The sequence below is a fragment of the Halichoerus grypus genome, chromosome 9, assembly GCF_964656455.1.
Source record: "Halichoerus grypus chromosome 9, mHalGry1.hap1.1, whole genome shotgun sequence".
Classification (NCBI taxonomy): Eukaryota; Metazoa; Chordata; class Mammalia; order Carnivora; family Phocidae; genus Halichoerus; species Halichoerus grypus.
In genome coordinates this window covers 128,256,209-128,327,235 of record NC_135720.1, presented here as the reverse complement: position 1 = coordinate 128,327,235, position 71,027 = coordinate 128,256,209, and the positions used below count along the sequence as shown (strand labels likewise).

Here is a 71,027-nt window from a genome sequence, read left to right as displayed (position 1 = left end):
CCTTAGCACTGCTACCTTTCTTCCTTTAAGCCTCTTGGCTCTCAGTCAGAGAGGTTTCCCTTAAGAGAGTGTCCTTTCTTTCTTTCTTTCTTTCTTTCTTTCTTTTCTTCTTTCTTTCTTCCTTTCTTTTCTTCTTTCTTTCTTCCTTCTTCTTTCTTCTTTCTTTCTTTCAAGATTTTATTTATTTATTTCACAGAGAGAGAGACAGCGAGAGAGGGAACACAAGCAGGGGGGGTGGGAGAGGGAGAAGCAGGCTTCCTGCTGAGCAGAGAGCCCGATGTGGGGCTCAATCCCAGGACTCTGGGATCATGACCTGAGCTGAAGGCAGACGTTTAACGACTGAGCCACCCAGGCTCCCCTCTTTCTTTAAAAAAAAAAAAAGATTTATTCATTTATGAGAGAGAGAGAGAACGAGTGAGCATGAGTAGGGGGAGGGGCAGAGGGAGAGAATCCCAAGCAAACTCCCCACTCATGTGGAGCTCTTCTGGGGCTCGATCTCATGACTGGTGAGATCATGACATGGGCCAAAATCACGAGTGGGACACTTAACCGACTGAGCCACCCAGGCGCCCCAAGAGAATGTCTTTCTTTCTATCTCAGGCCCTTAGGCTGACTATCTTCCCCATGAGCCCAGAGATAACTCTGCTCTGTGATAACATGCAATGTTGCCCGCTCCATACACCACGCTCCCTCTCTCTTTCAGTGGGGACAGCAGCATGCTAGATATCCCTTGTCAGCTTCTCCGGTATTCTATGGCTTGTCATTTCAGCTCTGTTTTCATGTGCCTTACCCTCAGTCAGATTTTAAGATTTATCTCCAAATTGTGGAATGAGAGGGTTTATCTCGTGTTAAAGAATTTCAAGCATCAGCAAGCAAGGCGGGTAAAGGGCCAGTCCAGGCAGTGAGCTGATGCATTGGGCAAACCCCTCAAGCTCCTGAAATCTTCCTCTTTGAGCAAAGAAAATGTCAGCATTCTAATGCATTCAACTGATCTGGGCATTCCATGCAGGTTATCTGATTCCAAAGTTTGAACATGTATTTTTCACTTGTAAATGTATTGGCATATGTGTCAGAGTGCAGGTACATCATAAAGGAAAAGATAGTAGTGCTAAAGAACAATGATTTCATTTTCCCCCACGGAGTTGGTATTTCTCTCCATTCTTGCAAATTCTTATCAAACCTCATCTCGGCTGAGAAACACGTGTGCTAGCCAGATAGTCATATGAAGGGGGGTGTGAGTCAACTGAAACCAGACTCCAACTCTTTTCTTCCCAGTGGGCATAATGAAAACACAATCATATTTCTCTCAGTCTTTTCTTCCACTAAAGGGATTTCATCTCTCCTCTCCACTTTATTCCTTCTGGGAATATTCTAGCTAACAAAGGAGGTTCAGTGTAAAATCTCAAAGTCAAATGTCTCTTTTTTTTTTTTTAAAGATTTTATTTGGGGGCCTGGGTGGCTCAGTCGTTAAGCATCTGCCTTTGGCTCAGGTCATGATCCCAGGGTCCTGGGATCGAGCCCCGCATCGGGCTCCCTGCTCCGCGGGAAGCCTGCTTCTCCCTCTCCCACTACCCCTGCTTGTGTTCCCTCTCTCGCTGTCTCTCTCTCTGTCAAATAAATAAATAAAAATCTTTAAAAAGAAATAAAAATTAAAAAAATAAAGATTGTATTTATTTATTTGACAGAGGGAGACACAGCAAGAGGGAACACAAGCAGGGGGAGTGGGAGAGGGAGAAGCAGGCTTCCCGAGGAGCAGGGAGCCCGATGCGGGGCTCGATCCCAGGACCCTGGGATCACGACCTGAGCCGAAGGTAGACGCTTAATGACTGAGCCACCCAGGTGCCCCATATGTCTCTTTTTTTACTGAGATATAATTGACATATAACATTGTCTAAGTTTGAGGTGTGCAATGCATTGGTTTGATACATTTGCATATTGCAATATGAGTCCTACATAGCGTTAATGGACACTTTTTGCATTCAAATTTTTCTTATAGGAGAAACAAACATCCTATAAAATTCAAAAGATACAAAATGGTCAGTTGCAAAAATGATCTCTGTTCCTGGCTTTTCTCTCAGTCAGTTCAGGTCTTTGCAAAGACAATATTGTTGTTAGGTATTTGTGTATTTCTAGATATTCTAACCTTTTCCAACCAAATACATATACATATTATTTATGCCCTTTCCCCACACATAAATGTTAACATACCAAGGAAGAGACTGCAAATGCCTGTCCCAGCAGCCATTCTCCCACTCTTCTTACAACAGCACCCCAAATTTATTTGGGGCTGCTCATTGCTGTGCAGCTGAAAAACTACATTTAACAGACTTTTTTTTAGCCAGTTAATGTTGGCCATGTAACTCAGTTCTAGATACTGGAATGGAAGCCCAAGTGCATGTTAGACTTCTCGAAAGTTTTCTTTCTGCAGGCTGGACGGTGTACTTGATGACTAGAGCTTGAAACAGCCCACTCAGGATAGGAGGTCAACGCAATAAAGAAAGCTCAACCTGGGTGCCTGGGTGGCTCAGTCGGTTAAGCAACTGCCTTCGGCTCGGGTCACGATCTCCAGGTCCTGGGATCGAGCCCCGTATCGGGCTCCCTGCTCATTGGGGAGTCTGCTTTTCCCTCTCCCTCTGCCTCTCCCCCTGCTTGTGCTCTCTCTCTCTCTCTCTCAAACGAATAAATAAAATCTTCAAAAAAAAAAAGTCATCCTGAGGTTCACCAAATCTTATAAGCCATGACCTGCTTATGTCTGGATTTTCTCTTTTCGACAAGAGAAGCCACTTAAACCTCTGTTATGAGGTTATGCTTATTTGCAGCAAAATACAATTCTTAACAGATGTGTATACCCTACAGAGCGCTCTGTGCTTGACTGTCTTCCTTAACAATATGATCTTGGAGATTCATCCATTTCAGCTCAGAGAACTGCCTCCTCCTGGTAACATAATGGTATTCCTTTCTCTGACTATACCATAATTTACTTAAAGCATCTTACTGATAGCATTTAGATTGTTTCCAATCTTTGCTATAAGAAAAAATGATACACTATTATCTGCCCATCATTTCACATACTTGGAACTACATCTGTAGGATAAATTCCTAAAAGTGGAATCACTGAGTTACTGGGTTACAAATATGCACGTATTTGTTTGGATACATTTCACATGGAAGCCATACCATCTTACTTTCTCCCGGAAAAGGCAGAGATTGCTGATTTTCGCTCACCCTCAACAACAGTACGACCAATGTACTGCGTTATGATGCCAGTTGCATTTCTCTCAAGAGGCTGCTCACCCTTTCCCCAGCCATTCAGCCTTTCTGAACAAACTCTGCAATATTAGAACTGGGTCCTCAGAATCAGTAGAGGCGCTGATTTGTTAGCTCAAAATCTGAAACCCCATGGGCACCTGGGTGGCTCAGTCAGTTAAGTGTTTGCCTTCAGGTCAGGTCACGATCTCATGGTTCTGGGATTAAGCCTCACGTTGGGCTCCCTGCTCAGCGGGGAGTCTGCTTCTCCCTCTCCCTCTTCCTCCCCCCAACCCCGCTTGTGCACGCGCTGTCTCTCTCTCTCCCTCTCTGTCAGATAAATAAATAAAATCTTTAAAAATAAATAAATAAATAAAATCTGAAACCTCATTGTTCACTACCAGGCTTCTGAGAATAACTAGCCTTCTTTGTTCATGGATTAAGTGAGCCGGAACATCAAACATGTTATAATTTACAGATAAAACTAAAACTAGTATGAGTGAGATTTTTAGTTGTCTCCAAAAGCAAACACTTTCCATCTATACCTTCCTGTCCACAGCTTATCCCTGTCATGTCCAGAATGGATCCTGAAAGTAGGAAAAAACCAAATTTATCATGTTAGAATCTTTATGTATTTCTTTTAGTGGGATTAAACTGAGAACAAAATCATCCAATTTTACACTCATTAGAAAGAGCAAAATGAGCAAGGCACCATATAAGGTATGAATAAATTAAGTCCAACAAATGAGCTTTGAACAAAATTCCAGTAGATGGCAGTATTGGCCAACTTTTTTCTTACAGTTCATTTTTCAAGATGCTAATTAAACTTTGGGCAAGTTAGATTATTTTTTTAATTTCTAAATAAGAACTGAATTAAATATGAAGCTAAAAATAAGAAAAACTTTTAAGCATTAATAACATAAACAACAATACTAGAGTCAGTGAGATATAAATTAACTTTTTTTTTTAAGTTTATTTAAGTAATCTCTACAGTCAATGTGGGGCTTGAACTCCCGACCCCAAGACCAAGAGTTGCATTCTCTTCTGACTGAGCCAGCCAGGCACCCCAGGAATTAACATTTTTGAGTACTAACAAGTGTTAAGGGCCTTGTAATGGACTGAAATGTGCCTGCCCCCCCCCCCCCAATTCATATGTTGAAGTTCTTACCCCAATATGACTGCATTGGGAGGTAGGGCCTGTAGAGAGATAATTAAGGTAAATGAGGCCATAAGGATGGACCCTAATCCAATAGGACTGCTGTCCCTAGAAGAGGAAGAGACACCAGCGATCTCTTTGCAGGAGCACAAAGGAAAGGCCATTCGAGGCTGTGTCCAGAGGGCAGCAGTATACGAGTTCTCCAGAAATCAACCTTGACAGCATCTTGATCTTGGACTTCCAGCCTCCAGAACTATGAGAAGATAAATTTTTGTTATTTAAGCCACACCGACTGGTATTTTTTTTCCTCCAGACTCTGTCCTGCCCCCTAGTCCCTGGAATTTTTTATGACAGCCAGAGCACTCGAATACATGCTTCCTTAACATTATCTTTTTATTTTTTTATTACTTGTATGCATTTTATTTATTTTTATTTTTTATTTATTTAAATTCATTAGCCAACATACATCATTAGTTTTTTTTTTTTAAGATTTACTTATGTATTTGTCAGAGAGAGAGCACGCAAGCCAGGGGAGTGGCAGGCAGTGGGAGAAGCAGGCTTCCTGATGAGCAAGGAGCCGGACACAGGACTCGATCCCAGGACCCTGGCATCACGACCCGAGCCCAAGGCAGACGCTTAACCGACTGAGCCACCCAGGCGTCCCAGTACATCATTAGTTTTTGGTGTAGTGTTCAATGATTCATTAGTTGCATATAACGCCCAGTCATTATCTTTTCAGGTTCTTAGCAGTCCGAGGTAGGAATTGTTATACCTCTTTACCACTGAGAACACTGAGGGATTAGTAAATAGCTTAACAGTATCCAGATATTATGTAGTGAATCTGGCTAAAACTGGGGGCCTTTCTGATTGGGGTGTCTGTGTGTGTTCTAGCACAGGCAGCAACCTCTCTGTGACTACGGCCCGGGGTCCACTTTCTGTCTTCATCATGCTCAAACTATCAGCAGCATCTGAACAGGAGTTCACTCCCTCTTCTGAAAATTTGGCTTCCAGGGTCCATGCTCGATTGGTGTTCCTCCTCCTTCTTTGGCGGTTCCTTTCTCTGGTGTGCTTTATTGGTATCCCCGCATCTCCTTGACACTACACGTTGGAGAACCCCAGGGCTCAGTCTTGGGCCTCTTCTTGTTTATCTGAAAGCACTACCCAGGTGACCTCACGCAGGCTCATGGTACTTGCTACAGCCTCCAAACTGGTTTTCCTGCTTCCACACTTGTCTCCCTAGGGTGACACAGCAGCCAAGGCATCCCTGTTAAAATAAGAGTCAGATCGTGTCGTTCTTTGGCACAAACCCCTTCAAAGACTCTCCTCTACCTCAAAGGAAAAGCTCAGGTTATTAGAGTGGCTCCGAAGGACCTTTGCCATGAGCACCTCTAGCTCCCAGGGCTCCACCATTTCGCAATTTCTCTTTGGCCTGATCAGTTACTACTCTTTCCTTTGCCTACTCACTCCAACCACATAAGCCAGTCACGTTTCTGCCTCAGGGCCTTTGCACTTGCTGATTTCCCTGGTGATGCAGATGTTACCTTATCCTTGGGGGCATCCCTATCTAAACTGCATATCAGGCACTCTCCCAGTACTTCCTAACTCCGGTTCTTCTTTTAGATTTCCTTTAGCCCACACCGTTGCCTAATACACTACATATTTTACTTATTTATCTGGTTTATTTATTTACTTATTTATCTGGTTTATTTATCCCTTTAGAATATAAACTCCACAAGGGCAAGGATTTCTGTCCTTATTTTCACTGTTCTACTCCCAAAATCTAGAATAGGGCATGGCACATGGAAGATACTCAATGAGTATATGCTGTATAATTGAAAGAACCAGACCATGTTGCCTCACCCAGAGATAATAGCTAGGAACAAGAAAGGTTATTGCACAAAGAATCCCAACAGCTGTCTACATCTCACACAGAGACAACAAAAAAATTTGATGTAAACCACTAACATAAAGGATTACACAGAATTTTTAAAAACTACCAGATAGTGATGATTCTTAAGTATTGCAATAAGCTCTAAAGAAAAACAACCAAATATCTGAAGACATTGGAAAATAGAACAGTTTCTAAATTTGCTGTTATTTCCCATTGCTGTGTATAAAGGCAAGAAGAATCGGCTGGCTTCTCCTGGTCTTCTAGGCCCACGTACCCACAACTGAGATACACGTATTCTTTTTCTTTTTCTTTTTTTAAGATTTTATTTATTGATTGATGAGAGACAGAAAGAGGCAGAGGCAGAGGGAGAAGCCGGTTCCCCGCGGAGCAGGGAGACCGATGTAGGACTCGATCCCAGGACCCTGAGATCATGACCTGAGCTGAAGGCAGATGCTTAACCAAGTGAGCTGCCCAGGTGTCCCATGAGATGTATTCTTTATTTGTCCTTTATGCACTTAAATATTCAAATGCAGCATTCTTACATGCATAGAGGATTTTATAGACAACAAATAGCTTTGTAAGACTAATTCTGTTTTATTTTTTTATTAAAGTTTTTTTAAGTTTATTTAAGCCATCTCTACACCCAGCATGGGGCTCGAACTCACGACCCTGAGATCAAGAGTCACATGCTCTACAACTGAGCCAGCCAGGTGCCCCAACTATTTCTGGGTTTTGTGGGGGTTTTTTAATGGTAGTTCTCAAGATTTTTTTTTAAAAGATTTTATTTATTTATTTGACAGAAAGAGACACAGCGAGAGAGGGAACACAAGCAGGGGGAGTAGGAGAGGGAGAAGCAGGCTTCCCGCTGAGCAGGGAGCCCGATGCGGGGCTCGATCCCAGGACCCTGGGATCATGACCTGAGCCAAAGGCAGACCCTTAACGACTTAGCCACCTAGGTGCCCCCTATTTCTGTTTTTATAAAAAATACAATAGCAGAGTTGCCTATAAAGATTATTATACATAATACATTCATAGGCTGGCATGAATCAGCTCCCTTGAGGAAATGCCATAATTTTTATTATGTCCCTGAATATTACTGGCATGTGTTTATACAGCTCTCTTCAATGGAGCTAATAATGGGATGAAGTGGCAGAACTTACCTGGATTTTGTTAAGTTAGGGTATAGAGTGAGATACCATAGGGAAAAATGTCTTGCCTAGTAACAGATGAATCTAAAATAGGATTAACCCATGGGGCACCTGGATGGCTCAGTCGGTTAAGCATCTGACTCTTGATCTCAGCTCAGTTCTTTTTTTATTTTCTTTTTTTAAAGATTTTACTTATTATTTTACAGAGAAAGCAAGAGAACTCCAGCAAGGGGAGCAGCAGAGGGAAAGGGAGAACCAGGCTCCCCGATGAGCAGGGAGCCTATGCGGGGCTGGATCCCAGGACCCTGGGATCATGACCGGAGCAGAAGGCAGACGCTTAACGGACTGAGCCACCCAGGCGCCCCTCAGCTCTGTTCTTGATCTCAGAGTCCTGGGGTTGAGCCCTGCATTGGGCTCCGTGCTGGGCGCAGAGCCTCCTTAAAAAAAATTAAAAAATAAAAAATAGGATTGACTCTTGTGTGTCCTGAACTGTTTACTTCACTTTCCTCTGAAGGGGCCTGAATGCAATAGAGGATTCTAGTGGTTTCTTAGTTGTACGTTTCACTTCCAGAACCATGATCTGTAGGCTGCTGTTTGGGAACTCAGCTGACAGACACGTGAATCTGACTCAAGGGGCTTTTAGACCAGGAAGGGGCCTCAGAGATCATCTTGCTTTCCAAGTCAGGAGATGTGACCTAAAGACATGGAGCAACTTGCCCAGTGACATATAGGTAGCTTGTGACAAGGCTGACATTAGCATCCCGTTCTTCCCATGCCAGTCTGAGTCCCTTTCCCTCATCCCGTGCTGCTCAGAAAACCCTTCCACGTTCCAACCCACCGCAAATTGAGCGTGGCCCTACCTGTGACAGTAACCCTTTGTAGAAGGCTAGGTACTGTATTTAAACAGATCCTACGGCTTTGGGAAACAATGGGCACAGCACGGGAATGGGGACTGGCGTTTGAGAAGCATTACAAAAATGACAAAACCCTCATAATAAAGAGCGGACTGCAATCAGACCCAGCACTTTGTTCCTCCACCAAACTGAACTTTGGCTCTGAAGGTCGTTACCTCATGCCTGTCACTCTGCTCTGAGAACACATAGTACTTCAGTGGCTCTCAGAAGATACTTCTGGTTATAATTGGTAATAATGTCTATAAATTTCATTGGTTTCTTGGTACAGAGGAAGAAGTGGAATAACAGAATCATTATTTAGATAAGAACAAATGAATAGTTCCTACCCCATCTCTGTTTTCTATTCAGTTATATATTAAGCCATCTGGTAATGGAGAGAATGTTTGAAAATCTGCGTACATTTAACCTGAAATGTTACATTTAGTGCCTTTGGGGCTTTGGACTTTTTTAATTTCACATTGTAATAGATGGCGATCGGGCTAAAAGTAATACCTCTCTTATACATAGGCATATGTTGAAGTCAGGGTACACGTGCATATAATTCACATAGCAAGACACATGCTTTACTAACACGCCGGTAATGCTCAGGAAACACAAGAATGAGAGACCAGAATCAAGTTCTTCCAAGTGACTGAGGGTACAATCACTTACTGCATTGTTTTGTTAGGCAGAGTATGCTAGCACATGAATATTCTAGCACTAGTATATGTTATTCAAAGGAGGGCTTATAAATCTGAATATGACTTAGAATCCTGTGCGCTAGACGCATAGCTATTGCATTAATGTTTCATGTGTGCAAAGAAGAAGACACACAAAAAAGTTAAAGGGCTTCACAGTACATCAAGTGGTGATGTGTACATTAAAGATGAACATGAAAACAAAAGCTGAAAGTAAAAAAAAGCGGCCAGATTCTTTAAAAGAAAAACAGATTCGAGTAGTTTTCAAACACTTCAGTCACTAAAGCTAAGCAATTGTTAAGAAACAATCGGCAAAACTTGGGGCGCCTGGGTGGCTCAGGCGGTTGAGCATCTGACTCTTGATTTCAGCTCATGTCATGATCTTGGGTCTTGAGATCAAGCCCTGGATCAGGACTCAGCGGGGAGTCTGCTTGAGATTCTCTCTCTCCCTCTTTCTCTGCCCCTCCCCCTCCTCATGCTTGCTTGCTTTCTCCAAAATAAATAAATAAATCTTTATTTATTTTTTTAAGATTTTATTTATTTATTTGACAGAGAGAGACACACAGTGAGAGAGGGAACACAAGCAGAGGGAGTGGGAGAGGGAGAAGCACGCTTCCCGCTGAGCAGAGAGCCTGATGTGGGACCCAATCCCAGGACCCTGGGATCATGACTGACCTGAGCCGAAGGCAGACGCTTAACGACTGAGCCACCCAGGTGCCCTTAAATAAATAAATCTTTAAAAAGAAATAAAAGGAAACAACTGGCAAACCTTGATATAAGGTAACATGTTAATGACTTACAGATTCAAGGTAAGTGATAATGAAGTTTATACCACTAATAATTACTCAGAAGATAATAGTAGTAAATTACAATTGTACACATTATGACAGTTTAGGGATTTTGTATGAATTTAAGAAAAATATCTTTATCTTTAAGTTTAATCTCATCCAGGTAAATAAGAAATTTTCTACTTGTAGGTTATCTCTGCTGCAGTCTTTGTTTTATATTTGCAAATGAATGTACTGCTTTAGTTTGAAGACAGAAGTGAAAGGAATAACATCTTGACATTATATCTTCACACATTTTACTATGTAAAGACATACATACCCATTACAGAATCCTACTTACAAAACATCCCTATAGAATACTAGCAGAATTCCATGGGATCCCAGGATTTCCATGTGCATGGTTCAAGGAACCTCATTTAAAATAAGTGTGCCTGCTTTTTTTTAGAACTATCAGTGTATCAGGATGATTACAGTTCCAACTAAATTAAATGTCTTCTACTCACATACATATTAAGTCCTAAAGTAGGACAACTACAGGGTCAGTTAATTCAGCAGCTTAACAAGATCATCAAAGACTGGAGATATTTCCGTCTTTCCACTCAGCTGTTCCTTGCATGTGGGAGCTTCCTTCATGGTCACAAGGTGGCTGCAGCAGCTCCAGACATCACATTCCTTCTATCCTCAAACAGTAACAAACAAAACCTAGAAGAGAAAATAAAGACATAACCTCATCTTCTGTTCCTTTCTAAGAGTGAGGAAAACTATCCCAGATGCATATTTGAAAATTGCTAACAGAACTTAAAAGTTGTCATCACAAGAAAAAAATTTGTAATTATGCATGGTGATGAATATTAGCTAGACTCATAGTGGTCATCACTTCACAATACGTACAAATAGCAAATCATTATGTTGTATACCTGAAACTAATGTATGTCAATTACACCTCAATAATAATAATAAAACAAAAACTTCTGAATAAAAAAAGAAGGCAGTGAGAATCAGTGAGTAGTCTAATTCTTAAATTAACCAAGATTCATCCCCTTGGGTAAAGGAGGGACCTAGCCTTTCTTGAAATACATGGTTGCCTGATAACAAAATAAAATCAGGGTTCTGTTATCAAGAAAGTAGGGAAAGAATAGTTTTGTTTTTTTTTTTTAAGTTGACCATGGTGTTGCATAGAAGATTTAAGAACTAGCTGGAGCAGTAGAAGCACCTGTTACTAATACATACTATAAACAGTGAAGATGATTTTCAGGTTTCAAGTCACAAGCGGTCTGCTGCATAATTGTTGGTCATTAAAGAAAACGAATTCTTTCTTGTCTCCTTAGGCTCAGAGCTACTCAGACATTGAGAAGCAGGTTTGTCAAGATGACAGAGGACCAAGGTAATGGATTCCAGTGATGAAACAGGAAATTCATTCATGAGTTTTGGGCACACCTCCAAGTTGACTACTTAGCCAGAAATGGAATAACTAGGTTTTCCTACTTCTGTTTTATTATCCTCAATGAGAATGACCAAATATGAGGCTAGACGGGACCTTAGAGAAAATCTGGTTCCCAACATACCCCATCCTGCCAACCTGCCACCCATGTTAATATTTTAAAAAGCAGAGGCATAGAGAACTTACATAATTACTAGAGATTACATCAGGAGTCTGCGGCAAAAGTACACCCTTCTCCAGCCCTGTCTTAGGTGCTTCTTCTTAAAACGATTTCAGCATTTCTCTGATTGTAGTTCTGTGTATCTAATTGAATGCTGTCTAGGAGGTGCTAAATAAACAGGATTTCGTGTTAACACTCAGTTTTCTAAAGGAACACATGGGGGCAGCAAATGTTTAGGGAAAACTTCCAGATCTACCTGATGTAGGCTATAATATATATATATATATATATATATATATATATATATTTGGAAAATGTTTGGAAGAAGAGATTTTTCTGGGAAGGGGCTTGGTTTGTTTATTTGATGGGATTGAGATGGCTTCTGATCCACATGCTTCAACGTGGTACTGCGGATTTCAGAGAAAGGGGTAGTCACCATGATTCAATTTTGCTTCCAAATGTGCCACTGCTAAGAGATGATCAAAAGCACTCCTTATAAATGGAATGGGTCTTCTTCAGAATGTTTAATATTGAGCTGTACCTTCCTTAAAGAAGTTAATGAAATTTTACGTCACATGAACTTTATTGGTGAAGATTTCCCTCAGCTGTTATCATAACCCATTTTCATTGTTATGATTACTGAATGAATCAAATATTCTCTTTTGGTAGGTACTTCTGTTTTTTACTTTCCTACTCATGTAATGTTTTCTTTCTATTTTCAAAAGCTTGTTTCTTGTCGCTCTCTAATAATTCCCAAATAGGGACTCCAGAGGGATTAGTCCTGCTTTCTTGCCATCACTTATTACCAAAAGTGGGGTTCGAATACTAGAATTGTGCACTATAAAATATCAAGCATGTGTCTAGACAATGTTCCAGACACATTAATGAGACAGGTAACTACAGGCATAGTTAGACTAGAAGTGTTTTACATTTTCTGGTTTTCTTATAGCTTTTGGTGGAGGTTGAGCTCATTCGTGGGAAAGAGTCACCAATGAAACATCAACATTAGATCCAAGAGCCGTCTCTCTAGCACCACCAGAATCAAGACCTGGGAGGTCATTTCTATCAACACCTGACATTCCCCAACTGCAATTAACAATGGATATATAGGTCATACTTAATCGCAACTCCTTTCAGTTTCGATACCTAGGTTTACAAACATTGAGTCAAAAAGGTATTTGAATCAGGCCTTTAATCCTGAGCACAGTCTAGGTAGGACACAGTATCATGGACTAACTCAGTGGGGCAACAGGTGTGGTGAAGGAGAGGCCACCCGCCTGGACACCTAGTCCTGACTCCCTTGGCTACCAGCTAGCTGAATGGTGTTGGTCTCAGTACCTATACCAGGAGTGGGCTCAGAATACCCGCACCTGTGGTGGGAAGGGCATTGTGATCAAATTCTGTGATTCAGATTGTTTCTCCCTTGGGATACACCTGGGGCAAGGATCTTGAATTCACTCTCTCTGGGAGGTTTGAGCCAGGCTGTTGAAAAATCACAAGTCAGATTGTTCCTCTCTAGTGTTGGCATTTAGACACACCAGAGCTGCCAGGGCCAAGGAAATCCTATTGTTTAAAGAAGTTTTGCTTTGTTAGCTTCTCTTTCTAGCAAGAAAAGGAAAAGAACAAAAGAGGCTAAAAATCTTGTCAGTATCCTGGGGGGTGGGGCTGTTGTGTAAATATTTGAACACAACACGAATATGGAAACTGGATATGTATTTTTTTACATGTTTTACTTAACCTGAATTTTATATAGAGTTGCTTGAGTGCTCCAACAATGAAAAGACAGAATATGTATTTAAATAGTTTTTAGGTTTTATCCTGTATTCATACACTTGAGAGGTTCCTCTAGCTGTAGTTTTAAAATTAAAAAAAAGTTAAGATAGCTGGAAATTAAAATCAGTCAACTGCTATTGTCTGACTCTTTGTTCAAAAGAGTGTCTGAGATGATTTTGCCTTTAAAAGTTCCTGAAGCAAATGAAAACGAGTTATTCGAAATGAGAAATACAATATTTAAACTGAAGACCGCAGTTAACTTAGTATCCCATAACTTTGGTATTTTAAATAGTAATTCTCAGAGAGGAGGGTCAAGTCAGAAAGGGAACTGTGTGTATAAATTGTCAGGTTCTGGTGTTTGTTTGCAATCACTTCCCAAGAAAAAACTTCCTCTCCATTTTTTCTCAGCACCACACTTCAAAGGAAAATTGTATAATTCTTAGATCCACAACATAAGGGCTGAAATTATCCAATTAGAAAGGTTGTACCATTTACATTGTAAGATTTAGAAAAAATACATTTTGAGTTTGGAAACAGATGAAGAGATGTGTGTGCCCTGTCAGTTTTCTAAAAACCTCACATACTTGTTCAATTATCAACTTAAATTTCCAATGCAACTTGCCATGTAGAAATAAATACAGAAAAACACAATGCCATTTGAAAAATGCCTCCCCCCAAGTTTCCAGAGCCGTGTTAAGTATCGTTTTATTTTGAAAACAAAACAAAAAAAAATGACTTCCAAAAAACTTTTTTTTTTCTTTAGATTCAAGAAGTAAGATACACACATCTATGATTTTGGAATATGTCATTGGAAATCCAGAGGTAGCTGGCCTGTTACTTGGAGATCCCTGATAAATAGTCCTGGACAGCCTCAAAACACGCACAGCAGAGTACCTTCACTGTGGTGCAAGTCTTCGGGCCGCACGTGAAAAGCAGTGAGTCTCCATTATTAGGAAATTGCATGAGATCCAAACATGGAAGTCTGGCAGGTTTTAATGGCAACTGAAGTTTGCTCTTTTAAAGTCTGTGATCGCGTGGGAAAAAAAGCAGTGGAGTTCGGTGTCTACCGGTCCCGTTGAACCCATCATCAGGAGCTTCCTCGAGGAAGGCAGAAAGGCAAAGCTCGTGAGCTCCACTTTTTTAAAATAAGGCCTTACCTCGATACCTAAATTAAAGTGAAAAATCCTTGAGAAAAGCTCAGAGCACGCAGCGCAGCAACTCAGACAAACTGAAAGTAAACGGAGCCTTGTCGGAGTCCATCCGCGACCGCGGACCCCTCCGGGCAGCGGGAAATGGGCGAACATTTAAGGGCCCCGCACAAAGGGAACCAGGACCGAGCCCTCGGACAGCCCCGGCTTTGCATGCGTAAAGTTTTGAGGCTTCTTTCCCAGACTTTCAGGAGACTTGCATCAATTTAGGAGACTCTCTGTCTCCACCAGCCTCTAAATTCTGAATGGGAGGGAGCCGGATCGGCTCCCCACCCCCCGGCCCGCCGGGGTTTGGCGCCAGAGCGCCCTCCCGGCCGAGGCCCGCGCGCAGCGGGGACCGTCCGCCCGGCGGGGGCGCCCAACCCTGGGAATGGCGCCCCCTCGTCCCGCAGCCGCCGCCAGGTCCGGCCTCCGAGCCGCCCCCTGCCCCCCACCCCGGCCCCCGCCACCCCGGAGCAGATCTCTTCGGTAGCCCAAAGTCGGGGGGGCCGAGGGGAGCGGCGGGGGAGCCTGGGCGCGCGGCTAGCTTGCGGCCCCCGCGCGACCCTCCGCGCCGCCTGGGCGCGGTGCCCACCTGTTTGCTCAGATACAGCCCTTTCTAAGGAGAGACCCTGGGAGCCCGGATGGTGACCAGGCCCCAGCCGAGGCGCGGCAGGTCACCCGGGCGCGCACCTTTCTTTAGATTGCGTGGCCCGAGGGGCAGCTGCGTGGGAAGCCCCGAGGGCAGGGCGCGCTCTCCGCGGTGCCAGCCGCAACCGGGACCCAGCCGCGCCGGCCGCCCGCCGCAGGGAAGGGCGCCGAGCCGCTCCACCCGGCCAACCCAGCGCCCTTGAGGTACAGATCCGGCAAGCTTGCCCTAGGAGCCCGGCCGGGGGTGTCCGAGAGGGCGCGGCGACTGGGTGCGCACCCGGTCAGCAAACTTAGCCCAACGGGTTTGGGGGCAAGATGGAGAGGAGGGAGATTTCACTCCCCCAATGCAGGAAGAAGCCGGAGAAATGAGAATAGTTGTGGTCGGACTTCAGATTCCCAGGACCAGTCCCAGACACGTGGCCTGAGCGAGTGAGACAGAAGTGCCTAGTAGGGTTCCAGGAGTTGGCGGGGAGGAGAGGGGGACGGGGAGAGAAAGGGAAGAGGAGGAAAGACTGGGAAAGAAAAAGAAGCCCAGAGCTCAGAGGTTGAGTAAAAGTTTCATCTGGCCCAAAGTCAAACCCAGGTGTGGTTCTAAACTGTAACTCGCGAAAAGTGGCCGACGCCACCGAGAGAGGCGGGGAAACGCTGAGTTTGTAGGCTCTTGTTTAGCAGTGATGTCGAACTTGTTCTTAAGTTGGTTAATCCTAATGCAGGGCAAGTTGCTTGAGAGATTTACACCCCTCCGCACCTAAAACCGAGGCACGCCCTGTGTTCGCAAAGGATGGATAGGTAAAAGCCGGGGGTCGCAGTTTTTCACAAAGACAAAGATGAATAGCTGCGGATTGGAAAATTGGCCCCCAAACTCCGCCTCAGACAGAGGCACACAATTCCCTAGGTGAGTGGTTCCCAAATTTGAGCGTGCACTAACAGGGCTGGGAGGGCTGGTTCCAATACTGATTGCTGGGCCTCACCTTCAGAGTTTCCAGCAGAGCTAAAGTGGTGCCTAAGAATTTGCATTTCTATTAAGTTCCCAGATGATGTTCATCTTGCTGTTGTCTAGACCACCCTTTGAGAAGCACTGCCCTAAGCCATGAGTTCTCAGATTTGGCTGCACAGTGCAGTCACCTGGGATACTTTTTAAAATATTTATACTTGGGTCCTAACCTCCAAAATTCCATTGATTTGGGGTGCCACTTGGGCATCAGGATCTTCAAACTCTTTAGGTGATTCTAATATTGAGCAAAGGTTGGACACCACTGCCCTAAGTCATTTATTGTCTCAAGACAACTTGTGTGGGGGGAGAGGGGACAAGGACCTTCTCCTTCCTGCTCTTGGTGATTCTGGCAGCATTGGATCTAGCTCCTCAGTCTTGGAAAAGACATGTCCCTTGCCTTACAGGTGTTTTGCACAGTGATGCAAGCACGATGTTGACTCTCGGTTTTCAACTATACAGGAATTATAAAGGATGAAACAATTCCCTCGAGGTTTTAAAAATACAAATGGTAATTTCACATTGATAATTCTGCCTGCCCCAGCTCAGAATATCCCATTAGGAGCCCAAGTGATCTCTCTGGGTTAGTGATTGCAAGCGTCGTGGAGCCCAAGAGTCCCAAATCTAGGCTAGATCACAGGCACTTGGATACAAATTCACCAGATGCTGTCCTGCTACATTAATGTTGGTTGCAGGGGAAATTGCACCCTTGGCTAGGGGAGTGGGGATAGGGGGAGTACTATTGGATTTGGAGGATCACCTATGCCAAGCCCAAACTCTGGTTATATTATGAAGTCGTGAATTACTGATAGCAAGACTAGAAAAGTCTTCACAGTGGAAGGGAAACGGGGACGGTGGGGTGAGGATGGGGAAGCCAGTTTTCTTTGCCCTTCCAAGGGTGATGCAAGGGGCAGAGACACCTACACCTCAGAGGAAGCCCCCAGAGGTACTCTGCTAGGAATAGGTTTGATCGCCTGAAGTGTTTCTCATCTCACTCGAGACAAGTCAGAGATGAAGATAACCCAAAGGGACTGGACACCCACAGGGATTGCTTATAACTTTCCAATACTTTTGCACCCTTCCCCCAATTTCCAGACCATTTGGTCTGTATTACCAGAGCGGCCTTAACCATATCCTCCTCAGCAACAAGTATGGGGGGTGGGGGCACGATGGGAGTTTAATCGGGAGCAAAACCCTCTCCCACTGGTTAGGAATTACTGAAGACTATCTTGTGGGCCCTGCAGCGCCCCTATAGGGAAGGAGATCAAGAGGGACCTCGCAATTTCCAAGAGCTCACTTTTTTCCCCCTCTCTGCCCATCTGTGGGGGGTGGGGTGGGGGTGGAGCATCTTTGAAGACCCTAGAAAAGTAGGCATCCAGACGGAGAGCTGCAAATGAGTGGATTCCAAAGAACGAAGAGAGCGATTCGGCACTCTGCCCTACCCGGTCCAGGGCCGGACTCCCCTGTCACACTCCGGCGCCAGGGCTGGAGGCTACCCTCTGTCTTTCCCCTGGAGGGACCCTGCCTGTCCAAGAGATTTACTCTGGAAGAGTTGGGAGAATTCCCCGTTCCTTTGCTGTCCCCGCATCCCCCACCCCACACGCGCATGCACGCGTGTGAGCGCACACACACACACACACACACACACACACCTCGCGGTTCTTCGCTAGGGTTTCCCTCCGGGGCAGATTACTTTATGACAGGGTGTGATAAGTGGTGATTTTGTTCCTCTTTTGATGGCAGGATTGCTTTGTAAACAGAAGCGCAAACTCGTTCCGATAGTGGTTCCGCACCAGTGAGCGGCGGCCGCCCTGCCACAGCGGGCGGCGGAGGCTGCGGCTGCACCTGTCGCCTGGGGCCTGGAGGAACCCGGGCCATGCGTGGAGGGGTCACGGTCCTGTGGCCTCCAGGGCACCTCTAAATTTTGGGTCTCTGGGCCTCCTGTCTTTGCACCCGTCGGGCCCTCCAAGAACTCCCAGTTCAAAGTGCATGCCCTGGAGGCGCCTAGGGGAGCACAGCTCAGGGGCGCGGTGCCTCCCCTCTGCACACTCCCTGGGCACCTTCGGTAAGAGGTTTGGCTTCTTCCGTGGTTACTGGTAACCCTATTCCTTTGCCCTAATCCAATTGGAGAGTTGAGAAGTGTGCTGAAGGAATCGCTGGAGGGTCCTGGCGTGGCAAGTCACCGCTCAACTCCCCTCGCTTTTCCCCTGAAGAGTCAAACCTTCTCCCTTCCCTGCTTTGATCCTGGGGGCCACTCTACTGCTGAGAGGGGCCCAAGAATGACCCAAAATTGACAGGCTCTGCCAGGCCCAAGGGCCAGAAAGATGAACTTCTGCTGGAGAAGAGAGCCAGGTGCAGTGAGCGGTCACTCCATCTGTCCCCCCAAATCCCGGACTCCTCTAAGGGAAAAGCAAGCTGAGGCCACCACAGGTATGAAATTCTGAGTTAACCCATTGCTCAGACTTAAGTTGAAATTTCCAAGTGCCTTAAGGAGCCTCCAATGGGCGGGGTGGGGGACGCTGGGGAGTGGCACTTGATGGTGAGTGAAAAAACAAAAAGGTGAGGTAAGTCCTGAAAGTTCTGGGGTGGGGAGGAATGCGGTTCGAGCAGAGCTTTACCCTAAGGGAAAGATTGTTCCCGCTGCAAGTTTGGGGCTCAGGGAGTTGGGAGGCGGGTGACAGGATACGAATAGATTCCACCTGGATATCTCCACACACTGGGGGCCTCAGAGAGCCCGAGCTGAGCATTACCTGAAGCTGGGAGGTCGGCGCCATCTGACACCAAGTCTTCCAGCCCCTTCCGAAGCTCCAGTTGCCTGCACTGAGCAGAGCACAGAAAAGTTTGCAGTTGGGTCGAGAAGTCCCAGGAACCTGTTAGCCCTGGAACCTGCTTTTTTGGAGACAGCGTCGGGAAAGGGGAGGAGGACTCCTGCTGATCTCCCTTCCCTTGACCCAGTAAGAAAAAAAGAATGAAAAAAGTCCCACTTTTCTGTGTTCCGCAGAGGCCTCAGGCCACAGTTCCGGAGACTGCTAGGTGCTGAGGTGGGTCGCCAAGAGCAGTTAGTGGCCTTGGGACTGCCCTGGTACTGGGTGCATCTGAGTCACTAGGGTGGCTGACCCGAGTCTGGGTGCGGGGTGAAGTTGGGAGGTGTCACCCCTGCCTGGCCCCCAAGGCTCCTTCCTGTTGGCAGAGTCAGGCTGGTGCTGAGCTCCCGGCAGAGGTCAAGTGCGGAAAGGCTGGGAGGTGAGGATCGGGTGTCTGGGGAGCACCGGGGAGGGCCCACACCCGGGGAAGAGGAGGGTTCTAAGAAGGGAGTCCCTGAAGGCGCAGTTGACCACAGTGGCTGACTGCAGTTTGCCTAAGGAAGGACCAATGGTGTTGACTGCATCTTGAATTGAACCAGTGTCAGGGACTCTGAGGACGGGGGATGGGCAGAGTAGACAGTCGACCAAGCTCAGCTGCTTCCCTTGAGAGCGCAACGTGGGCTAGTGCTGTGCTAAGCGCTTTGCGCACATTCCTCTAGTGAATTCTCACAACAAATTACCCATTTTACAAATGAGTAAAATTGAGGTTCAGACAAGCTCAGTAACTTGTCCTAGGTCCCTCAGCCTGTAAATGTAAATGAGCTGAGTCTGGACCCTGAGTGGTCATACTCCAAAGCTAAATACTAGCTCCTGGCTGCTTCCGGATTTCTCCTTCTCTGCCTTCTCCCCACCCGGACCCCAGCCTCAATCATCTGAGCAGAAACCCTCATGCCCAAGGCCTGGACTGCTTCGATTCCAAATCTTCGTGTCCACTTCCATCCAACCCAGCGCAGCCGCGTGGTTTCGCGCTTAACCGCGCTGGCGGCTTTGCTCTCTCTTTCCCGCCCACGCCCTGCCCCCCCCCGCCCCCAAAAGGTACCAAAGTTGGAGGCGGCACTCTTCGCGCCCCACCCCAGACCTAGCACACGCCCGCCGGTCCTTCCTGAGCTCGGCCTGGCCCAGCCAGCCGGGTCCCTGGTCCCTCCAGCTCTTGTGCCACGGTGCGCGCCAGTAGCGAGGCTGCACAGGCCTGAAACGGTGTTCATTTTCACGTGAGCACAGCGCCCCCCGCAGGAATCTCCAAGACGCGTCTTCCGCGTCTGTCTTGGGACTTTAAAAGAATTCGATGTTCACCAACCTACTTTGACAGTGTGGAGAAAGCCGGGAAAGTGAAGTGGAGATACTACGGGTTAAAAACGCCGTATTTTTTTATTTAAAATTCTCGCAAGGAAAAAAAAAAAAAAAAGACCCACAAACAAACACCATACTTGTTGAGCAAGGATCTCAGGCAGGTCCAAGAAAGTTTCAAATCCACAAGAGAATCGGCACAGGGATGAAAGTCCCGCAGCCCAGGGACGACTCAGATTCCTAGGCGACACGGGAACTCCTTGAGAATCACCAACCACACCATCTCTGCGCACGCCAGGAGGGTGCAAGGCCAGTGGGGCAGGTATGGGGGCTCGAGCCCAGGGCTAGAAAGAGGCAGTTTGGGCATGGGGACAAGTCTTCACTCCTCAGCTTCTGAGCTGACCTTTTACACATTTTGCCTGACGTGTCGTAGTGGATTTGAAGCCGGTTCTTTGTTCAGCTTAGTCCCCCAGACGGCAGCCAGCCAGGGAGGGTAACTGGCCCTGTCCCAGGGCCTGTCCCAGGAGTTACAGGCCCAAGCCCTGGATTCTCGGATCTCGTGGCTGCCGGAATGGGGCTGGCAGGGTCTCGGAGGAGCGCGGCCCGAGGCTAAGCTCCTCACCCGGGCCTCCCTCCCGACCAGGTGTGGTTCCTGACGGGGAGATGAGCTCCTCGGGAGCCCCAAATCCTGTGGCTTCCTTTAAATCTCCCTTCTAATTAGAAGCGCGGTGAAATCACTTGAGTGATTTTATCTGTCATGGGAAAGCAAACCCCAGCCCAAACCTCAGTTGCCCATCCCAGAACCACCAACGCCCCCATTCTCCTTTAAAGAGTTATTATTGGAAAAGATAAAGAGCAGGGAAGTCATAGAGGAGTGGGGGAGGGGCTCACCTTAAATAGAAGTGTGAGTGTATGAGTGTGCAAGAGAGAGAGAGTGTGTGTGTGTATCTGCGGTGGGAGGAGACTAAACTAGAAGCCAGAAATGAAACAGAATCGCGAACGTTTTCACCTACTGAGGAACACTTTGATCTGGGATCGGACGCTGAACCCCCTGGGGGTTGCAGACTCGGATCCGCGAGGGCCCGGACTGTCCTGACCCTCGAGGACTAGTGGGGAGGCCCGCCCCAGGATCTGGCCCTACCGCATGCATCCAGGTGTGCGGGACCTATCGGGTCGGGCCCAATCTCCAGGCCTTGCTCTCTTCTCCCCGCTGCCCCCCATCCTTCCCACCTCGGGGTGGAGATTCTCCCAGCCCCAAAGTTCCAAGGGGGGAGGAGAGCCCGGGGAAGAGCGCGTAGATGCCCCCATTGCTTGAGTGCGAAAACACACCCACTCACACTCGCATCGCGCCCTGCACACCCCAGCAGGCAGTCTGCCTCTGTTCCCCGGTCAGGGACTGACCGGGAAAGCGGGTTGGGCTGTTGGGAAAAGCTGGAGCTGATGGCGAGATTGCCGCGGCTATAAATCCATCACTTCCCAGGTCAGCTCTGCGAGGCGCTGGGACTAGAGCTGGCGGAGTGAATTCCTGGGCCAGCGCGCATGCGTCGGCAGGTAGCAACCCAGCTCTTTATGACCAGGTGAGATGTTGGTGAGCAGGTAAAAAAGGAGGATTTGCCTAAGCGATTCCAGGGAGCGGGCCTGGCCGAGCCCTACAGCCCATGCCCGGCGGGGACCCGTCGCCAGGAGCGCCGAGCCGCGATGTCCATACTTGCCAAAATGGGGGACTGGCAGGTACGGGGGTTTGTCTTGGCTGGGGCTGAAGTGGGCGGGGGTGGAGCGGGGGAGGGGGCCGGGAGGGGGGGAGGCGGAGAGGAAGAGCCTTGGCCCAGGGCAGGAGAGTCGTAAGTGAGGCGCGCCTGGCAGCGCCCAGGAGTGTTCCCAGGAGAGAAAGGGCAGAAAAATCACGCGCTGCCGGCGGGCCCGGAGCTGAGGAAAGTCCGGCGCACGCTCCACAGGTGGCCCCGGGGGTCACTTGTGGTTTGCGCAGCGGCCTTTCACGCCCCCCCCCCACACCCAGTAGAAACAAGGGTGGATGACTAATTCGGGAGGGGGAAGGGCGCGAGGCGGGGGTTGCAGCGCGTGGTAAGGAAGGTTCACTACTCCGTACGCCTCCGTTCTTGCCCTAGACCCCAGGGCTACGCATGAGGTGGGGTTCTGGTGCACCTGTCTCTCTTTCTGTCTCCAAGTTTTGGGGACCTAGTGGGTGTGGAGAATGGAAAGGGGTCCGGATGGACGGGTCGCGCCCGCGAGAATGTTCTTTGGGGAAATAACTTAAAAGAGTTTGCACAAAGTTTAGCCTCTCTCTCGGTCCGAGTCGTGAAGCCAGTTTTCGCCGCTTGGGCTATAGATTGGGGTGACTGGATGAGGGGTGAATGGTGGGTGATAAGGCAGGTCCAAGATTTGCCGAAACCGACGTCTGCCGAACTCGGCCCGGCTAGGCCTCGGGTACCACGAGGCCAACTTGATCCTGCCCCCCTTGAGTCCTGACCCCACCCCGGCCACAGGAGCATTCTTCCGTCTCTCTCCTAACTTCCAGAGATTTCCCCTATGGAAACCAGGGCAGCTCTGGCCAAGCTGGTGAAGGTAGAACCTCTCTGTCGCCGATTTCGTAATGGGAACCGCGGGACCCTCTTCCCCCCCACCCCCCCACCCCCGGCACAGGGAGGCCTGGTTAGGGCGAGATTCTGTGTGCCTAAAAGCCTGCAGGGCAATTTGAACCGAACGCCGGGAACTTCCCGGAGAGAAGTCGAGGCTCTGCCCTTTCTGGGACGAGTTCTTTTTCGTGTTTCAGATTTGTGCCATTAGAAATAAAGTTCAGAGTCTTTACTACATTCTTTGGAGTTGGGGAAAGGAAACTGTCTTGCAATTTTTATTTCTCTCCTTGTATTTATTATTTTTGTTAACCCTGGACTCTTTTATACCTCTCCTCCCAATTAAACCTCCCTAAAATGCAATTTCATTCCCAAAGTTAGACTGACTTTGTGGTTTAAGGATGCAAATCCCACACCAAACACAAATGTTGGGAATCCACACTTTCCCTCCCTTGCCCCAGTGGGCCTCAGGGCCCTTCTTCCTTCTTTTCTCTGGAGGGTGTAGACTGAGGGAGGTCTTTAGCTGAGGTCTTTGCAGTTTTCTCCACAAGCCGAGTGCACCTCTCAGCCAAACTCCTCGGGTCTGAAAAGGTACCAGTAGTGCAGGATCAGCCTGGGTCTGAGCTTCTAAAGGGCCTACGGTTTGGTCGCAGTGAGCATATGGCCCAAAGGGGAAAGGAGCGAACCCTGGGCCTGGCTCCTGCGGGCTCACAGTTTGGCAAGTGGTGGGAAGCCTGCCTCTCGGGTGGGGCACGTAGATTTGGGGCCTGGAGGGGCTGGATCCTTCAGGCTTGGCCTGTTGGGCCCTCCGGTCCCACTGAGCGGTGACAACCAGAGAAAATAAGTCATTCAGGCCCCTTGCTGTCTCTTTGTTTCTCTCGGTGTCTCTGTCTCACACTGATACTCATTTTTCCCTCCAATGGCCTCTCCACGCCCCCACTTCAGGCCTGGACCCCCGACCTCCCAGCCCCAGGCCTGGCGCTCCTGTCCCGGGGTGCTGGTGAGGACGGAGCATTGACATGCAATGAAGAGACTTGTCGTGGTAATGACGTTCCCACGAACGCCGCTCGGCTGGCTCCAGGGTCTACTGGGGCGCTCGCCTGGGCCTTTCTTCAACGCCCAGAACTCCGGCCGTGGCGCAGAGTTCGCAGGCGGCGATCTGCACCTCAAAGACACCCTCGGCGGGAATACAACAACAGTTTAGCAGCCCTGGCGGGTGCGGAGCCACAAATCTGCAAGGCTTGGCTCAGCAAGGGGGTAGGGGGTGGGTGGAGAAGATGAAGGGCCTTGAATACCTTCCCCAGCCCACAAACTGAAAGAAAGCGAAACTTGAAGTTCCCTTAAGCACAGTGTGGCGACGTCTGAGGGTGTAAAAATCCCACGCTCCCAGGCCTAGGATTTGGCCTACAAATCAGGCTCTGCAGCTGTGGCCGCTTGCTGGGAAGGTGTAAATGCTCGAGGCGGCCCATCTCCCGACTTGAAGACACTGCGTTGGGCGGCGGGCCCCGGGGGCAGCCCCTCAGGTGCTTGGTGTGAGTGCTGGAAGTTGACCATTTTCCGGGTGGAGCGTGGCTCCTAACCTCAGGCTGTGTTTAGCCAGAGAACTGTGCTAGTGTTCAGGTGGGGAAAAGGAGTGTAAGGCAGTGCCCAGGGGAGGGTGTCCCTCATGCTCTAAATCCCCCTTCCATCTCGAGTCTTTTTCCTAACTTTTGGGAGGGCCTCTGGCCTACTCTGCCTGGCTTGGGGCATTGGCTGCAGTCATCCGGAAGGAGAATTGCTCTTCTGCAGATGGGGGAGGGGGAGGAGGTGGTCCTCCCTCCTCTTGCCTTCCTTCCACCTGTTAAGAAATGCTCGGATTTGCCAAGCGCCTTTACCCCTCTGCAAGGACACACTATGGAGACCTGGGAGGCCTGGAGATTTGCAAGAAACAGGCCTAGATGGAAACAGAAGTCGTTCCTAGAGCAACTCTGAGGCCGACCTACTGTTGGTGAGTTTGCAGTATTCAAGAGGGAGAAAGACACACAAAAACTTTTTTATGGAGGACAAATGAGAAGCTCAGCCAGAGAAATTAATTACTCTGTATTTCGAAGGATTACATCACGTCTTTCTTTTTAATTTCTTCTTTAAAACAATTCACTAAAACAGAAGAAAAAAATATTTAACGTCCCGGCGAGGCGAGCAGGTCCCTGTATGGAGCGGGAAAGCCTGGACTGGCCAGCCTGGACTCGGGGGTGGCCCCCGGGCCTCCGGGTTCCGCGTCAGCCGGGCACTGCGCCGCGAGCGCGCCCGCTTTAGTAACATCACCAAATCATGAAGGAACTCTCCCTGCTTTAATTAAAAAGGGGGATCTTGGGAAAACTGGAGCAGATTAGCACAGCGAAGAGTTGGTTCCCAGCGATTTATTTTGATGCATCATGACACGGAGCACACATGTCGGTGTTTCGGCACAGCTCCAGGAGCGACTGTGAGTCTCCGTAGGAGTTCTGTATCTTGTCCACATCGCACCTAGGAAACCCTTAGCCCCAAGACCACGTTGAATTATCAGTCAGCCCTAGCTTCATACAAACGAGAGGAAAATCATTTAACCCCTGGAGCTGTCAACTAACCTCTTCAGGGTACAATTTTTATTTTACACGCGGCAATTAAAGGATCGCAAACCCCAGCCGAGCGACTGGAGCCGTTTGGCAAAATCTTCAACCTGGGGGTGGGGGGTAGGGGGGTGGGAAGCGCAAAGCCAATAAAACTCCCAAGGCGCTGCGGCCCGAGGTGGTGGCTGCCGCGAGCGGAGGCGATCTCTTGTTGGGCAAAAATCCTGGAGTGACTTTGCCGGTCTTGGTTTGATGATTATATTTAATTGCGAAAGGGATAATAATTTCTAATAAAATTGGACGGGGCCGCAAGGACAGCGCGGTTAGCGTTGGCAGGGGTGAGGGAGAGGTGCTGAAAGCCGAGCCCCAGGCGCAGCCGCTTGGACCCTGCACGGTGCCGGGTTTTTGCGGAGGGCATCTCCCTCGAGGAGGAGACGGAGAGGAAGAGGAGAGGGGTAGAATGGCGCAGCGGGGAGACTGGGGGTGGCTAGGGCCGGGGCGCGCGGCTGGTCTCAGGGGAAATTTTGTCGGCTCACAGGCGGGCGTGCGCTCTAGGAGCAAGTTCGCGGCTCAGAGAGGCCTTTATACCTGGGTCGGAGCGGCCGGCCGCAGATTGCGGTGCTGGCGAGCAATTGGACTATTGTTGATATGCTAATGAGGCGATTAGGCTGTTGGTAAAGAGCTGGAAAAGGGAAAAGTTTCTACCATTAGAGGGAGATCTCCGAGCGCACACGGGAGCTCTTTCGCTTCTCGCCTCCTCCTCCTCACCCTCCTCCTCCTCGCCCTCCTCCTCCTCCTCCTCCTCCTCGCCCTCCTCCTCCTCCTCCTCCTCCTCCTCGCCCTCCTCCTCCTCCTCCTGCGCTCACCGCCGGCAGCCGACACTTTGCGCTTACCCAGAGAGTAGCTCCACTTGGGTGCGAGGCGGAGAAGGGGGCAAATCCGTTCACGCCGATCCATGAAAATGCTTTGGAAACTGACGGATAATATCAAGTACGAGGACTGCGAGGTAAGCGCGGCGTTGGCTATCCTTGCGGCCGCAGGCTCCGAGCTCTACCTTCCCGCGCCTCCTCCTCTCCTCGCAGCCAGCTGCGAAATGCGGGTGGGACAAACTTTCCCCAGCGCAGCGCCCGCCTCTCCAATTCGCCCGGAGAACGCAGGGGAGAAGCTGGAGAGGAAGGATGTGGACGCTGTCTTCTTTCATTTCCCTCCTTCGAAGCTGGTGTCCCACTCCCCCCCCCCCTATTTTTTTCTGGCCAGTTTTGGGCTTGCCTAAGAGTGGAGCGAAGAGACGAGCATGGGTCTTTGAAGCAGTTCCTGGCAATTGGGCACGCGTCTGTGCACCCTGCGTGTCTCTCCAGCGAGATTCTGGGGGCCGAGTCACCAGGAAGAGAAAGGAAAGAGAAAACCCATTTCCCTCCTTATACTTCCTCTCCGATCTTTAAAATTCCTTATTTTATTTATTCATTTTTTTCCTTCCTTCCTATCTTCCCCCTCCCCCTTTCTAAAAAGGAAGGGTCTCTTCTGTTTGGAGAAGGAGCCTGCACACTTCGCTCTGAGCTGTGTTGCACCTCCCAGTTATTGGGTTCAGTCTGGAAGCACCTCTCTCCCAAATTGCTGCGGGGCTCGCTCCAGGTATCTATGTTATTGAAGAAGTTCTAAGCAGCTTCTCCCTCTGAGGGATACTCTGAGAGCATCCCTGGGGTGGAGGTGGGAGGGCTGCACCGCGTGGAGCCGCCTAGTCGCCGGGTCCTCAAGCTTCGGCCCCTGCAGCGGCCTGGCAGTCGGCTGCGTGACCGTGGGAATCCTGGCGGGGCTGCACACGACCTCGGGTGCGCGGAGCCCGCGGCGCCGATGGAGCGCGCCTCTTTGGAGCCCATTTTAAAAACCCAGGGTCTCCGGAGCTCGGCTTCTCGGGGCAGCCGGGGAAGCTCCAGCACCACTGACCCGCCCGCGGGAGGCGCTGGGAGCCGGCCTGGCTGCCGCGGCCCTGAACTCCTTCACAACCCCGGCTGAAATAAGCGGAGGAGTCACAGGAGGGGGAGGGGGCCCGCGGCCGATTACCTAAATAGGTGGTAATCCCGGTTTTTGCTATTTTTTCTTTTCTGTTCTTTTCTTTCTCTTTGGCATTTGGAGCTGGAAATGTCTGGAGCAGAGGTCTGCGCGGGCGCAGCTGCGTGGGTCTTGTCTTCGTTTGAAATCAGAACCCGGGTTTGTGTGAACGATGTGTCACCGGTTCCCTTCCCCCTCTCCTCTCCGTCGACTATTTTAAATCTTTCTCCTTTCCCGGGCTCTTTCTTTTCGCCCTCCCCTCACCCCATGGGGCACGGGGTGACATCCCACGGGGACGGCGCTTCTCTAGGGGCTCCTGCTGTGCGCGGTGCGGGGCGCAGAGACCCCAGGGCACACCAGCCGCTTTGTTTTCAGGCCCATGGCGGGGGGCCGGGGTAGGGGGGTTTGCTCTGCGAACTGGTCCGAGTGAGCTCCTCAGTCTCCCAGAGTGAATTGTCCCCGCCAGGGCTGTGGCCCGAGCCTCGGGCATTTCACTTTCGCGGAGGCCGAAATCCAGCTCCGGACGCCAGGCCCTCTGCGGGCGAGGTCCGAACCTCTGCGCGGCGCTGGGCACCGATGAGACCTGGGTGGGAGGCGAAGAACTTGAGGGACCCTGTGGGGGCGCGTGCGGATGTGTGTGTAAGTGAGGCAAAGAGCGAGAGAGAGAGCGAGAACAGAGTGAGGGCTGTTTCAACAACTTTGACTGCGGTGGGCGAGCGCCGGAGCAGGGATTTCGGGTTTCCGAGCCGGCCCAGGGCTGTCTAATTATGTCGGGGCTCTGCAGGGACACGCAGGAGGCGAGGTGCCGCTTGTTCTGACAACCCAGCGGGCGGACTGGCAGCGGCGGCAGCCTTGCCGCGCTGGGAGAGAGCGAGCCGTGTCATCCGGGGGGTGGGGGGCGGCGTCGGGCGGGAGTGGCCCAGCCAGTCGGACGGGTTTGCGCCGGGAGCCGGGAGCCCGTGCCAGCGGCGCCCGAGCTGGGCCGCCTAGCGTCTCTGCGCGCCCCGGACCGCGTCCCGGCTCCCCCTCCCCGAGCCCCTGCCCCGGAGAGCTGAGGGCGGGGCGGCAGCTGCCGCAGAGCGAACGGCCCGGGCTGTCCGAGGGAAACTCGAGCGGCGGCCGAGGCGAGGGCCGGTGGAGCGGGCGGGCGGGCCGGTCCCGGGCGGGGCGCCGGGCGATGGAGGAGCGGCGCGGCAGCGGGCAGCCGAATCCCGAGTCCCAGGCCCGGCTGCGGAGCGGAGGAGCCCGTGGTCCGAGAGGGCCGGGCAGCACCTCCCGCGCCGAGGGCCCGATGAATGCCCGGACGCGGTCCCCTGCAGCTCCTGCCCGCGACGCGCGGCCCCCACGGTATCCCGAGGTCTGCCCCAGCCTTTTAGGTCTGATTGTCCTCGCTCGCTTCCTCTCCCCCTCCCCCTCCCCCGCGGTCTCCCCCTCCGTGCGCTCCGGCTCGGCCCCCTCCCCCTCCTTCCCTCCCTCCCTCCCTTTTTCCCTCCCTTCCTCCTCTCGGGCTCTCCCTCCTTCCCTCCCTCCCCTCTCCCCACTCTGGGCTCCTCTCTCTCACCCACACTTTCTTTCTCACACACGCACGCAGACACATTCTCCCTCTCTGCGCTCTCTCCCTCGGTTTCCCTCTCTCCCTCTTTCTCTTTCACTTTTGCATGCCCTGCAACCTTTTAAAATGTTGCCCCTTCCCTGTGATTCGCCAGACGCCGCGCCGCGGCCCCCCGCGCGCTCGCCCGCTCCCTCTCTCGCCCGCTTTTTGTCTCTCGCGCTCCCTCTCCCCACCTCCGATTTGCTACACTGAGGCTCCCGTCAATGGACTGCATTGAGAGCCGGCTCCGGCGCGAGTTGCCTCTCCGCTTCACGCTCGATTTCCAGGCATTCTTCCCTTATTAAGTATTCGTGTAATATTAATAGTCATGAATATCTGCTATTAGGAGGCTCCAGGAACGCTGCCCAGCGCGGTTATTAGAAGCTCAAGCGAAGCCGCCGCTAAGAAAAGAGGGGAGACACGGATTAAGGAACACGCACATACACACAGACACACACACACTTTTTTCTTTTCCTTTTTTGGGGTTTTTCATTTTTTAAGGAACTTTGAATCATAACCGATCACGGCAGGATAGAGACCGTGGGTTCGACCAGCTGAAGGCGCCGCTCGAATCGGTGGTTCAAGTTCGGATGGACCAGAGCGGGGCTCCAGCGCTCGGGGGAGCGTCTGCGCTGTGACTGGAGTCCTGGGTGGCGCGGGGCTCTCGGCGCCTTTTGTGTGGGGCGCGCTCGGGCGGCGGGGCAGCCGGGCTCTCCAGGCTTGCTTGTTTTTTTCCACCCTGACTCGTTACCCCAGACTCTTCGCAGATGTTAGTTCACAGTTTTTCAGCTATGGTGAGTCCCATCCCCACCCCCATCCCTGTTTCCTTAGGAATTCTCTTCTGGAAACCTGGTGTTGCGGAGCTGCCCGCAACCTCGGGCTTCGCGCCCAGGTTTCCTTCAGGGCACCCCTTTTCCATTTGCATTTCTCTCTTTCCCCTTTTCTCTCGCTTTTTTCATTCTTAAGTCGAATGCATTACCCCCCGCCCCCGCTCGACCTCTCCCGGCGCGCAGACTTACCTCGCCGCTACTTCCCCAGGCGTGTTTCTCGCCACGTTCATCCTTATTTCCTTGCGTCTGCACTTGTTCCCGAGATGTTCTCAACGTTTGATGCTTAATCCATCTGTAGGAAAAACGCGGCCGGTGTGTCCCCTACCCTCGGGGCCCGGGGCTGAACCTCCGAGGGTTCGCACTCCCTTGAATCAAGTCTGTTCGCTTGTTTTGCAAACGAATTGCAATAGAGGAACATAAAGTCAGGCGTTTTTCTGCCCTTTGGGGCTGGGGTGCAAGGGGCGGGAGCCTCCGCCCCGGGGTGCACCTTTCTCTTTTAAACCCAATAAGGCTGAATCTTTCTATTTTAAACCTTGACTTGACGTCCCCCCTCTCCCCATCCGTACCATAAATCGACCCTGTCGAGAAAAAGGCTCCTAACTGAGGAAGCGGAAAAGACAGAACCCCATCCTGCAGTTTAAATCTTCTTTAAGCTGGTAATTTAAAGGTGTGCTTTCGTTACAGCCCCTCTACGAAATGTTTCTATTTAAATAGTCATGAAATGGTAATAGTCTTTGAAAGTGTATGATTTTTTTTCCCTTCCAAATAAATGGAACAGGGTAAACAATAACGCAGTGGCAGGCAGGTTCAAATCCGGGGGAAAAAAGAAAAGGCCGCTTCTACTGTTTAATATTTAACAGGAATTTTAATTTTGCTTAAGGGAGGTTTCACGCTGCAGTTTAACGGGCTGTATTCTGGGAGGCCTTTTTCTATCTCCCTCCCCCACTTTGAAAGAGAAGCCTAAACAGAGCCTCTTATGCCCCCACATTTGCACGATCTAATTCCCTGCGTTTTTGGAAGAGCCCGTTTCACTACTGGGGTATTTTCCGAAATGAACAACTTAGAGCTCATTTCTTTCCGCGGCCTGCCGACGGGAATGAGCGGTTTCCCACGCAGTCTTGCGGAGTGGATTTAGAGTGGACAGCTGTAACTCGACGCCTGATTTCTTGTTCCCCCCTTCTTCTCTCTCTCTCTCTCTTAGGACCGCCACGACGGCACCAGCAACGGGACGGCGCGGTTGCCCCAGCTGGGCACTGTAGGTCAATCTCCCTACACGAGCGCCCCGCCGCTGTCCCACACCCCTAATGCCGACTTCCAGCCCCCCTACTTCCCCCCGCCCTACCAGCCTATCTACCCCCAGTCGCAAGATCCTTACTCCCACGTCAACGACCCCTACAGCCTGAACCCCCTGCACGCTCAGCCGCAGCCGCAGCACCCGGGCTGGCCCGGCCAGAGGCAGAGCCAGGAGTCTGGGCTCCTGCACACGCACCGGGGGCTGCCCCACCAGCTTTCGGGCCTGGATCCTCGCAGGGACTACCGGCGGCACGAAGACCTCCTGCACGGCCCACACGGGCTTAGCTCAGGACTCGGAGACCTCCCGATCCACTCCTTACCTCACGCCATCGAGGACGTCCCGGTAAGAGGCCGCGCGGGCGGTGCGAGGGAGAACGCAGCGCCTGCTCACCCACCCCCCAGAGAAGATAATCGGGACACACAGCCTGTGGGCCCGGGGTTTTCCTCAATGGCATTTACTTTTTCAAAATTTCATTTTATTTTTTGGGCGGACACTTGGAGAACCCACATAAACGACCGAATTAAAAAATTAAAAAGTAGTTGAGAGTTATAGCCCTAGAACAATGGTTCCTGGAGCTCCTTCAAACAATGCCTGCATTACCATTTCCACCGACACAGAAATAAATCAGACGAATGTCACCATTAACAATATCTGCCCCTCTCCACGACAGTAAACTGTTTCGATTGGGAGAGGATCTAATTCCACCGCTAAGTCTGGCGTGGGGGATTGCTCCCTGTCCTGAAAAAGATGTTAAATTCAACCAAAAGAACTCATTAAATACCCTAGCACTTTAAAATAAAGCGTGAACGACATCCTAAAAAAATTATTTTTACCGGATTTCATAAGCACTAGTGATATCTAAAAGTTATGTGTGTAGCCTACCCTGATTAAAGAATAGTAAGTAGCAAATCGGAGCAGAGGGACATTAAAATGCAGCCTCCTTCTCCTCCTAGGGGTGCTAAGTGCTGACCTCATAAATCATTAGCTGGGTTCCCAACTCCTATCAGAACCTGCTACACCCCATATTAAATTAAATGTTTTGAGACTATTGGGCAATACATTATTTGAGTTCTAATCCAGTTATCAATAAATGCAGTTTAAAACGATTTCTGAATAAGCATGGTATTAGCACATTTACTATTTACAGTGTAAACCAGGCTATTGATAATTTGAAAATACTTTCTGAAATTAAATTTAAACCAGCATCTCTGTTTCAATTCTACGTATTTATGGTTTCCTCACAACCCTCCTGAAATGGAATTAGAATGAGCCAATAATTTTATTAAAGCTGTAAAGGCTCTGTTAATGCTGCTTTTCTTTGGAGAGGAAATGTATCTGGATGTGATTTTTACTAAAATGCTATTTCAAATTAGTGCATCAAATATTGCAGCAATATGTCCGTTGACAGTTTAATGATTACTGCATTAGATTGCAAAGAAAATGGTCAGATGAACTTACCTGCTTGCTTGGTGAATTTAAAACATTATTTAAGTTACATAGGAAAATAGAAAATTTATTACAGCTCTCATCTGGCCCAGTTAATCACTGAAATTTGTTGGTTATGTTTAGCAGCCTTGCATGCAAAGCAGGAAAAGTAGGCACTTAATCCATTGTGGGGTTTAGTAAGCATTGTGTGTGTGTCTGTGTTCATAAATGTTTTTGGAAACTGATACTAAACAGTGCATTTCTTGGGAAGTAAAATAAGAGGAGGAATAGTTGAGAAAATGCAAATTAAAAAACAAACCTGGAAGTTGTGATCATTTCAGTTCCCCTTCCCAAAGAGTCTCTGAATCTTTTTTCTAGCCTGCTCTTTGGACATATTTGAATTGCAAAATGCACTGCAGCCTTTTGGAATTACCATGAATTAGAATTGCTCTACTTTGCAAAAATTCCAAAGTGGCTGGTGTGACTTCTTAACACCTGTATAGTCACTTTTTGTGGTGAAATTAGTAGGAGAAATTAACCAAAAGATCAAATAAAAACAAGGAAACCCAGTTGCTGCTCTTCCCCACCTTCCCCCACCTATTAAGAAAAAAATTCTTTCAAAGGAATTTGGGTCAGAAAAAGGGTTGTTTTCAATTTTCCCATTGCTGCAACAGTTAACCTTTAATAAGAATGACTGCTAAATATTTAAGAAAATCAAATTGATGGTGAAAATTATTTAATCATTAATATCTCAGTGGGATTTTAAACTTAACAGTCTTCCCTGTATGGACAAGGTCTAGAAATAACACAAATAAAAGTATTATGCCACACTACATTTACTTTATGGGTTTAGGGTGCATGCATAAAGGGATCATATTTCCCCATATAGTTAAAACACAAGAACTGCAGCAGTAGTCATTTCTGAACATTTCTCAATTTAATTATACTTAAATCCAGAAGCACTTTAGGCAAGTTACAAATGAGAGCATTGAGTATAATAAAACCTGTAATAAAGCAACTTAGTACCATCCACCCGGAATCATTGCGATCAGGCACAATTAACAGGAGCATAAATCCAAGACAGAATGGAAAATGTTCAAATCAGTATTATTGTTGGACAAAGACTAGAGAAGGAAGTAATAGTTTTTTAAATGGTAATGCCTGTGTTTGGTAACGATTGCGAAATCTTCTATCTCAGCAGCCCTGGTGCTAATTTGTAAACACAGCCAGACATTATATTGCCTGTCAGTTTCTGCATTAGAAAACATGATTTCATTTTACTTTCTAATCACGTTTTGACTCTAGCACACACGTATACCCATCCATCTGTTAAAAAAAAAAAAAAAAAAAGAGAGAGAGAGAGAGAAAGAGAGAGAGAAGGAAAAAAAAAAAAACCCCACACCAACAAATCCGCTGCTGGACAACAGGAAAAAGAAAATACCCTCAGAGGTGTTTTTTTTTTTTTTTTTTTAATCGTTTTCATATTCCTTTCTGATACCCAGTTTAGGCAGTAATCATCTTTAAAAATTATTTTTTATTTTCCATAAGTGAAGGTGTGTATATGCCTTTGCTTTTTATCACATTACCTAAAACGTTTACAACACTCCCCTCTTACTCCCGCCTCTGTCATTTCTATTGTGTTTCCCTGGCTTTTGCTGCCTGAACACTGGAAACGCTGAAGTCCGAAGCTGCTGAGGCGCCAAACTAAAGCTAGGTGCATTTTTAAAGGTTGAACTGACTTTGTGAGAAAGATTAGGTGCTCCAAAACTTGGTTTAATTTGCAAAGAAAGTTTTATTCCCCACCCCCACCTCCTTCAAACATGGATTATTTGCTGGGGGAGGAGAAATTGGCCGTGGGTGTGCAGTGAAACCTCCTGAGTTCCAAAGCCTCAAATTCCAATAAGCCAAGATGAGATGTTTATATATAAATGTCACTATATGGGAGGAGGAAATTTTGATTCTATACCTTCCCCTCCCCCCATCTTGCACAGAATATTCATTTCCTTTTGTTTTGATTATACACTTACATCCATGTGTATCCTTTTGTTGCAGCATGTAGAAGACCCGGGTATTAACATCCCAGATCAAACTGTAATTAAGAAAGGTAAGCCATTTCCTTCTACATTCCAGGCATGTCCTTGCAGGCGTAGTGCTATTTAAAAGAACTCGCAGAGCTGTATTTATTTTTTTCAAATAGGATTTCCTAAAGGCTCAGAATTAGCAAATAGATGGCATAGAACAGCAATGCTTAAATGATCGGCTTTCAGTATGTTAGTAATGGCAACAGGCTAGCTTTGTTCATGATTTGACCATTTAATTTAGTTTAATGATATCTAGACAAACACATGAAATGTGTAATAGTTGAACTGATTTGGAAGTGGCATTTCAATTTTGAAATGGTTTAATAGTTTAGTTAATCCATTGTGTGAGTGGCCATGAGTGTTAAGAAGTGTATAATGCTAAAATAGTGCAAATAATTCAACATTAATATAAAAGCAATTGTGTTTTTGTTAACACTCCATAGCAGAGGAAGAAAAAAACTTTCATGTTCTTCAATTTAATTTCTCATTAGCTGTTTAAGGGTTTTTAAACTTTGTGAATTAGGTTAACAAAAATTTGGCTTTTGGTTAAAATTAGCATCTTGAAGATGTCAGGATTATTAGCATAATTGTTCAGAGCAGAAATTGTTTTTAAAAAGTGTCAAGTGATTTTGGATGGATTTGTAATTTGTATTGTGTTTAGTGAGTAGAAATAAAGTTTACTGGATTAAATGCTATTCACAGCAGCTTTTTTTGTTGTTGTTATGGTAGCAATGTTACATTACAGGAACCTAGGCACCACCAGAGGACGATGCTATATAAAACTGTTCTCATTTCTAACCCCAATCAGTATATTGTTAGCTAAAGTTTCATTTTTGCATCTGTGAAGTCTTTGTCACGTCAAATTAGATGTGCAAGGGATAAATCTTAAGAGATGCTCTTTCCAAGTCGACATGATAATTGGCTCTTTTATTAGTAATCTCTCAAGAGTTCGTTTAACTCCTATTGTCTCTATTAGCCTCCCCAGAGCTATTAATGTCACAAGTGATCTATCCAAAACCTAGAGCCCCCCACCTCCCCATACGTCTAGAATATCCCCATTACGGAGGGAGGAGTACTGAGGAGAATGTATGCATATTATTATATATGTCTCCTTGTGGAATTTTAAAATACAAATGCATACAGTACTTAAATGGTTGTGAATGCATCTGAATTATATTGATGTTGAGAAATGTAACATGGTAGTACACTTTTTCCTGGCCCTGAATTTTTTTCTAACTATGGTGGGGCCGACAATGAAGAGCTTATGATTTTAACTAGTAAGAATATATCCTCTCCCCTTGCCAATGAAGACACTTAAGCAGACAAGGATATTAACTATTTGCTCAACAAAAGGGCATATTGCTAGTGTCTATGGTAGGCCTGTTTATCCTTTTTCTCTCCCAGTTCAAAATGGGGCTGTGAAATGGATTTCCAAAACTCGGGTCCTTTTCAAAACTAAACGTAGGAAAGGGCCTATTTATCAAAAGGATGGGGCACGTGTGGTGTGTGACAAGAGAATCCACCACCTCCCAGATTGGTGCCTTAACTGAAATGTTCACTTACAGGCCACTTCAGCCATCTAAACTCTCTGCTGATCTTTATTACAGGTCTTGGGGACAATTTCTCCCCAACACTGAACCCCCCACCCCACAGAACCTCCAAAGTACACATAGCTTGCTCTCGGTGTGCAAATGTAATCCCCTCCCCTGCACCCTATACCGGTACTCCAGCATCTCTACTCGGATGAGAGCCCAGGGGGTCACAATTTCACCACCATCTCTAGACAGCACCCTGAGGGCTAACAGGGAAGGGTCCAGGCAGAAGCACAGGCCTGGCTGGTGGGGCGAGGTGGGGGCGCCTCCCGGCCGCCGGGCGAGGTGCGCCGAGGGGCTGAGGCTCGATCCCCAGGACGGGAATACTGCAGGGAATAGGACAGAAGGTGGAGGAAAGGAGCCACAAGATTTTTCAGGGCTGGAAGGAAAGTGGGGGTTGCGGCGCAAGCCGGGGCGAGGGCCGGGGTCCGGCAGGACTTAGGAGAGACCCCCGACGCCCACACGCAGCTTCCCCGTCTGTCTCCGCAGGCCCCGTGTCCCTGTCCAAGTCCAACAGCAACGCCGTCTCCGCCATCCCCATAAACAAGGACAACCTCTTCGGCGGCGTCGTGAACCCCAACGAAGTCTTCTGTTCAGTTCCGGGTCGTCTCTCGCTTCTCAGCTCCACCTCGAAGTACAAGGTCACGGTGGCGGAAGTACAGCGGCGCCTCTCACCGCCCGAGTGTCTCAACGCTTCGCTGCTGGGCGGAGTGCTGCGGAGGTGAGGCCCGGCGCCGCCCTGCCCACCCCGCCCCGCCCCGCGGCCCGGGGAAACACTGCGCCTGCGCCTGCGCCTGGGCGGCGACGCAGACGGGCCTCGCGCCACGGCCCTCCCTTCGCGGGAAAAGAAAGGGGCGGGGAGAAGGGCGTAAAACCGGGTGGGTGGGAGCTGGGGGCGGGATGAGGCGGCGCGCGCCTGCGCTCTCCGTAGCCTTCCCGCGCGCTCGGCGTTCTGGCGCGCGCTCGGGTCCGCGGCCGCAGCGCGCTCCCCGGGCCCTCCGCCCCCAACCCAACTCCCCGCGCGCACGCGCAGCTCACTGCACCGCGGGTTCAGTGCCGGCCGCTGCAGCGGCGGGGCGCCGTGCAGCCGCCTTTTCCCTACTCGCGTACACCTTGCGAGCCCTGGAAAACTTCCTCTCAGGCGCCTTACTTTGCCTTACCTCCATGTAGGATCTCCGACGGTAACCCACCGTCCCTTGAATAGGGTTTTAAGTAGAAGACGTTGGCTTTCTCTTGAGTCCGCCGCCCTCCCCCCATCTCCCCGTACCCGTCACCTCTGGCCAGACAGCGACTCCCTGTGCCTAAGGCGCTCGCGTTAGTGGTTCCTAGGTACCGCTGCCGCGATGTGCTCCAGGCAGCACGCAAGACACGTGTACGTGCATTATGTGTAGTCGTTACCCACGAGTGCATGTTACATACGTGGCCAGGGATACACGTCTCAGCCCTGCGAGGTCGGAAGGTTTCATTTCGTAGATAAGATTTGATAAGGGTCTGCAAGGTGAAGCACCTTCCCTCAGGGCAGGTTTTTCCCTCCCTTGGGCTTCGTCCTCCTAGGGTTCCACCCAACTTTGTGAGTGGTGGGTGTTGGGTTGAACTTTCCCAGATGATCTTTTCTTTTTTCTTCTTTTTTTTATTTTTATTTTTTTTATTTTTTTAAAGATTTTATTTATTCATTTGAGACACAGAGATACGGAGAGAGAGAGCATGAGCAGGGGGGAGACAGAGGGAGAGGGAGAAGCAGGCTCCCTGCCGAGCAGAAAGCCGGATGCGGGGCTCGATCCCAGGACCCTGGAATCATGACCCGAGCCGAAGGCAGACGCCTAACCATCTGAGCCACCCAGGCGCCCCTCTTCTTTTTTTTTTAATAAGAAAGTAGACGGAGAACTTCACTGTTTTGACGTTTATTCATTTATGCATCTATGGACCCATAGTCCTGCTCTGATGGGCATATCCCACACAAAGCCTATAAAACCATTTTTGGAAGGTTTTAAACATCAGCTTTTCCAATCTTTTCTTCCTCCTTCACAGTCATTTTGCTTCCCTTTGTAATCTTTTTCTGACACAGATCTGAATCCGCCCTCTGCTTTTTCCTCCCCTTCCCCCATCCCCAATATTGGAGACTGTTTACCTAGGGGAGTATAATCTAATCCACACAATTAAAGAGCACTTGAGTAGGGAATAAAATCTGAAATTAATTAATTTGCTGTTTTATTTAAACAATTTATCTTAACCACTTTCTGATTATGGGAGTCTATTTAGACATCTATTTAGAACCACCTCCATTGTCTCTGAAATCAGTGAAATTTTTAAAGGCTGATACCCGCTTTTGACATTTCTAGTTAGGCTAGTGACATGGCATGTAAACAGTTGGTAAAATGAATTTCCCGTTGGGGCTAAAGCCAGAGCAAGAAACGTGAGAGTGATGATAACTTTGGTTACTCTGAAGAACCTAACAGCAGTTCTTGCAAAGACAATTTAAAGACCCCGTTGGGATTTGTGTGATTGTAACAACAGGGAAAATATACAGTAATCAGTTGAACTCAAAAATACCTCAAACCCTAGAGATGAGAACTGTGTTTGTTTGTTTGTGGTTCTTTAGAGAGTTGGGAAATCAAAACCTTCCAACCTGCCACCTTGGCTGCAAGAATAACTGAACACAGGGGGTGCTTTACAGTTTAGCATTTGTCTCCTGTGATCTTTCCGTACCATTCCTTCCTAGGTTTCCCTCCCTTAATATCTCGGGGCCATGATCCTTACTTTTTAAAAGCACATGTTAGGAAGTTGTCAGAGTGACTGTAATGCGACTCAGAGCAACCCAGTGTTTTCTAAATCCCTTTCTTGCATCTATTTGTGAAACAGGGCGAAGTCTAAAAATGGAGGAAGATCTTTAAGAGAAAAACTGGACAAAATAGGATTAAATCTGCCAGCAGGGAGACGTAAAGCTGCCAACGTCACCCTCCTCACGTCACTAGTGGAGGGTAAGCAAGTCCACTTGCTAACAAGAAGGGAACTGTCTTCTGGTAAAATGGATAATACTCAGTGGCCAGATGTTTGGTTGTATTTTGTGTCAATTGGGCAGTTTCGAGTTTTGTTTTGTTTTGTTTTTTTTTCCCGGAGAATATAGCTGGAAGGGAACAGAATCCTGGCATGTCAAGAAACTATTTGTACTTACTCCTGTCCTCCTTTCTTCTTCCCCTTTGCCACAAAATTCCACTTCCCTAAGCCCAATTCTGACCTAAACAAAGTGAAAATTTAAGAACTGCATATTCTCCAAGTTCCTGTCTCCTCCACAGAGCTCAGCAGTAAATTACTTAAGCTATTCTGACATCTGCGTTTGAGAAATGCGTGACCATTACTTCCTGAATTAATTTGGGAATCTTTGACCTGCATCCTGATTTAAGACCGTCCTGAAAGCTCAGGGTTATATGCCCTTTTAGGTTTTTGTTTTCCAAACATATGCTCCCTTATCTCTTATTTAATTGTGCTTCTCTAGTGGAGGGGAAGAAAAGTGAACAATTTTAGATTTTGAGTTGTTGGGCTAGGAAAGAGAAAAGACGTATAAGCATTGCAAAAAGTTTCTCATGGCAGTTTTTAACACACACACACACACACACACACACACACACACACACACACAGCTTCCAACCCCTTCAAAACAAAAGCTACCCCTGTTCTCACTCCATGCTCTAGATACACTGTCATCAGAATCCACTCACATTCCTGCTTCCTCTGGATTCCTGTTAAGTGTTTCTGATACTAAATTGGCTTAAGTTTAGATGTTTTGGAATGAATGTATAAGCGGTCTTTGTGTTTTCCTTTGTGTTGTGTTGGAAATGTCTCATGCAAATAGGAAAAAACAACAACAACACTTAAATGATCAGGGAGATACTAAAACTACCATTTATATTTAAAGAAGGCATTTTGTCTTCTTTACATCTTACATTTGAGGAGATACATCACAATGGGATTTGAGTTCCAGCTTTATAAAGAACTAAAATAAAGTTTAAAACCGTAAACTTGAGGAGGAATCCTAGGAGGCATTTGTGAATGGTGTTAAAGATGATAATATAACTATTAAACAATAAGCAGTTGTTCAGGGCCAGAAACTCTAGTACAGTAGCTTTGCATTAAAAATAACATGAGTACATACAGAACCCACTATCCATACCCCAAAAGAATTACGCGCCAAGGAAATGGTCGTGGTGCTTTAGGTGTAGTGTGAGAGTGTGCATGGGCTTGGGGGTTGAGTCCTGTAGCAGGGAGGCAGTTTCTGGAGAACTGTTATTGTTTGTGATCCGCTCCATTTTATGGAAACAAGCTCTGCAGAGAGGGCTTTGATGCTCTAATTGGCGCATGCGTTCTTCCGGAGCTGGAGCTAATGGCAGGAAGCCCTGCAGTAAAAACCAACTGGTTCAGGAAATTAAAACCAAAGATTCGAAAATCAACAACACAGACAGACTCAGTGGAGTGACCCTCAAATCCTCTTGGTTAATCGGTTTGGATGAACAGATAATTATATGCGATCAAGTTAAAATGTAAACCTTTAGTTGTTCCCTTCGCAGAAAAGCTCAACGAGTAATTATGAATATCATTTATGAATGTGTTGATAGGTGTGAGGTTGGAATACAAGAAACATTTTAAAAGAGAAGTTGGGAAAATGTCATCAGGGTGGGGGATGGGACCGGAGGGTGGTGGATGGGATTTACATTTTCAAATCCTCTTGGCCTTCTAGGACAAGTGGCCATTTTTCCTGATAAATTCATCTGCCAGATCCTACAGAGAAGGAAATAAAATGCCTGAAACGAGAAAACAATTAGTTTGTGTTTTCTTCAACATCTGGGTTAAGAAAATAAGAGTGTTGGGAGGAAAATCTGACCTCAACTCTTTTCATTCTCTTGCACTCACCTCCTCTCTCGCGTCCTGCCAGGAGAAGCGGTCCACCTAGCCAGGGACTTTGGGTACGTGTGCGAAACCGAATTTCCTGCCAAAGCAGTAGCTGAATTTCTCAACCGACAACATTCCGATCCCAATGAGCAAGTGACAAGAAAAAACATGCTCCTGGCTACAAAGTAAGGCATTTCCCTTACCTCTCCAGGGTCTCGGTGTCTTATTGTCAAGAGAAACAAAAATCAAAATCGTTTCTGGTCGCACTTTTCTCCTGTCTTCCTTTGGTGTTAATCAGCTTTGTTGTTGTAAATAATTGACGTTAACAGCGAAGTCTTAGAATCCATACTCTACCTTAAAGGGGAAGTGTAGGTGGGATTCTTGGTGCGTCTCCATTCTTTATCCTCTCTTCTGCTCCCCCTTCTCAGTTTGAAAAAAAAAAAAAAAGAAATTAGTGTGTATGGGGGTGGAGTATCCTTGGGATTTGATGGAAGCTGAGTATGGATTGGTGACTATGTTGTTTTAGAAAGACCAGCATCGAGTCTGTAAATGGGTAACACGCTTGCCCGTATCAGTTTTTGTCTCCTATCAGTATGTTCTCTGAGGGCAAGGATTAAGCCGTGGCCTGCAAAATGTGCAAGTCAGAAGTTTTCCTAGTTTCAACCTTAATCCCTTATCCCATTTCTTGCCTTCCTTTTGCCTCCCTCCTGGAAAGTCTCACTCTGTCTCTCTGTCTCTCTCTCTCTCTCTCACACGCACACACAGAGCCCACAAGTTTTAGCCTACAGGCGAGATGTCAAATAGGTTTCAAAATGGCCCAAGTTATATTCCCATCAGTGCTTGGGCTGAATAGGCTTCTCCAGGTGGTGTGTGAAAAGAAAATGACTGTTTTGATATGTTTTCTGAAAATTAAAAGGCTTGTTTGGAAGCCCTTAATTATCAAAGTCGATGTCACAGGAGGGCTTGGAACCAGAGGGCAGAGGCTGAGGCCTCAGGCAGGACAGTTTCTGGCCTGGGGACATCAGCTGGCCTTGGAGAGGGCAGCCTGCCAATGCTCCCCCATTTTCCCTCCTCCCTACCTGCCTCATACCAACACCCCCACCCCCTCCAGGCTACTGCTGCCCCAGGAAGGCCCCAGCTAGGCCTTGGTTCCCAGATTCAGAGACAGCTTCCAGTGTATAGGCCTCCCCTGTCTGTATTTCCAACTTTTCAAGACCCTTTCTGAGATTTCAACTTTTTCTATTCCCTTAGCTTCCTAAGCACATCCATATTCACAATTTCCCTAGAGATCCCCCCACCCTCCGTGTGTTGGAATGGGAAATTGACATTGAAGTGTCTATTTCTTCTCAAAAATCAGTCTGAGGGGCGCCTGGGTGGCTCAGTTGGTTAAGCATCCCACTCTGGATTTCAGCTCCGGTCATGATCTCAGGATCTTGAGATCGAGCCCCGCCTCAGGCTGGGGCATGGAGCCTGCTTGAGATTCTCTCTCTCTCTCTGCCTCTGCCCCTCCCCCCAGCACTCTCGCTCTCTCTCTCTGAGCTCTCTCTCAATCTCAGTCTGAATTGTCCCCAAGTAACAGGTTTTTTGTGCCTTTATTTAAAGGCAAAATAATCCCAGGAAAAGTTTGCCTTTCTGTCTGCATCCAACCTGATTTGAAGTGAATGGGCAGAGATTTCATCCCACCAACTGAGGTCTCTCTAGAACAGAGCAGGAAGTGGGTCTCTGATATTTTGAACAGGACATGCTCTTGGCGGCTATTGGGGAGATGCTTATGTTTCTGACTCCTCGTGCCTCTCCTTCTCCTTTGTTTCTCTTCTAAATGTGTGGAATGTTTTTGTGTGTCTGGGGTGTTTGGTGTGAGTGAGAAAGGAGGGGGCTGGCAGTTAGGTGTAGCTGAGGGGTGAGAGGGAGAGAGACATTTGTGAAGGTAGGGAGGGCCCTGTTTCAGTGGACATGGAGGGGTGACTGGGTCTTCCCACATGTGGCCACCCCCCAGGTCTGTCTCTGGGGCCTTGGGTCAAGTCCGGGCTCCCTGGATTCCGGTGGAGGTAACTGCAGGCGGAAAGGTTTTCTCTGCTGCTGGTGCTGCCCACAGGGGAGCCTCAACTCTCTCTCTCCCTCTCTCCCCCCCTCACCCCTCCCTCTCTCTCTGCTTCACTTGTGCTGCAGACAGATATGCAAAGAGTTCACTGACCTGCTGGCTCAGGACCGATCTCCCCTGGGGAACTCGCGGCCCAACCCCATCCTGGAGCCTGGCATCCAGAGCTGCTTGACCCACTTCAACCTCATCTCCCACGGCTTCGGCAGCCCAGCGGTGTGCGCCGCCGTCACGGCCCTGCAGAACTATCTCACCGAGGCCCTCAAGGCCATGGACAAAATGTACCTCAGCAACAACCCCAACAGCCACACGGACAACAGCGCCAAAAGCAGTGACAAAGAGGAGAAGCACAGAAAGTGAGGCTGTCCTCCCGCCCTGCCTCTCCGGCCTCACCAGCCCGGGAGCCCACCCACCCAGTCTCCACCACACCTACCCCGCCCCCCCCTCCGCGGGCAGGGGACAGCCCCGGGACAGCCCCGGGACCAGCACACCCCCTCTGCTGCTACTGCCGCTTGCTGCTTCCGCCGCCGCCACCTTCGTCCCCCAGCGTCTGGGGGACTCTCTGCCATCAGCGGGGACAGCCCCCCCCACCCCCCACCCCGCTGACCTGGCCCCCTGCCTCGACGTCCCCCGTCGTCGTCGGCGCCAACTCCCCTTTGCCCTCCTGTGGAGCCTAAGAGAACAGAACAGGCCGTGAAGCCAGCAAAGAAAAGTTCTGTCCAAGTTTGTGAACCATTTTTTAAAAAAACAAAAACAAAAAACAAAAAAAAAACCAACAACAACTCAACAACGACCACCACCACAAAAAAGTTAAAAACGGTTTTTTTCTAAAAAAAAAAACAAACCATAAAAAATTAAAAAAAAAATTATATGAGCTTCATGGGACTGAATCACCACCTTCCCTTACATACTTCAGTTCAGAGTGTAGCCATACTAGAAAAAAAAAAAAAGAAAAGGAAAATGATGTTTTTATCAGTATTGTGAATAAACTTGAACACAAATACACGAAGTTCCATGTCATGTCTTCAGTTGTAGAAGTTTTTCCTCTTCAAGGTAAAGCGACCAACTTGAACTTTATCTGGCAACACGATTCACAGTTATATAAGGGAATCAGTGTTCACGTCTCTGTATATATTTATTTATGTGTAATTTAATGGGAATTGTAAATATGGTGAGTCTGTTTTAAGCCTCTTTTTTTTTTTTATTTATCTGGTGATCTCGTTTACCTCTTGTTTAGTGGGTTTTGAATCTTCCCTATTAGTTCTTCATGTGGTTCATGGTACTTATTTAGAAATTCAAGGTTTGGGGGATTTATTTTTTCCCCCTCTGGGATTCATGAATTTAGCCCTGTTGTAGCATGTTAAAGATGACAATGAAACAGCTGAACGAATAAAAAAAAAAAGTAAAATAAAATTTTATATATAATTAGTATTACATTTAGCTTTTCATTGAACTGAAAGAAAAAAGTGATATTGGACCCTGGAAAGATTTTTAAACTTGAGTGGTTTGATAACCCTTCTATGTATTGTGGGGAGAAAAAAAAGTTTATTTTATTCCACTGTCCTCCCTTGAAAGCATCTTTTGAGCAATAAATGAGTATTGTCTTTAAACCAAGGGTAAGGGTTCCCCCCCCCACCCCACACTCTGTCTCTCTCCTTGCTCTCTCTTTTTGTTCAAAGAACTTCAAACATTTGGGACCACCTGGTATTCTGTATTTTCACTGGCCATTTTGGAAGCAGTTCTAGTTGTATTGTATTGAGTTGTGCTGGCGTAGTCTCCATGCCTGTCAATGTATCATAGTCCTTTGTTGCCCAGATAAATAAATATTTGATACGCTTTATGTCGATTTTTTTTTTTTTTATTCAGTGGCTGTCTTTACCCAGGCGTATTTTTGTTCTTGGCAGTATTTTTTATTCAGTATGGTTACAGTAATTGAGTTTAACTCTCCCTTGGCAATTGCTCCTTGCAATAAGCAGCTGAACCCATTGTTTCCCTCAAGTATAATAAAAACTTACTTTCAACTTGGAGTTCAGAGCAGGGTATCATTTAGATATTCCACTGAGTCTGTATTCAGACAAATGACACAATAAAACCCAATGTATTCTTTTGGATAAAAGATTGTTTGTACTGCTAAAGGAATGACATACTATCTTTTCCTTACTAGAAACATTAATTTTATTATTAAAAATAAAGTTTTATTTTATTTATGTTGATCCTTTAGGTTTTCGTTTGTGTTTTGGAAACCACAGTATAAAACCTTCAGAACCAAATGTTAAGGATGACAAGGAAGATGGGGAACAGAACAGAAGACCCTCCCCCTCCCCTCTGGCCCCCCCCCCCCCCGCCCCCGTAACTACTTTGGAACCTGTCTCAGAGGATAACTGAAATTTGAATTGTTAGTTCATTAGCACAAAGGAAATACCCACTTAAACCTTCACTTGCTAGCTCGGGTTCTCAGTGGCTAAGATATGTAAATGAGCAAAATCTAGCTCTAGTTTTCTGGGAAGAGAAAAGGAATGGTGGCAGAAATGCATGAAGAGGAGAGAAAGAGAGGTACTTTGTCTCCTATTTATTTTAGTATTTTATTTAGGGATGAGTTCACTACTGTGCTGTTCTTAGGATCTCCTGAGGTAGCAGAGGTAAGTGGGAAATTATGTCGATTCCCAGAATCTTTTCTGCCTGCCCTCCCTAAATATCGACCCACCCTTTTCTATCAGCAAGGGGCTCCTCCTAGGACCTTTCAGAAATATAAAATGTGCTCTGAGGTGGGGTGGACAGGATGGGGGAGGGCTGCGACTCCTGCTTCTCCAGACCTTTCCTATCTGTCTTCTACAGTAACAGGGCTGTATGCTTAGCTCTTACAGCAGGAAGGACTTCCTGTACATAAAAATGGCGAATTCAGAGCTTTTCTAAAGTCTGATTTGGAAGGACTTTGCTTTGGAAGTGAGGGGGATTTTTAATGGTGTTTAAGAAGAAAATGGAGGTAGTTAACTGGAAGGTTTATAGGAAAGGTCATAGAAAAAGTGTCCAGGTATACATACTGGAGGAGATTTAACATTTGTTCATCCGGTTTGACATTCCGAAGGACTAAGGAAGCAAAGCATTAGACAGTGTCCATTTTGCAGCTTTTTGCTTTCTAATCTCCTTATGGAAGGCTGTGTAAAATCAATCTCGACAGACGAACGAGAGTTGGTGGAGTCTAAATTCTATTTTCCAAAGCCAGAGAATTCACAACAATGGTGGGTTTAAAAAGAAAAAAAAAAAATTTTTTTTTTTTTTCAAATGGAAAGTGTATCCTCAGAAAGCCACGCGGCAATTGTTTTTTAAAGCGGTTATTTATTATTTCCTAGAGAGACTGGTTAACTGTAACGTAGATGTAACAAAATAATGAGGCGAATGAACCCTAACTGTACATACTCTTGACAGAAATGAAATGCACACAGCATCGTAGCAGGTGAAGTGAAGCATTGTCTATCAGGGCTGTTTTTCTTGGCTGCATCTCAGATTGTGTGGGGGATCCTAACCTCAGGCACAATAACATTCATAAACAGCCATACATTGCTGCTCTTTCTCCATCGACACATAAATACTCATTTTAAAACGAAAACAATCTTATTAAATACCATTCATTCATATCTGGATTTACAGATGCTTGTTATGTTGGAAAACCTGAACCCAATATAATCCTTGCATCCTGAGAAAGATAGAAGGAAATAGTGGGTTAGAGCATTACAAGGTCATAATAAACAATGGTTTCCAAATGCACAGAATTAGTTATTTTTATTCTATAGTTGGACATTTTGAGAAGTAGGATACTGTGACTTTCTTTTTCTTTCTTTTTTTTAACAAAAATTTAAAATAAGTTATATATGTATTTTAAGGGGTGGGAGGAGTAGAGGGGTTATTATTAAAAATTTTTATGGGACTAATTGAAGACTATATAGATTTTTTATTTTATCTGTTGTGATCAATGTGTATTTTTTAAAGCACATGGTGATTACTTGACAAGTCACATGTTTATGTACTAACAACCGTGATTCTCTTTGGACTAACTCAAATTAGGATACATACTTGAATTATAAGGATGCTTGCTAGGCTATGCTAATTACCACACCCAATTTTTATAAAAACACAATGCTCCTTTATTACCCCTTCTATTCTCCAACACCCTTTAAAAATCACAATCCAATCCATTCCTCCCCAAAATCGAATATTAATATAATTTGAGTTCTTGATGGAACTACCATCAGGACTGCAATGCCCCGCAGCTGAAATAATATTTAAAATAGAAGGGATTTGACATTTGAGAAGTCAGTGGCTTGAAATACCCAGTTGTACTTAGCTAATTCAGTCCTTAACCTCTGGTTTCAAATAAATCAATTACAGTCGATTCCACTTCAGTTCAGAAGTGCACAGGGTTTTAGTTAATTGAATACATTTTATTCACTTGCTAGGAATATTCATTTATCAAAATTCCAAATTTAATGTACATTTCTTTACAACTCAGGTTATGTTAGACTGCACAATCAGATCAAATTTGCCCTGGTTTCCCCAAATCCTGCTAAAAATCTGAATTTCACCAATCTTTATGAAACAGGTTCTCCCCAATTCTTTCTCAATCAAAAGTAAATTCGTAATAATTTCATGTCAGGTAGGAGAGCTGCTTTCCCCCACAAAGAAAAAATCCTATGTGGTCATCAACCTTGTGTTAAGTTTAAATAGGTTAAGAACAGAGCTGGATTAATTAAGTTTTAAAAATGTATTGACCTGAAATTAAAAAAAAAATTACGCATGGTTTTCATTAGAGCTTAACTTTGTTGCAACTGACAGGTATGACAGAATTTTGTGGTCTTAAAGCCACAGGCTTCTTTTCTTAACCCTCTCTCTTCCTCTGCCTCCTCCCTCCGGCTTTTGGAGAAGTGCTTGGATAAATAGCGAAATTGTTAACTGAAAGCAGTATGGTTAAATGTGCCCAAATGAAGTTGTGCTTTAAACAGATATTGATGTATGCAGTGTTTTATATTTATTGTTTGCAGCATCTTGCTGGCAGCAGTTTACTGTTTGGAAAGGAAAGGGGTTAATTAGCGTCATTATCAATCACTAATGCTTGCCTAACGTGTCCAAAGAATAATCAAGTTAGAGGACAGCATGAAGCCAACAGCTGCTTCATCCCAGTTACAGATCTCCTCCTCAGCCACTCAGTTATAGGGTTGGGGGGGGCGGGAGGGAGGTGAAGTGAGGGGTAGAATCCTCATTGCTTGGGTAAAAGGGCTATAAAAACCGGGTCAACTCGCTAGAGATCCAAGAGGCGGAAAATACAACATAAATAACCAGCATTTTCATTCTTTGAGTTACAGGTGCAGAGATGGCTGTGGTCCTGAGGCCAGAGTACTGAAATTTGTTCTTTAATTTGCTTGATTATCCAAGTTGGGCATTTGAAGAAACACATCCATATTTCCCCATCGCTTATGCCATGTGGTAAAAAGAAATCTAAAATGCAAGGAGCGAAGAAGAAGAAAATACCCCACATACCACAGACAAATCCAAGTCAACTCCTCGCATAACCCAACCACCCATCCCAGAAGAATGAAACCACACAACACACCAGGTAATAGCAGTTCTCACACCTCTGCATCACCTCTTAGGATGCTCAGGGATATTTTTCCTTGTGAATTTCAATGAACAATTCTTTTCTATATTAACCTTGATTGCTGCGCAGATATGCCATCTCAGTTTCCAACTGTTACTCCTACTCTTAACGATACTGTCCTCCTCGTGAGCACACTGTGGGACAGAAACTGAAAAAGTTTGACCCTGTTATGGGTTCCTCTTAGAAGCTTCTCTGTAGAAACATTATTTGCCAAGTTAACCTTGAGTTAGAACTGAAAATCCCATTAATGATCAGAGTTTACTCAACTGTGTTTCTGAAGGCAGGGATGAATTAGTCCTAGGTGGAGTATTTATAAACAGAGAGCAGTTGTATGATTGAACATGACATTGATTTCTTTCTACAAAAGCAGTAGCTCAAACTCATCTTTACCCATGTGGACATAGATCAGAAACATTCTCAATCAAATCACCAACACAATTTAAGTCTCCCTCCAAAGAAGTAACTGGTGTTTCCCATTGAGGGCAGCAGGGTGGTCATCGAGAGTGGGAAGAGATAAGGGTATTGGGATGGAAACCTATGTAATTCATGTATATGAGAGGTTCCTGTGTTTGAAAAATAATATTCTGCCCCTTAGGATCATGATTGCAAAAGGAAAGGTGGGAATGAAGGAGATTTTAGGCTGAACCTGGGGCCCCTATAACTAACTTTAAATGTTATTCATGTGTAAAACTGTGTTGTTTCTTTTTCATCTTTGATGCCCGGAAAGGACAGCACAGAGCCAATTTTGCTTTCACAGAGAGATGTATTTCTCAACAAAAAAAGCAACACTTAGGATATTGCTGGAGAAATCTATGTTAGAGGAGAAGCAAGTGCAGGTGAGATGAACTTTCCATAGTGGATGTACTTAAGGATATTTATAACATGGATTTCCTTCCTTCCTTCCTTCCTCTCTCCCTCCCTCCCTCCCTCCCTCTCTCTCTCCCTCCCTCCCTCTCTCTTTCCCCCCCTCCTTCCTCCCTCCCTCCTTCCTTTTCTCTCTGTCTCTCAGTTTTTAATGTGAAAACAAGTCTGACCATTTTGGGGAAATTTCGTAGAATTAGTTTGACTTTTCATACTAACTTCCATTTAGAGGTGGGAATATTTTCAACAGCAGGACCTTTTTTTTTTTTTTTTTTTTTTGGTGGCCCAATTCCATGCTATGCTTTCCCTGCTGGTGATTTTTCTATGGAAATTAAGATTATATCCGCTAAATTCCAGTAACAATCCTAAACCCAAGCCCTCAAACTGAAGTGGAGTCTCGTGGTCCAGCCTCTCTCTGTGCGACCATGCCCCGTTGTTGGTTTACCCACCCCAAATCTCAACTTTTGCAAGTCAAGAAGCCTGGGCCCCTGTTACTGCCCCTGAGCTCTCTCTTGAATTGTTCTCGCTCATCACCCTTTTAGAATCCAGACTGTCCTGGGGAAATATACACATCTATGCATACAGATTTATTTATATTTTTATTTGAACTGTTTGGTCAAACTAAATTTAGCTAATATAGCTTAAAAGATTTTTTTCCCCCTAAGGCGCTGAGTTAATGCTAGGATCAAATTTCCGTCTGCTTTGTCAGCTACCAAATCCTATTTCAGGATCCCCCCTGTCTTTTTTGGAGCCCCCAAGTCTGGGCTGTGTCTTTGTCCACAGCATGGAGTCGGTCCCCAGAGCCATATCTCAGCTCCGGGCGCCAGGATCCCCGCCCAGGAGGAAACGGCAGGGTCCTCACCCCCTCCATGCACCCTGCCGGGTCCCCCTCAGACCCCGCCCGCTGGCCCGGGCGCCGCCCTGGCTAAATTCGCCCCCAAATCTCGTAGTGCGCCTCTTTGGATCAGAAGCAATGCGCAACTTGATTTTGAAAGTCTGGCGTTGGAGGTGGGAGGCGGGGGCGGTGACGGTGGAATGCGGGACAGGAGGTTCGAGCCCAGCCCGGGGTTGGATGGAGGCGGGGGTGGGGACCGTAGGGGGCCGGGAGTGCAGCCCGGGGATGGGGTGTGGGCGGCGGCCACCGGCGCTCGCGACCGGGTTAGACCCAATTTAGCTGCTCTAAAACCCTGAGAAAGAGGTTTGGGACCTGCCTGAGCCTCCCGCCTCCCTGCGCGCGCTCGCCGGTGCAGTGAGCGAGAGCCGGGAGGCTCCGGGTCAGAGTTTTAAGGGCCTTTTTCACAGGAGCGGTGCTTTAATTAATGATTGGAAGCAGGATCTGGGAAACTTTCTGCCTCCACGACTCCCAAGGCGGCGCGCAGTTTTAGCATCCCTGGCCTGGGTCTCTAAGCAACTAGAGCTGCGTGGGATTTCGACCCCGGCACCCTCAACCTTTCTTTCTGACCAGGCCTCCCCGAGCTTTTCTTCACACCCAACCCATTTCACCAAATACCTCACTGTCGGACACCTCTCCCGAGGCCTTCCCTTCACCTAGACCCACCCAGACGCGGAGAACCTGCGTCGCCCGCTCAGCACCTCCTGCCCTCCCGCGACATTAACCATTAGCCACTTGAATCTTTAAAGAGTCTTTAAGACTTTGTTTTATTGCAACAATTTGGTTGACCTTCCAATACCCGTTTGAGCGAACATCCCGGACCGGACCGAACTACTTAGCAGTGGGAAATTTCATGGGGGAGCATTTAGGTGACCTCCTCTGGGTCTCAACACCCAAGCCTGGATGTCCCATTAGGATGACCCGAGATAAAAGCCTTGGGTGGCGCTTCTCGCCAATCCCAGGCCCATTTGCACTTCTGGGATTCTCTCCCCCCTACCCTCTTTTTCCTCCTCCCAGCCCTCTCCTCCTCCTCCTCCTCCTGTTCCTCCAGTTCCTCCTCCTCTCTTTGTAAAAATGCGCTCCGACTTTTCTGGGCGGGGGCGGGGAGACGGCTGGCCTGGGCAGGGCTGGGCTGGGCTGGGGAGGGGGGCTTCGCAGATAGTTGATATTCCGGGTCCAGCCGCTCTCCGCGCTCCCATTCTCTAAGCTCAGCCGGGGGGAAGTGTCGCCCCGGGCCAAACATATGCTTCTTTCCAGCGCGCTAATCCACCTTCAGCGTGGAGGCATAATTGCTCGAGTGTCCATGGATTCTCGGCGCTTTGTCCCTCGCTGGCTCCCATCAGCCCTGGCACACGCCATTTCAATCAAATCTTTTCAGAAAACTGTCTCCTTTTATCAAGTCCCAGCCCCTGCGAAGGACGGGAGCATTTAACAAAACACCCTGCGTGTTCCGCCCGTCTCCTCGGCCCTGGCGGAGCAGGGAGCTGCGATTATTCCAACAACTTTTCATTGAGTTCGGCCTCAGAGAAGGCAGAGAGAGGAAGAGGGAGGAAAGGAGGGAGGGAAGGAGGGACCGAAGGGGGTGGTGGGTGGGTGGGTGGGGGAGAGAGTGAGAGACAAAAAAAAAAAAAAAAAAAAGCAACATCAGCATCCCAGACCTAAACAGGTCTTTTTCTAAAGCCCTGGTGTCAGGTGTATTGGAAAGGAAAGGTCAGAGGTCACCCTCAAAGAGAAAACATGTTTCATCTCAGTTATTTTTTTCTTTGAAATTACAGAAATCGACTGCCACTGTGGAGTGTTTGGGCAGTGTAGTGGGAGAAAAAGACAGGCAAAAACAAGCTCAACAAAAATGGGCAGAGAACAGGGAGGGACCCTGTCTAAAGGGTATTACTGGTAGTCTCTTTATCAGAAAGCTCTGACAAAAAAGATCCCCAGCGCTGACTCCCATGTACATATCCAAGCTCTCTTTTGTTGCCAGTGACAAGCACAAATAAAAGTTGAATCTGAAGATCTCTGCCGTATGGTAATATCCTCTTGGTAAATATGGAAGTCGTACACGCTCCTGATTTAATAGTTTGACTGGATTTCTGGCTTCAGGAGCAAAAGCTTTCATTGATTAGGAGAAAAAGAAAGAGGGAATGACAGAGTGAAAAGATGAACTCTGGAAAAGAATTTAGAAGCAGATAGACAAAATATTTTTGATGCTGTAGAAAAAATAATGAAGCCAAATGCAAAAGACGAAGATTGAGGTTTGATTTTGTGTAGCAATTATTATGCAAATATACACAAACAGAAGACATTGTAGTTCTATTATAGGAACACAGCTTCGCTGCTTGTTTATAAAATGAGAACGTCAGAATAATGAACAGTTTTCTTCAAATCTCAAATCACGCTATATTGAGACTAATTTCAGGGACTTAGGTAGTTTTCCTTTTGCAACAATTTATTTCATGATGATCGAGGAGGAGAAAGGCAATGTAAATGGACATGCCATGTGTTCTATGGTCTTAGAACACAGTGGGCTTTATGGCATGAAACACCATGGGGCTTTCTGGTGATTCACCTTACTCAGCACAAGCCCAGGCTAAGGAAGCACTTCATAAAGTGCTTGAAAACGTTATGTTCTCCCCATGCATATGGACCTGTCAATGCCAACCCCACTAGCTTGGATCTATATCTGGAGTCAAATGAAATCCTTGAGGTCTCCTGGATTAACCAAGTGGATGAGCCAAATTTGCTGTTGATGTCAAGGTCCAGGCGTTTATTTTGTCAGACCTCCATGACCCCAGTTTTAATGGGAAATGTGCTGCCTTACGTCCTCTAAAATGTTCAGGCTGTGGGATGGGACGTGATAGGGCTTTGGGGAGAAGGCTGTCCTGACTCATCCTGGAAACTGGGAAATGAGACACATCTCTTAGCTAAGTAGCTTTTTATCTTGAGAGCCAGAAATTACTTTCTTATGGTTATGTGAAACACTAAAGTATGGTTAAAATCCTTCAAAACCTAAACCATAAGTATTGTCAGTGGGAAAGAGACAAAAAGGGATTTTTAAGTTCTTGTTCATGTGCTTATATTATGATCTTTTTGTAATTACACAACCAAAGAAGACAGTAACACCAAACCTCCTCTGTCCCTCTTGTCATCCCTGCAGTAAGATTGGGGGTTGGGAAGGGAATTCAGAAGGAATCTTGGGGAGGAGAAAGAAGTTAAATGCGACAGATCAGGATGGCAAGGAGTGGGAGAACCCTCTAATGGTGCTCGGCGGTGAGCATCATTGTTGCATGTTCTATATCTCACAAGCGTTTTCTCAATAGCCGGTTGAATGGAAGGACCTAAGATAATGGGTTTCCAGGCAGGAAACTGTTTTCTGGAATACTGGGGAACATGGGAGTGAGGAGTCTTAACTTTGAGGATATTTCTCCAAGCCAAAATGGTCTTGGAGATCCCCATGAAGTTCTCAGAGGCTGGGAGTTAAGCGGGTTTCTCCTCTTTCATCTTAAGACATAAGCTGGTGGCTCCAGCTTCCAGGATCGCCTGAATCAAGGTGGTGTGGGGGGAGATCCAATCTGATGATGAATTCCAGGGGGCTTCTAACCATCCCTGGGACTGTGCCTATAAAAGCTTCAGGAACAACAGAACAGAGGAAAGTTCGGAGGAGGAAAATCTAAAATTCAATCAGCCTGTTGATAATGAGACCGGTCTTGAGGGGGGTTTCTTTTTCAAACACTCAAAGAGACACTGCTCTCTCCAAACCCCACCTACACCACTGCTATCTAACTCTGTTTCAAGGCCGAGAAGCATCTTGCTGGTAAGCCGGGGAGAGGGCTGGCAGCAAAGTGTGGACTGGCATGGCCCCTACAGCAACATGGCTTAGAAGGCGGGGGCGGGGGGGGGGGTTGTTGTGGAATCCACCTGCATGTGTCTGAAGGGGCCTTTTGCTACTAATCAGTCACGAGGTCTGAGAGAAAGGCTGGAGCTGACTGAGGAGGGGGGTGCCTCAGAGAATCTTGGGGCTGGAAAGTCTTGCTATACTCTCTAGTAGAACTCCTGGCCACATCAAGAGAAGCAAGTCACTGGTCTGTGACCATGCAATGCTAGAGCTACTTAGGAAAACTATCTCAATGGGTATTAGTAAGTTTGGAGAAAGCTCTTCTGAGGAGAGGAATCTAGAAAGAGACACAAGTTCAGGGAATCCTCTTGAATTTCCCTCCCACCCCATCTTCTTTCCCCTCTCTCTCCACTGAGCATTTTGGCTGAACTTAGTGTTTCTTTGTATTTCCCTCTTTTGCTGAGAAAACCTTAAGAACCTTCTACTAGGCTTAGATTTAACCACAACCCTTACAGAATCTGGTTTATGAAAACCAGACTTCTCTAAGAGACGGGTCTTCTGGCAGCAATTAGTCTGACTTTTCTTTAACAAAATTCTTTGTAATGCCATTCAGAAAACGGGTGGGTAGGAGTTTGTGGCAGGGAGTGTGTATGTGTGTGGGTGGGGTTGGGAGGGGATCTTTGGGAGTGGGGGATGGGGTTACAGAAGGCCAATTTGTATGACTTGGTGGGGAAAAAAGAAATCCCCATGTTAGCACATTAACTTTGGGACCTGTGAAATATTTAATTAGTGCACTGGTTGAGATCCTATTAAAACTGGCTCTATTTCTGAAGACTGTCCTGAAAATCTGCTTGTTCCTTTCCTAAGTGCAGAGTATAAAACAGCATTGCCATCGCTGTCTCTTTGCCACTGAATTATTTCAAATAGTTTACCAAAGTGATTTCTCTTTAAAAGCAGGACTGCCTGGAACAAACGAAAGAAAGATCCAGTTGGTGAATATTCGAAAGTAAAGAATTCTATGGGTGGGTATGAGAGAAGCGTGAAGACATCCGGAGGGGCAGGGAACAATAGTCTGTTACCATCCCAGCAGTGACTTCTCCGTTTCTGACTCGTGGGGCAGAGACACAGTCCTAGATGTGGCCTCCCATTGCCCTCCTCCCCTACCTGTATTTAAAAGTCCAACCCCACAACACACACAACAAACAAGAGGCCTATTCATTGAGTCTGCAAAGGCACCTTCTTCTCCCGGTTATGCAAATACTAAATTGAATCAAGTGGCTAGAGCGTTCAGCCCATTGCTGAAATACGATAGAAAAAAAAAAGTGGAGTATTCCAAGGAAATTGATTCCAACAGTTCATTTTCAGTGGGGTGGATGTCTGTGTGTCTGAAGGTGGAGACACAAATACATCTTGTTAAAATTGTGGCTGCCATTCTGAGAAGCAGCCTAGGGTTTTAGACCCCCCCCCTCCCCCTTCCACCTCTCCTAGGGAGATAAGAATTTGAGCCATTTAACATGCAATGCCCCAAACTCGGGGAGAGAGGACTCCTCTCTGAACTCCCTCTGGTCCCGGTTTCCCCCACCGTTGACAGAACTCGAGGTCCGAAGGGCCAATTAAATTGAGAGTCCATCCCAGACGGGAAAGAGGTCAGCTCCTGCCTCCGATCCTGGCCCAGAGGAAGGAAGGACGTGGAGACCGCCTGAGAACGCGCTGGGAGCAAACACAGGCTCCCCTTCCCCTTCAGACTTGGGGCGCAAGGACCTTCTTGAGGCTATCAAGAGAACTGAGGCTTGTTCTCAGAAAACCAAGGGACACCCTAGGACGTTCCTCTCTAGGCCCCCCGGGGTCGGTAACTTCTCGAACTTATGGACATCCATGTCTGCGGTACCTCAGTTTCCCTAATGCGGCGACAAAGGCAGGAAGTTTGAGGGGACTGGGGGCACGTGTTCTGCGGGATATCAGAGTGGGGGTAGGCGGAAGGAAGGGCATCAGCCTCTCTCCGTAGTTCAAGGCAGTGTTCCCCGGGCGCGAGACCTTGGGCAGAGACCCCGGATCCCAACCCCAGCCCAGAACAATAAGGGCAAGACACAGCGCTCGCTCTAAGCCACCAACTCCATCTTAAGCACTGGAAAAAAAAAAAAAAAAAGTCCAATCTTTTTGAACACCCAATACATCATTTCAATAAGAATGACTTCACTTTAATAAAGATTTAATACGTTAAATCTGTCTTTGTCGCTGATTGATGCCTCTTTGTCTTGAAAACGATTTGGGTTTTACTGATCAAGAATTCTGGGGGAAATGCTGTAATTCCAAGTCGGGGGTTATTATTATTGTTTGCGAACACTTCCCGAGGAGGAAAAAATCCCGCGTGCGCACTGACGCACACGCGCGCTCTCACACTCAGGCCCGCTTGCTTTTTCTCCCCGGGCTCTCCAGCTTGGAAACCTAGAAAGCTCTCGCGAACTGCCCGGGACGTGGGGGGGAAGGGGTGCGCCGGCAGGGGAGGGGTCGCGGGCCGGGAGGGGTCGGGTGCGGAGCGCAGCGGCTGTCGGAGAATCATTTGCCCTGAATCACAAATTTTCACGGCTTAAAAAGAAAAGGTAAAGCTAATGTCTGGCTCAATTAATAAACATGGTAATTTCACACCCGGAGAAGGACATAATTTCATCCCAGCGCTATCTGCGCCATCACAAAGGGTCAGGGCGCAGCTGCGGCGAACCCGGGTCATTACGGAGTCGGCGAGCGGCTCCCGCGCCCCGGCCCAGCGCGCGCCTCGAGGCGAAGGATGGCTGCGGGCGAGGCCGGGGCTTCCCCCGATAAAGGACTTACCCACCGTGCGGGAAATGGAGCCGCTTTCAGACCGGGAGTAATCAGCTCGCAGACGTAGCGCCCGCCACGGTACCCCCGCCCCACCCCACCCCCAGCCATTTACTTTTTTAAAAATGAGAGATAAAACAAGCAAACCCCCTCTCCCTATCATCTCAGTCTTTTTCTTTCCATTCTGACGCCCTTTTACAATAACACCACGGCCAATAGGATATGGATGCACGCATCCATATTTTTATTTTTCTTAGAGGTTGTTTTTGACTCGTTGTCCATAGACACCTATTGTATCTGTAAATTTCAGGACAGTTGTAGTTGATAAATTTCTGGTGTCAAGATTTGGGGCCAGGAGCTGGGAGACAAGATATTAGCTTCAATCTCATAATCTCTTAATCACATTACACTTTAAGTGAGCATGTGTAATTTCACCCATCAATGATTTATTTAAGCATTTGGAGCACAATTACTTGTCTCATACACAAATACTGACTGGAGCATTGTTTGCTAGAAAGAAACCCTGAGATTTAGGGGAAAAGGACATATCTTTTCCGTTCCATTACGCGTCCCACCTCGGAATCAAAATTCATCTGTAATCGAGACCCGCAGGGCCCGTCTCCTGAAAGGAAGGGGCTCCAGAGGCAAATTCACCCGAACCACAAGGGGGAGGGGGGCCTACCCCTCCCTTTTCTGGGTTTAGATTTTTAAGCAGATCTTCAAAGCTAACATAAATGCCCATTAAGTAGCCGCATGCAAATAGGATGGAGCCGGGCAGCTAAACACACAAAGCCCATCTCACATAAAACAAAAGCATGATTGATGACAACCCGGATGCTCGTGTGTTTAGAAAAAAAATTATACTTGTCCAGTCTCCCAGGTGTCTAAATTATTGAAGAGCGATGTGCATATTTCAACGGGAGAAGGTGGCCGAGGTTAGGCACCCGCGGTCGGCGCCGCGAACGCCACAGTGTGGTATCTCTGGGTCTGGAGAGACTCCCGTGCAAAGAATTTTTAACACATTCTTCGCTGGGTGGCCGAGAAGGCAGCGCTAACCTGACAGCTCTCGGGGCAAATGGTTAGAGAAAATGGATCGCTTTCCTGGGCCGGGGACCTCACTTCCCGGCCTGGGAAAGGCTCTGCAGGGCTGACCGCTCCGCTCCGCCAGCCCAGCAGGCCGCACGGGGCGGCGGGCAGGGCCCGGGAGGCGCCGCAGTTGGGCGGTCCCGCGGGTGCCCAGCCCAGCCGTGAACTTCCGCCCGCGAAGTGGTTGGGGGCCTTTTGAGGCCCAGCTCTGCGCAGAGGTCCGACTCTGAGGGCGGGGCCCACCGAGCTGGAACAGAGCTGGAGGCGCTCGGGGCGTCAGTTCTTTGTTCTGGCACTTTCAAGGACCTCCGGAAAGTCGCCCCGTCTGGTGGGGGGGACCGGACTCTGCTGGCCTGGCTCAGAGGGGGAGGCACGCTTAGGGGTGCTCTAGTGTTGGGACCCAGCGGCCACTTGGTGTGGGTGGTGCGGGTGTGGGGGGGATTTAGTGATGCAGGGCGTGGTAAAACAAGTTGGAAATGGGGGGAACTTCCCAGGATCTCATTTTAAATTTAGGAAAGAAACATTTGAAAGTAAGCAAGCTTCTCTGCTGCTCTCCTTCTCTGATCTCCCTTTCTCTGCTCTCTTCCTTCTTTGTCTCTTAACTCTCTAAATCAATCTTTCTGTCTCTGTCTTCCCCCCACTCAGTTCTCAAGTCTCTAGCCCGTCCCTCTCTCCTTCTTCCTTTTCTCCCTCCGTCCCTTCCCTCCCTCCATCTTCCTCCCTCCCTCCCTCCATCTCCCTCCCTCTTTATAAATATGCAGTAGAGGAAAAAGAAAAAAGAGTCTCAGCAATTCCTGCTCACAGAGAGTGGATCCACAGCCGTGTGGGGTTCAGGCTTAACGGCCTCTTGCCAGCCAGGGAACCCCGGGGAGCGCGCCCTTTCTTGCTGGGCTGGAGGGGGCGGCGGAGAGATGCGTGGGCCCAGGGCCCTCTGCGTGGGGAGAAGTCAGTATTTCCCACGCATCGAGTCCTAACCCCAGACTTGAATCCATCTTGCTGCTCAAGTCAGGCTCGGCGGATTCATAATAGCGACGACAAAGAGTAATTACATATTAGAAAACAAAACAATAATTACACCACCAAGTCGACACACCAGTCAGCGAAGCACAGTCGCCTGGGTTGGAAACAGCAAAGCCCGCGGCGCCGGCGGCTGACTCAGCAAATCGGAAAAGCCCGGGGACCGCGTCCACACCACACCCGCTGATGCGAAGAACCTGTCCCGAGGCTAAAGAGCAGACGCGCTCCTGCCCCTGCCCCAGTCACCTGCTGAAAGGTCTTAGAGGTCATAAGATCTGGGTTGGGAGCTGTCTGGCAGAAAACCATGTCACAAGCACCGAATACAGAGGTTTCTTGGAGAGCTGAGTTTGGTTTTTTAATCTAGGTGACCACACAGATTGTTGAGTTTGAACTATTGTTTTACGTTTTCACATTTAGGAGAGAGAAAGGAGGTTCTTACATGTTAATTTCCCCCCAGCACCTGTCACCTGGTTCCTTGGTTACTTCACAGCGCACTCGGGCGCGGCGTCTTCGGGTTTCCGCTTTATTCCCCCAAGTGTTAGGGCCACCCTGCCCTTTTCACTTCTTCCCCCGCACCCAGAGGCAGGTTATAGAGCCCAGCTTGGGACAGAGTGCGTCCCTAACCAAAGCCCATCGCAATCGCTGCCATATTCCCCAGTTCCCTTGGATCAGCCGTTGGGGAGGTTCTTCTTTAGGGCATTGCTCTCCCTTGCCCTCTTCAGTGGCTCCAGCACGTCCTCTGGTTGGTCCCGGGGCCCAGGCCCGGAATGCGGGATTTGGGGGGAGGGAGGGGGCTGGAGAGTGCAGGCGTCGCCCGCATCCGGACCGGGATCTGCCCGACTCCCGGCAGCCCACTGCCCACCGAGGCCGGCTCCGCTTGCAGTCCGGGCGTGAAAAGAAACACAGTCTGTCTGGACCAGGAGACGGTGGCTAGACGATGCAACTAAGCTTGAAACGTCGCGAAGGGCTTTTAAAAGACTCTTTTCGGGTCTCTCCTCCCACTTCCCCCGGGCCTTTCTTCCGGGGTTGGAGCCTGCCTCAAAGGCAAGGGGGCTTGGGTGGAGGGCGCCAGTGCGCCTTTGCCAAGGGTGGTGTCTTGGGGCGAGAGCCGAGCTGGGGACAGTCCTCGCCAGGGACAAAGCCCCGCAGCACCCTCTTAGGCCCCAGGTGTGAGTTGTATTCAGGACGGGGGACCACCCCCCCATCCCCACCCCCCTTAGCCAGGCGACATCATCCGCGGGCGGGAAAGGAGTCAGACGTGGCCCAGGAGGGAGAGGGGCCGTAGCGACCCAGAGTGGGCACCTGGGACTCGGGGCGTCTGCAAAGCCGGCGGGTAAAGCCAGGCAGAAGCGAGCGAGAAGCCCGCGCTCGGTCTAGCGCCCTCTATAGGGCTCCCGAGCCCCCGCCGGCTGTGGACGGCTCTCCTTTCATCCCCCAGGGCTCAGGGAAGGACAAAGGACCTATAAAAAAATCCAACAACAAAAAAAAATATCAGCTTGACCCCCAAAAGAACACTGTTTAATGAGGTGGAAAATTCTTCCACACAAATTGCTTTTTCTACTACTTTATGAGAGTTCATAAATGTTAATGAAATCCAGTTACCAAAAAGTAACATACATCATTGCAGCTGAAGGAAGGCAGAGGAAGGAAGGTGGTAGTTAACGTACAATCATAATTAAAATAACAGCAGCGGCAGCAACAATGCGGCCTATGGCTAATGTGGTTGGAGCCCTGGTCCCCCGTTACACCATTACATCCGATCTGGGTTGGCCGCTGGTGTTTCCCTGGACAGGAACCAGGGCGATGTAACCGCTGCAGCACCACAAGCCAAAACGTAGAGATGCAGGGGTTGGTGGGTCAGAGTGGAAATAAAAACTAAATGCTCTTCTGTTTCTCTTCTTTTGCAACAGAATGCTTGTTATTGACTCAAACTTCCTCAAAATGCAGGCAGGAAAAGCAGCCCCATGGAAATGGGCCTGGGAGAAGAGGGGAGCCAACAAGGCAAGTTCATTGTCTTCTACAACCTGCAGGACGTCAGTCATTACTCCTTCCTTCCTCTCTGCCGGCTGACTGTAAGCTCTCAGGGCAGGAGATCTTATTCTGGTACTTCTATCCTCAGCATCCAGCCTCACGTTTGGCACGTAGTAGGTGATTAATAGGTGTGGGTTGGATAAGTAAATGATTAAATGGACCAATAACAGAAAGTCAAGTGGAGGATCTACTTGATAGCATCTGAAGACGGACCAAGACGCTTGACCAATCTATATTTTCAATATTCAACAAATATTTTTTTCACAACTTAGTATGTACAGAACAGTTCTCGGCACTGGGGATACAGCAAACAACAAAATAGGCAAAAATCCCTTCCCTCATGAAGTTTACATTTTGATTTGGGATGTTTTGATAGAGGTATTGTTTTACATGGCTGGGCAAATGGCTTCTTATCTAACTTTGGGGAAATGCTTTAATTTTTACCTTCCAGATCCCTCTTTACTAAACGGAGTTTAGGAGAAGACATTTAAGGTCTGTTGGTGAAAGTCATGATATAAAGCATATGCTTTTGTTTTTTTCCAGCTTTATTGATAAAGAATTGACAAATAGGAATACAACTTGATGTTTTGATATACATATAAATTGTGAAATGAAATGATCACCACACTCACGCTAACTAACATATCCATCACCTCATTTTTTTGTGTGACAATTCTTAAGATTTTGTGAATTTCAAGTATTTAATACAATAATGTTATAATTGTAGTCACTGTGCTGTACATTAGATTCATTCATCTTGTGTAACTGAAACTTTGTACTCTGTCACTAAGATCTCATCATTTCCCTCTACTCCAGCCCCTGGCAACCACCATTCTAGTCTGCTTCCATGAGTTGGACTATTTTAGATTCCACATATAAGTGAGCTCATGCAATATTTGTCTTTCTGTGTCTGGCTTATTTCACTTAGCATAATGTCCTCCAGGTTCACTCACACTGTCACAAACGGCAAGATTTCCTTGTTTTTTTAAGGCCGAATAATATTCTATTATGCGTATGTTTGTGTGTGTGTGTATCACATTTTTAAAGAATATGTTTTGAAGGAAGATGTTATATTTCTTTAATGGGGTCATTTTGTCTTAAGGTCCTATTTCTTCTGAAGGAGAAGAAACAGATTTATTTTTTGTAAATATCTAGGACAATTTGAATAGTTTCCTGTTTCCTTTGAGAGTTGATGAAATCAAGTCATTTTAGCTTTGCATACATTGCTTAATATTTCATGTCCTCTAAATACGAATACTAATACTAATAACTATCATTTTTTTAGCCTGTATCTTTTGCCAGTTACTGTGCTCAGTGCCTTATAGGTTTTATCTCACTTAAACTCTCAACAACATTTTCAGAGAGATGTTATTGTTGGTATCTTTATTTTTTAAAGGAGGGAACCAAGGCTGAAGGGAAGGGGGTAAGTAACATATCTTAGGCCACCAGTGAGTAACTGGCAATTCGCGATCTGGAACCCAGGACATTAGAAGGGGGAGTGCACCTGCCGCAGGACTTTCAGCCACTGTGGTCAAGGGCAAGCCATTTGCCCTCCTCTTTCTTATCTATAAAATGTGGCGAATATCGGTCTAGTCTATATTGTACACAGCGTGGTGCAGATAAAATTTGATCCATTCATGAAAACACTTTGTAAATGCTGACATGTTACATGAATATACGGTACTTTTGTTATTATCACTTTATTTTAAAGAGTTTATTTTTAAGTAATCTCTACATCCATCATGGGGTTCGGACTTACAACCCTGAGATCAAGAAGAGTCTTCATGCTCTGCTGACTGAGCCAGCCAGGCGCCCTGGTACTTTTGTTGTTGTTGTTATTATTATTTTTTGAGAGACAGAGACAGAGAGGGGGGGGAGGGGCAAAGGGAGAGGGAGAGGGAGAGAGAGAATCTTAAGTAATCTCCACGCCCAGCATGGAGCCAGACCCAGGGCTCGATCTCACAACCCTGAGATCATGACCTGAGCTGAAATCAAGAGTTGGAAGCTTAACAGACTGAGCTACCCAGGTGCCCCGCTATTATTATTGTTATTTGATGCTGTTTCTTATCCCTAATCGCTAGTACCTCCAAAACAATCGCTGAAATTGATTGAGCTTTGGTTGAGCAGTTGTCTGGGGATATGGGTGGTGATGGAGCTGGTGGGAACTGACGTAGACAGCCAGTGCTGGTTGAATGGAAGAAACACTACTGGCAGCGATTTGGCTCTTCCTGACCAGTCTCCCTACATCCTGTGGCATCTCAGGGTCTGGCGGGAGGGGTGTCTGAGGCCTGCAGGCTGCCCTGCAACAGTATCCTTAGGCATCTCCTCCCTCCTAATTGCAGGGTGCTCTGCTCCCCTTTGCTCAGGCCATCAGCCCTGCTGGCGGCCATCACTTTTGGTAGCTAGGCCAGGCACAACAGTGAGAAAGGTTAAGTTTTCATTTTGCTGAGTACATTCGCAATGTTGCTTTGAGACAACATAATTACTACTTCCCACACCTTATTGTGTCTGGTAGAGAAATGGTCACAAAGACATCAAACAAGCATCAAGTCTCTGTCACCGCCTACTGCACCTGTCATCCTCCAAAAAGTGGGCAAGACCTTGTGGGTGTTTGAAAAAAAACCTTGAGTGCTTTTTCACACTCGGTGCTTGTCTGGGGCAACACCTTTAATGTTTGAGACTTGGGTCAGCTGGTCAAGGAATAAAGAGGCAGAGCTATTAAGGACATACCGGCCTCTTACTTGTTGTAGTATTCAGTGTTTATATTTCATTTATTCATTTGTTCATTCACTTATTCAACACTTCTGAGCTGTTTTCTGAGATTTCAAAAATTCCGCTGAGATCCTTCCAGGCTGGTGGGGAGGCAGAGGAGTAAAAATATAATTACAGACAGTGGAGTAAGTTCTAACAGGGATTTACCACATAGAATTGTAAAGCATTTTGACATATGGAATTACATAAAAACGTGCATTCTCACTTGGGTTGACATTGCCCTCAAAGGGGCAAAAATTGGTTCTGGGGGGGCAAAAAGTCTTAGACGCTACAATGGTTTGTGGCCCTCCACGTTCCACCCTACTTGACAACATCTTATTCCTCTCTATTTAATTTTTCTTGTTCGAAAGACTTTAAATTATTTTTTTTTCTCCTCAGAGGTTGCGATAAAAAAAAAAAGGCTGATGATAACCATGGGGCTAGATCGATGAATTTGCCTCAGTAACTCAGGCTGTCTGTGTAAAATGACCAGGTTGGCTTTTGTGGCTGTCTTGCTCACGTAGTTTAAAAGCAGGGATCAATTTGGCTGATTTGTCCAAAAATTTGTCATTATTTTATCAAGTAAAATTCTTCTGATTTGTGGTTTGATACAGAGAGACTCCCCCTTTTCCAGTCTCATAACATAGGAAAGTGAATTCTTAAATATTCCTCTAGTTCCCTCAGAAATTAGTTACCTCTGGAGGAACATGGAAAACCAACTTAAAAAAAAAAAAGATTTATTTATTTATTTTAGAGAGAGGGAGTGCACACAAACAGGGAGAGGGGCAGAGGGAGAGGGAGAGGGAGAGAATCTCAAGCAGACTCCCCACTGAGCAGGGAGCCTGACGTGTGGCTCAATCTCACGACCCTGAGATCATGACCTGAGCCAAAATCAAGAGTCAGATGCTTACAGGGCACCTGGGTGGCTCAGTTGGTTAAGTGACTGCCTTTGGCTCAGGTCATGATCCCAGGGTCCTGGGTTTGAGTGCCGCATCAGGCTTCTTGCTCAGCGGGGAGTCTGCTTCTCCCTCTCCCTCTGCCTCTCGCCCCTGCTTGTGCTCTTCTGCTCTCTCTCTGTCAAATAAATAAATAAAATCTTAAAAAAAAAAAGAACTTCCTCCCTTTAAAAAAAAAAGTCAGACGCTTAACCAACTGAGTCACCCAGGCGCTCTGGAAAATCAACTTTTAACCTCAGTTTCCCTGCTCCAAAACAAAGCTCCTAGATCAAATGTTGACACCTGTAGAAGGGAGAGGTTTTGGACAGATGATAGTCCATATTATTAATCACAAATAGATGATGGTTGAATTTGCAATATGTTTCCTTCCACTCATGCAGAGGTTAAGATATCAAATTTTAATACACAGAGAAAGCCATAAAATCCCTTCACAAGGTTGTAAGTATTTTATTCTTTTGGTTTGCACTTCTTATCCTTTGGGCTAACTGTAATTACCACTTCTCTACCTTGCCCAAAGCTTAACTTAAGAAATCGCTGAGCCCAATATCTGAGATTTTTGGAGACAGCTTTGAAAGGACTTTTTCACCACACAAAGACATTTAAGTAGTAGAACATAAGTTGGAAAATGTACTAATAGTCGGACTCTAACAACCAAGAAAGCAGAAATGATAATTACTGAGCAGCTTGAGCAAAGGAGAAGAAAAAAAATGTGGCCTCAGGGGGGAAAGAGGGATGAAAATGGTCACAAAAATCGCTTTACCTGAAATGAGTTCATTGAAAAAGGATAATAGAACTTCCTGTTCCCTGTTCCACCAAAGTTTAAAAAATAAAAAGCCCTACCACCCACAGAGACGTCCTGGGTAGTCACAAGGAGTCACTGAATACATCAGGGGGCATGAGCAGAAAACCTGGCTTAGGACTCATTGCCAACAAAGGACAGAGCAGGGCTTCCCAAAACAGGGCTGAGTGGGGAGGGGGTGGGACCACACAGTGCTTCTTGAATAGCATTTCAATCCATTTGGGTCAGAAGGGGCTCCCGTAGATATAAACCTCTACATATAAGCCCTTCTTGTGTGAACTAGCTTGTCCAGTCTCATACCATAGTCACACAGACAGGGACACAAAAGCCATTTGTTAATGCTGTAGACAAGGCTGAAGGGGAGTCATGAGAAGGTTGACCCACATTCCTAGGGAATGTAACACACAATTCTTCTCATTCACACCATATTCGTATTGACTGTTTTATTGTAGCCTTGTTATTGTAGCTGTTATTCCTTTAATGACACCATTTTCAAAAGTTTAAAAGTTGACTGCTAACATTTGCTTCACTTTAAATCTTGGTGTTAAAGCTGTGTGTGTGTGTGTGTGTGTGTGTGTGTTCACACACGAGGATGACCAAAGAGGCAATTTTGTTTAAAGGAAACTGTTTTTTAAATTCCCAAATATTTCCATCTTCTTGTCTATCACACTAGGTATGTTTGAGTCAGTAACCCTTGCTGCCAAATAAAGATGGGCATCTTTGGAGTTTGGCGGTGTTTTAGTGGAAAGAGGAGTGGATTCAGAGGCAGAGGACCGGTGGTTTTTAGCTGTGGGCAAACCAGTTAATATGGGTTAGCTTTCATTTTCCTCATCTGTAAAATGGGCATAATAATGTATATTTTGTAGGAATTAGGTAGAATAATGGGTATGGCAAACCTGCAGAGTGCTCTAGAAATGTAAGGTGGCTTCATAATAAGGCTGAAATGAGCCAACACCCAGATTTCCCCTTCGAGATCTTCATAGACAGCTATTCTTCATCCCATGAATGTTGAGCATTTTGTGTAGCTTAGAGTTATATTCCACAGTGTAGTTCTAATTCCATCCATCTCCTCTCCACAAAATGGTAAGTTTCCCTTTCATAATGATTAACTTTTAAGACTCCTAGACTGGCAGGTAAGGTCTTCCTTGACCCAAACCCAAACTGTTTTTCTAGACTTTTCTTTGTGAAATGCTTCCCAACACCCCAGTGCTTTGGCTGCTCCACCCTTTTGCCTCGCCTGGAATATGCCAGGATCATACAGGACTCCTTCTTGCCTTTGCTCAGCCTAGAATGCCATTCCTCCCACTTGTCAAACAAACAAACAAACAAACAACAACAAAAAAACAACAACAGAAACCTTATCCTTTAAATCCCAGCTTACAAATTCATCCTATAAGGCATCTCTAATCCCCTTAGTTAGAAGCAATTGTCTCTTCCCCTGGCTTCTTAGACCATAACTTCTGTAACTTTCTTTAACCCTGTTTTAGTTCTATTTAAACCCATTTGCTGCGAACCTATGATTATCATCATTATTTGCTGAATATCCTATATCTTTGTAATAAAGTTAATAAATGTAACGCTGGGCATGCTTCAGGTACAATGAGGACCTGTTTAATAAAGCATGAGGAATACTCGCATTCTACTTGGTGTTTGGCTAGCTGTTTATTTCCTCACCAGATGACCAGTATATCAAGGGCAGGGCCTACGATTTATTCAGGTCCTGTTCTCTCTAGTGATTGGCAGAGGGCCTTGCACGCATTACTCACAACAGCAACTGCAGAACATTAGGTTAATAAGATACATATTATGAAGGTTTAGATCTTTGGGTGTGAAAAATGTTAAACAACGGGCAATAATCAAACGTGATTTGGAAATGGGTCTACTTTGAGGGAAGATGAGTTCCTGAAAATATATGACTACGTTGGATTTTTTTTTTTTTGCCTGTTAAAATTGGCTCTGATTTTTCAATTTAAAGGAAGATCTTTTTAAAGAACCCCCACCCCATATTGACTTCCTTTGTAAGTGAAGACTGTGCTAGGCTTCCATGTTGGGTTTTCTGTGAGCAGAGAGTACTCCTAGTTAGCCTTTTCATCTCCCTAAAACCCCCTACAACTCTGAGTTGTTGCCAGCAAACAAGTTAACTGCTTTTTCATTTTGACAAACGAACTCCTCCAGGATATTACAGTTGAAATATCAGCTGCTGAGTGGCCCATGGCCTTTTTGCTGCCGAAATTTCCTATGGCTTTCTAGGGTGGATGGGTGTCATCTGAATTAATGATAAAGCCATTCGATTTTATTGGGTAATTAATAAATGCTGGGGAAGGGAGATCTTAGGTGATACATATTTGCCTCTTCTTGTATTTACAGGAGAGAAACATAAACCAAAAATGAAGGATACTTTGGGCCACTTAACTAAAGCAACTCTGGGCTGGTTGTGTCCCCCTATGACCACGCCAAGCTAATGAAAAGATCAGAGCTTCTGACGGCTTGTGTAAACATGAATACACTTTCCTCGCATGTAGTTTTTACTTTTCTTTTAGCATCCTGGGGGGAAAACCCCCTAAAATCACCTCTGTCCCCAGCAATCCCAAGTGTAGGCAGAACTCACATACAGTGAGATTTCAGAATGCAGCCTGCCTTGAGAATCCTCTTTTCCAACAGGGCACTGGTTTATTTGTGATTCAGGTTGTCTTATGTTTTCAAATGTTATGCATTTCCCGGGCCCCTGGGTGGCTCAGTCATTAAGCGTCTGCCTTCGGCTCAGGTCATGATCCCAGGGTCCTGGGATCGAGCCCCTCATTGGGCTCCCTGCTCCTCAGGAAGCCTGCTTCTCCCTCTCCCGCTCCCCCTGCTTGTGTTCCTGCTCTTGTTATGTCTCTCTCTGTCAAATAAATAAATAAAATCTTTAAAAAAAATGTTATGCATTTCCCTTTTGCACTTGGCATGAAAAAGTAAGACAGTATGAAAAGAGACGTTATGAAAATTTCTCCCCATCCCATCTTTTATGGGTTGTATGGTGTGTTCCCAAAAGATACATGGAAATCCTAATCCCAGCACTTCAGAATGGGACCTTATTTGGAACCAGGGTCATTGTAGGTGTGATTGGTGAAGTTGAGGTCATCCTGGGCTAGGGTGGGTCCCTAATGCAATATGATTGGTGTCCTTCTAGGAGGAGGAAATTTGGACACTGTCACAGAAGGAGAAGATCACATGGTGACAAGCAGAGATTGGAGTAACGTAGCTGCAAGCCAAGGAGCGCTCAGGATTGCCAGTCACCACTAGAAGTTAGAAAGAGGCAAGAAAGGATCTACCCGGAGTTTTAGAGGAAGCAAGGTCCTGCTGACACCTTGGTTTTGGACTTGAAGCCCCCAGAACTGTAAGAGAATACATTTCTATTGTGTTAAGTCATCCAGTTTGTGGTTCTTTGTTATGGCAGCTCTAGAAAACTAACATCTTCCCCATTTTGGGTTTCTCTGTCCAGAAGCAATCGATGTTAACACTTCTGATGGTAATACTTTATTTCATGTTTTTAAAGATTTTATTTACTTATTTGAGAGAGAGAGTGTGTGCGTGCACGAGCAGGGGGAGGGGGGAGAGGGAGAGAGAGAATGTCAAGCAGACTCCGCACTGAGTGTGGAGCCTGATGCGGGGCTCGATCTCATGACCCCGAGATCACGGCCTAAACTGAAATCAAGAGTCAGACACCCAACCGATTGAGTCACCCAGGCACCCCACTTAAAAATAAAATCTTAAAAAAAAAATGTTATGTCAGTCAAGGCTGGAATGCCTAGAACACAGCTCCTCACGCCGGGAGTTCAGGGAAATGAAGGTAGGCTGAGACTGGAGCTTCTAGGCCCTGAGTCGACTTTTGGCACTGGAAGCAGTAAAGCAGAGTGAGCATGGATGAGTTGACCTTCTATATCTGCTGTCTCTTGGGAGTCTCTGTGGTCAGGAGGGATGCTTCGAGGGGGCCAGGCTTTCAGACCTCTGCCATTCAATTATGGGGGGCATGAGATTTTCTGATTTCAGGAGGAAGGCAACAATAGAGAATGGGGATTGCTTAAAAACATTGACTTTGGAATCAGATGCTTGGATTTGAATTCCTGTTACCAGCTGGTGACTTGGCCTGGTTACTCCGTAGAGTACTCTTGGCCCAGAACCTCTCTGTGCTTCAGATTCATCATCTGCAAAATGACAATTGTTATGAGAAGTAACGGAGATCTTTGGTGTGAGTGTTCATGCTCTGCCTGACACTTTAAAGTCAAGAGGGAGATGAGGAGCTGAGGATGGTTAGCAGTGCTGTGGGGTGAAAACTGAGAGAGCCACTGGCTGAGGCTGGGCCAAAGCAAGGTTTTGTTTTAATTTTAATTTTTTCTGAATGGGTTAGCCTCAGGCAAGGCTGGAGGGAACTGGGGATGCATATGATGAAAATACACAGGCTGCGAGGGATTTGTGAATGAACTTATGGAACATATAAGAAGTCATATGCAAGTAAGTACCAATTATTTTCTGTTTTGATTGTTGGTCATTTGGCAATCTTGACATCTACGTTACACTGGGTCCCTTGATCTGTGGTGTCCCACGTGGGGCCATCTCCTTCAATTCGTTTGTACCCACCATCTACTGACAGCTTATCCAGTTGCAGGGATTATGTTCATATCTATTCTTTGTTCAGATTCTGACTGCCTTCGTATACTTCCTTATTGCCTGGAATTGGTAATATAACACTTCATAAGTTCATAAAAATATTGCCTTTTAGCATCACCAGCAAAGTGACTGGGGAGCTGTTGAATTCACATTGTGTCCCCTTAGAGATTTTCAAAGCGTATTTTGGGGTTTCAATGCACAATCTCTGTTAAAGATAAATGTAACGAGTTATGGGGTGCCTGGGTGGCTCAATGAGTTATGCGTCCAATTCTTGGTTTCGGCTCAGGTCATGATCTCGGGGTCATGGGATAGAGCCCTGAGTCAGGCTCCGTGCTCAGCAGGAAGTCTGCTTGGGATTCTCTGCTTCTCCCTTTCCCTTTGCCCCTCCCTCTGCTCTCACACACCCTCTCTCTAAAATAAACAAATAAATAAAATCTTCAAAAAAACCCCCCAAAACCTGGTGTTCAGATCCTCAAAAGTCCTTATATAGGAGT

General features: G+C 47.1%; 1 protein-coding gene across 7 annotated transcripts; it reads left to right on the top strand.

Moving 5' to 3' along the window:
• Positions 1 to 21,747: 21,747 nt before the first annotated feature.
• TFAP2A (transcription factor AP-2 alpha) lies at positions 21,748 to 45,037 on the top strand. Of its 7 annotated transcripts, XM_078055690.1 has the most exons (8): positions 26,389 to 26,985; positions 27,487 to 28,759; positions 31,025 to 31,459; positions 34,595 to 34,646; positions 36,705 to 36,936; positions 39,075 to 39,193; positions 41,143 to 41,284; positions 43,269 to 45,037. In XM_078055690.1, exons 2-8 carry the CDS (start codon positions 28,580 to 28,582, stop codon positions 43,555 to 43,557), a joined length of 1,449 nt encoding a protein of 482 aa, XP_077911816.1. In that variant the 5' UTR covers positions 26,389 to 26,985; positions 27,487 to 28,579; the 3' UTR covers positions 43,558 to 45,037. The 7 variants fall into 7 exon arrangements, with proteins under 7 accessions (XP_035979850.1, XP_035979849.1, XP_077911817.1 ...); XM_036123957.2 differs by lacking the exons at positions 26,389 to 26,985; positions 27,487 to 28,759 and adding an exon at positions 21,748 to 21,905; XM_036123956.2 differs by lacking the exons at positions 26,389 to 26,985; positions 27,487 to 28,759 and adding an exon at positions 26,082 to 26,359.
• The last annotated feature ends 25,990 nt before the right edge of the window (positions 45,038 to 71,027 follow it).

Coding starts and splice junctions, on each gene's coding strand:
- TFAP2A (XM_078055690.1), top strand. CDS start 28,580: ATGGAGGAGCGGCGCGGCAGCGGGCAGCCGAATCCCGAGTCCCAGGCC. Junction 28,760..31,024: donor GGCCCCCACGGTATCCCGAG/GTCTGCCCCAGC, acceptor TCTCTCTCTTAG/GACCGCCACGACGGCACCAG. Junction 41,285..43,268: donor AACATGCTCCTGGCTACAAA/GTAAGGCATTTC, acceptor CTTGTGCTGCAG/ACAGATATGCAAAGAGTTCA.